Consider the following 63,659-nt stretch of genomic DNA (forward strand, 5'->3'; position numbering starts at 1 on the left):
AACCATTTTATGTGGATTTAACTTGATTATGTAGGATCAATTAGCGAAGAAGAGGACAGAAAGGGCCGGAATGTGAGAAGAAGTAGACCTCTTATATTTTTTATCATTTTATTTATATTTTTTTGAGAAAGAGAAATAGACGGATCGTTTGAAATTCAATAATTCATCTACAGTCGCATAACTGCTGTGCCTGATTATCTTTTGAAAAAACAGAAACAATCATTCAATTGAGAATGAAAGGACCATTCGAGATGTAATCGAATTTTCTTAAATATTTTTTGAGTCTTCGATAGATTGTTGAATTGACTACAAGGATAGAGCAACCTTAAACCAGATATCTTACATAACAATCATCTGAGAGTATAGAACATGTGATTTTGCACTCATTTTCCGCGAAAATGTAAAACATTTTTTTACAACATCAGAACTATGCAATGATTCGGTAATAAATTAATCCCATAATTGTTCATGTTCACAATGCTAATGGACAGATAAATTATTCATCTCGTGATAATAAAAATTGAATTCACGACAAGAGAGTGACAAGAACTGATGTAGGAAATAACTACGTGATTTGTTGCACGTCACTGACTGCCCCTCTATGTTCTCACGTAATTTCCACCGTCAATTGCTCGTATTTCACGAGAGTGAAAGACCGAACGAAAGTTTTTCACCATTAAACAAAAGCGAATCTACCACACGTCCAACAGTTGAGTAAAATATACCAGAAGAAGGTTAAAAAAAAAATACGGGAGAGGGTCGAGGGCAGTATCGAGGCCCGAGCGAAACTGGCACAGTGTCAAGGTGTGCCAGAGATCGTTCAACCAGGCATTCACGACACTCCGCCAATATTCCAGCACCCAGTGAGTCGTATACTTTCACGGCTTTCTTCTACGTCTTTAATTTTTCTAGCACTTTGTGAACGTCAATAAAAAAAAGGAATACACTTGTTTATAACCATCCATAAGTGCTTGGGGTAATGCGTCACGACCGAGTTGTCGTCGATATCGTTGCGGCGATAGCTCGATGTCGTCCAGTGGCATTCTACTAACTCATAATTGTACATCCGGGGAGAAAGGCAGGAAAAACCGGAAAAAAATAAAAGGACATGTCAGTAAATGCGATACTGCTAACTTTTTTCCCACTCATTATATTGACAACATAATCAATGTGATTTCACTGTATAATCGTATCTAATGGGGACTGAATGAAAGTCATTTTTATTTATCTAGTTTTTTTCGGCAACTAACTATTGATATTTCGTAGCAAGGATTCGGTCAAAAGGTGGTCTATTATGGAGGTGTGTCTTGATCCCCGCCGACGTGGTATTGAATTTTTCTTATTTTTTCCGCTTTTTTCAATTAAAAAAAATTTTTGACACATTTTGATACTTCCTTAGAAACTCCAACAATAAATTAACTAAAAAAATCATAAATTGTTAAAGATCTTAGGCCTTAATTAGGACTAACTCTGTGCATAAGAATTCAGCTCAATAAACACAAAAATTGTAATTCTAAAATGTTGGTTTTATAATACAACGATTGCATGACCTTTGTAAATTTAATAGAAGATATACGTGTCGATATTAGAAATATTTTCTATTTCATATAAAATATATGACTACTATTTTACATATATAACTATGAATAATTATAATATTACATATGTTGATATTATGTATCTAATCAATATTATTATATATCGATAATATATGAAGACGAAATAAATCGGTGATAAATGTCCATCCACTACTTTTTCCTTCCAGGACCTAATCTGTTTTATCAAAACAGAATATCCTCTGCTAATACACTAAATGAACTCGTCTAAACTCCACTAAAAATTAATAAAATAACAACCGGTAATTCGAGCTACCACCCCCCACTGGCTTTCTCGCTAACAGCATAATCAACCTTCATTAATTCTTATTCTAAAATAACAAAAACAATTAATTAACATTTACCATCGCCAGTGTATCACTTGCCATGGCTCATATCCCTAATTGACTCTACCACCGATACAGTAAGAGGAAGTCCTTGATTAAGCCGTACAAAACGTGAATAATTATCATTTATTCACCACAAGTACCAACAGAATTAATATATGACGTAAACTAATACCGATTGCCATAACTCGTGAAACGCCCTGTATCATCCACATCTTACTCCATGGATTCTTCATTCCGTCCTGTTATCGGTCCCAGGTGGTGGGCACACGTGCGCACAGACTTGTCTTTTATTATATTCGACTTAAACCGTCTCGAGCATTTAACCAATGCACGCACGTTCGGTTATACCGCCTGCACGCAATGTGTACATATACATTACGAAACCATCCGTTCAATTGGTTTTTTTTTTCGGCAGTGGTTGGGAGGAGTGAGAAGGTGAAAGAAATACTTTGACGAGTTGAGTGGTAACAAACCAGGTTCCGAAATAATATTCAGCTTGAGTATTTCGACAGTCGATGTGCCAGTGTCATTAACCCCAGTCGTGACAACGGAAATCAATTGTCCTAACTGTTGGGGGTCATGAAGGTGAATAAGTAAAAAAAATGAGTAGTTCGTGGTAGGCGAGAGAGATGTTGAGGGCCCCAGATTATTTTTCCCTTTTTTTATATTCTTCACCTAGGGGATTCGCCAATTGGGCGTTGGCCTGTGCTGTATTCACATCGTGCAAATAAATTCAAGGGACGATTAAGCTTGGAATGCCACGTGGTACATACTTCACTTATCTCATCATCTTTTTCTTTTTCATTTTTATTCTTTCGTCTTTCTACCGTATTTCGTCATTGCCCATTGGGAACCCACTCTTTCTCTGTGATTCTTTTTACGAGTTGGGATGGGAGTGAAAGAGGACTGTTTGAATACAGTGGAAAATGTGCGTCTTGATGGGCCTTTCGAATTATTCAGGTACACGTGGAGGGCCTGATAGGTGAAATGTGTTGCAATATTCCCTTTGGTAATGGTCCGGTGGGAACTGGGGATAGGAGAAAAAACCAATAAGTTGTGGGATAAGTCTTGGTTGGGATCACCAAAGTCGTTAGGTGGATTGGAAGTTATTTGATGAATAATTGGACGGCTCGAATTACAACTTCTCGGGCATTAATCAGTGCTCAGGTTTTGATAATAATTAAATATTTGGATTGAAGTGGTTTAATGATGTGGGACAGCAGCTTCGTGAAGAGGAATATTAAATTAAAAAATTATATTCAATCATTCATAGTTTTTACCGGAAGCGAAAGGCGGTTGGGCGAAATTTCAGGGATGTTTTCCGAAAAGTTCTGGACTTTTTTGTTGAATCGTCTGTGAAAAATTATGATACGAATTGTTTATTTTTACTTTTGCTATTTTTTTCTCTCATTGTTATTGATTCTTATTCTGTTGGTACTTTTGCAAATAGTTTGCTTAAATTACTAAGCAATAAAACCTATTATTTAGTATCAATTATTGATAGTGTCAGGTAATGTTTCGCAATCGATTCTGTAATCGGTGAACAAAAGGGGAGTTCCATAATTGTTCCTGAATATTTCTCTCCGTGTTCCTAAAAGAACAATGTCCCCAAATTTTTCTCCAGATGATCAGAAAGCCCTTATATCATCATTATTATTTTATGAAAAAATTATTTGTTCTCTGGGCTTACTATAAAAGCTCATCTAATACGAGAAAATTTCCTTTTAGCACATCAAATGTGTTTTACTCACAATTGACGTAAAAAAATATTCTCATTTCATAATTTTTAACATATTTTATTTCTCTCCCATCTGAGATAAGTTTGTAAGTATAGCACTACCCACTATATCCTACTGACTTTTCATTATACTCAAAATTTTCAAAATAAAGCTCACTTAATTACAAAAAATATGTTTTCTCCAATGTTCAATTTTGAATAAATAAAAATTAAATAATTAAATTCAAAACTGACGTTATAAATTCTTGCGAAGATAAAACTCGTCGTGAAAAAAAAATCGCGATTATTTTTGCATAATTTGGAGTTCTAACGTAGGTGTCAGCGTTAGATACAGCATCAGCTATATAAATTTGCCGACTGAATACTAAATTTAAATTTGGCAATTCCGGGTAGATGAAGTATATCCAACTGTCTCTGTTACTCTCGTGTTGCCAATGGTGGGGCCAGTGACTTTGACACGTCAAGTAATCCTCTCACCACCCACTGAGCAAATATCCAAAGCATTAGGACTTCCCTGACCTTGAGTATTCCCCATTCCGCTAAAAAAGATATTTTGCATACTCGTTACCCCTCTCGATATAACAGAGCCGTCATTAGACTCCGAATAGACGTTAGTGAGCTTGATTTACATTTGCCTTCGAACGAAACGATTGAACCGAGGAATTTATGGTTGAATGGGGGACTTGCATGGGACTAAGTTTTTTTTTATATCCCATGTGTTCATGCATTCTTTGGAATGAAGGGACTGACGATGAGCGCTTGCGCGTCCGCCCTCTGCCTATTTAAGAATGAAGCGTTTTCGAGTCGACAAATTTGGTTGGTCTTTGGCCCAATTTGTTCGGGGATCATATTTCTTGATTTTTCCACGACACTAACGCCCGTTTACGACCACTTTGGTGCGCTCGGTCAGAATAGGTGAATGGGCCAAATACCCACCCAAATCCACTCACTGTTCACCGAATTCTTTCAAGTTCATCATAAACTTGGAAAACATTTACAGTCGTTGAACTTTCAAATCTGACGTTCGATGACACAAGTGGAAAAGCATTTAGGTCGGGGAAAATATTTAATATTGCTTTTAGCCGCTTACTGATTGCAGTATCGATTTAAGCAATTTTCATGGTGTAATTGGTAATTAAATGGCCTGAGAGAAATGGGAAAAATACGCGAAGATATTCAATCATTTTAATGAGGTTTTCTAATCAATTATTTTTTGTAAATAGTTGAAATTGTTAGACTTTCAGAAAATTGAGTGTATGAAGCATGAAATAAATAAACAAGAGAAATCTGCTTTTCAACATATTTTTTAAAGCTTTAAACTCAAGATTAAAAATCGATCTGCAAAATTCAAATGATAAAATTTGTCTGAAATGTTCAGAAACTTAGAGTGAAATGGGGTTCAACTGAAAGTTCTGAGGTTCGTCCACAAAAATAGAAAAGCATTTCCCTGGAAAAAATAGACCTTCCAACGTTTATAATTTTCCACAGACCCACTGCAGATTGAACCCAATCCAACCATCAAATTAGTCAATTAAATTGAATGAGAATAATTAATTAAGATGTGAAAAGCAATCATGAATATTCATCACCATTTTAATCACATTTTGACAGATTTTTATTTCGCGTTCATGAGTTGTAAACAAATAATTAAGATCATCATTTCATGTATGGATTCGATTTCTGAAAAAATTATTGACGCCAATAAATATCCAAGTACTTAGACATCCTTAAGGAATATCGTCCTTAAAACTCAACGTAAATCATGACGGAAATAACAATAGTACAACTTCATCAGGTACTTCATGAAGCATTAAACTGAGCATCCTGAGAACTGGGTCTCTTCCTTCTCCCGTGATAATAAATCCGCCCCCTGGGAGTCTCGTGATACCCAGCGGCGGTGATCGTCCTCTCTCGCATTTACACTTGGTAACCATCAGACTCTTCGATACCATGAAAGAATTACAAATACTTTTTTTTTATCTTTTCATTTCACGGTTGCTCCTTTCCCGAGTGGGATATATACGAGGAACAACCATCGCCGGTCATGGCTAACTGTATTTTGACTTTGTGGCCTGAATTGCGGTAACACGGTAACTGGCTGTGCGACACCCTGAGTAACGGACCTCATGGCATACGGATACTCTCCTCCCCCTTCAGAGAATATCCTCTCTCTTCCAGAAACCAGAGGCACATATGTAACTATATCCATGTACGCCGTTGGCTCTGAAAAGGACAGGGACACTTGATCGATCATCTCCGATGCAACCGAAATATCGGGGAAGTGACGTCATAACTTCCTATATATCGATGTTCATCAATTTTTATGCATTTTCCAGTGGATCAGAATTCAAATTTCAAGATGTTCAATTATGAATTTCGTGGTTAGAAAAAAAAATATTATTATCAAATAGTTTGTTGATTTCGATGTTTTTTTTTTCAACGAATTGTTTTGTTATTCTTTAGCTGAACTGTCATTTGAACCCCATTTGACCCCCAATTTATCGCGCATTTGACAGCGTTTTTGTGAGGTGAAGTGAGGTGGTGTTGTGGAAATTTTACGGGATTATTACGAAAGTTTTCCTAGGAGTTCCGTAAGCTTATTTAATGGTGTGTCAAAAATTACGATGCTGTCACTGGAAATTTTCCAGTGCGTTGCGTCATCGGACGGAGTGAACGGCGAGTTCCGTAATTTTTACTGAATATTTCTCTCCGCGTAATATTCTACGTTAGGAATAAAATGAATGAAGTAACTTTACACGGAAAGAAATATAGACTAAAAATCGCGTACTTTTTCAATGATGGTGAGTCATTTTCACCTGCAGTCACATAAATTTTCCCGAAAAATGTGATCTTTGGTTCTGAATTTGCTGGAAAAAGCGCGTTAGTGTCACTCAATTTTTTCGGTTGTATTGCGTAATCGGCGAGTGAATTGTGCATTCCATGATTTTTAGTGAATTTCTGGTGAAAATAGACTCCTTTGAATTACAAAAATATCCTGCAACTGACTTATAAATAATTACTTTTCTATCATAAAAATAATTTGCTCAAACTTTTAATAATTTTATTTCTGTTCTGAATTTTTCTCAAAAGTAATTTCACTTCTTAAATAACAAAGTAATAACTCAGAAGCTTCATAAAAACTGTTGAATGTGCGAAAAGTTTTATTTATTGTAACATAAATCAGGAATTGTCTGCAAAATTAGAAAAAACTGTCTGACAATTTCTCACTCCATTTCATCGCCGTGAAAATCCCGGAAAATGATTTCACATTCCGGATTACGTAAATTATGGGTAATAAACACCAATTCGTTCAAGATCATATAATAATGTTGATAATTATATACCAGATCATGTACTCCTCTTTTCGCAATCAGAGATGATGTGTTTACCATAGGAATTAGGTTTCACTGTTTCGATTAACTCAGAGAAACCCTCTAATTGCTCATTCCAATTAAATTCTAATTCACATGAAGACCTCCATTGTTCTCCTATATTAACCAAGGATTCTTTCTAGAATCACTCACTCTCTCGCCAGCTTCCCTTTACTTACGAAGGACTCAAAATCTTCCCACAAATCTATCTCTCCCTAAAATAGGGCCAAATGGAAAACCTCTCACTCTCCTAATCACACCGAATCGATCACTACCAATCGCGATATTATCCCAGAAACAATTCCACTTTCTCGATCAGTCATTACAATATCTGAACTCAAGACATCAGTTTGCTAAATTGAATTTTATTTACGACCCCTCCAGGCCGACACCATCAATTGTATGCGAACCTCGCTGAAGAGGTTCACTGAGATCCTTCTAAGCCACATCAGTGGGTTAAATCCCAAGGTCCAGGGCTGTTATACCCGTCAAACGAAGGAGGAAAGTAAATATATCTCACGTCGAGATATAACCCTTCCCCCCCCCCCCCTACTTCTCACCATTTTCGTCCTCGTTTCATTCTCCTCTTCTCCCTGCGTCTCTCTCCGTATTCCACCCCCCTCCCTCCCTTCACCATACCCTTCCCAGGAGACCCAGAGTACAGTCGTTGGGCAACATTACCTAACAGTACCTATATATTGTGTATATACACCTCCTTGCAACGTGAACCACCGGACGGGATGCGAGAAAACTACGGTGTTAAACCGCCAGTGCTTCGCGTGTATCTTTTACGCCGTTATATAGGCCACTGGTGTGCCAACTACACTCATTGGTGCATAGTATAAACGAACAAGTGGAAATAATGAAGTACATGCATAATTGTGGATGATTAGATTAGGGTTGTTGGGGTTTGCAGGTGGAGATTATTCTCATCGGAGTTGGTAAAGGTGTGGGAAATTGTTGTAAACATTTTTACTGGAGGGGTAATATTCGAATAAATTCGTTGAATACTTGTCTGTTAATGAATATAAATGTCCTTGGAGAGTAGTGAGGGAATTGAACAAATAATTATGATATATCAAGAACAGGTATATATATGAATAATATATGGAATGGTTCCGATGTGCACTGGCTCTCGTTGCTAGGCGAACTGACTCGATCTCCATCTCATCATGGATATCGTCAACGTATTCCTCATGAAAAAACGCTGCGTTCGTCATTTGTTTAGACGAAAATGTGGCCGTACGTCGTCAAAGGTACACCTCAGCATGTTTATGGAATAGCTCATGTGCTCCAGGCGTTCAGAGCCATCTTTGTTTCGGTACTAAGGAAAATGCCTCTCTGGTCAACCCGGAAAAATTTCCCCCACATGATCGAGGTGTTTATGACCTAAACAGCACATCACGTGGACAGATCCAAAAAAGGAAAATTGCAATGATGAGACAGGAAATTTTATTAGCTTAAACGTGAATGTTTTCACACCTTCTGGGACAATTCGTCAGAAATCCCCCGAAATTTTATCTTAATATTAGATTTGTTGACAGTCGAGGGATTGTAATATTTTCCATTACTCGTACTATTATCCATGTGCCTGTATCATCAGCAGCAAAGTAATTTTTACCCATTTTTCTCAGGCGAACTCAGCAACCCAACGATTTCAAATATCATAGAAACAATTTTTACTCTCCAATTTTTTTCTTCCAATTTTGTTTTCATTCTGGAAGTGGATCCGTTTCTTCCGCCCATTGTGCGGTCCCCTCGACGAGAGACAAGGATCTGGAAGCAGGAGGAGGCTCACGTGCCAGGGCACGCGACACGTGACTCAATGATTCACAGTCGAGGCGCACGGGAGTTCCAAAGAAATTCAAAGGGGGGAAGCGGCATTTTCATTTGTAATACATACCTGATGATTTCTTTTCTCTGTCCGCAGGAGAAAGGGGCCTCCTTGAGCACTCTCTAACCCCTTTCTCCACAACTTCATCTTCTACGCCTCTTTCCTGGCAGCTGGCTCCTAGATAACCCTTTGGCGATGCCACGTGAATCCGACTATCCTCAGTCCGGATGGGGAAGAGCCTCGAGTATCTCCGATTCCATCTTTACGTAATTTCCGGAAAAATTTTGATGGAGCGCGTGGCGTCATCGTTATGACATCTGCAGCCTTCGAAGCGGGAAATGAATAAAAAAAGATCAAGAGTCCATCGCTGGCATGTGCCGCCCCTTATTTTTTTATTTCTAAATCGATATCGATTTCTTCCGGGAAATCGGGATTTATTCTGTGGGTTTTTTACCAACCGATGCAGCCCGGAAGTTCTAGGGTACACGTAATAGGTCCTTGTGTCCTTGAAGGATCGAAATACAATTTTTTATCCCTCGTCCAGGGGCCACATGTCGATCGTCTGTCAATATATTCATCGGATATAAAAAATCTAAAAGGACGCGTGCCACGTGATTTTAACCGGAAAATTCTTCGGTCCCATTGATGCGCCTCATTTATTCAACAATAATGTCGACCAAAGAGGTATCGAATGACGGTTTATCCACGCGTATTGCTCATTCTCATGGAAATGGACAAGGGGCGTCAAAAGGTGTGCGGAAAAAAAAAGATCAAGGAGAGAAAAAAAAATGCAGATGTCCGCGATGGGTTTTGCAGACCGGTACGAGAATGAAAGAGGTAACAATGGAGAGGAGTCGGTTTTTGTGGTTGAGAATCGCCACTGTCCAGGGGAAGCAGTTGGAAAAGTCTTTGACCAAGGAAAAATGTTCTTTTAATTGGCAATTAGTTGCACGAAATCGACTCTCAGCTGTCCGTGGGCAGTTCATGGGTGATCGCCGGCAGGGCATCCCAAGTGGACACCCGGGGGCGTGGGGACACTTTCAATGGAAAAAGAGTTGAAATCTCAGTTGTGTCCAGCTATAATCCTCACAAGTAGACATGTGTAAGTGTCAAGAGGCTCTTTTATGGATCGGGATCGTTTGTGAGTGAAATATGAAGGATCGTTGACAGAAAAAAATGACTTTTTCGAGAAACTTTTGGGTGAACTGGACTTTTTTTTTGTCCAAGCAGGAATTACGGACTTCAATCAAACATTTAACATCTTGAATGGTGGACTAGAATCAGCATTTTGGAGAAATTATTTCTGCTTGAAGAGAAATGGTCAGTGGAAATGATGGATTTTAGTATTCGCTCACCAATTACGGAGGCAACAGAGAGAGACCAGAAGAAGTTAAAATCAGCGTCAGTGAGAAAAATGGCTTTGATGTTATTGCAATGGCCAAAAAATGATTCTGACAAGGCGAGGAAGTTTACTATTTCTAGCCTAGGTGTAAAAAATACTATTTCTACCACACTAAACTGTCATTTTGTCTTCTCCAATTCGACGAGACTTCTGATTAATCACTTCATACTGTTTTCTACTCGAATTATCACAATGGATTTTCGCTTTATCTCCCTTTGTCTTTCAATAATTATGATAGTCACCTCGGATGTTTCGAGAACAGTTATGTGGAAGTCTGGGTCACGAGGCGTGGCTTTGAAAGGAGCGATAGGGACACCGTCAACTGTCCCATAGAACGACAGTCCTATTGGCCAACAAACGTTTGCACTTGTGCACACCGCCGCTAGAATAATTATGCACTGGACACTTGCATTTCTTCGTTACTATGATCATGGTATTGGTAGCCTCTACGTACAGCCAACAAACTGATGGTATTGATGGCATGCATTTTATTCTGTCATCGTAGTGAGAGGAGGCAGAACCCTTCGTGCATCAACAAAAACTCATTGCGTGATCTGTCAAACGTAAATAGTTTCACAGTGTCTTATATACTCGTTTTCACTTCACTTCCTTTTAACATCGTTACTAGAAATAAACAACCATTGAATTTAGATTGAATGAGATAGGGCTGAGGGATGGAATTTTTATTCGGGTTAGTGGATTTACGAAGAGAAATTTTTCATAACAATAAGTCTACCGTGCCATAACATGGTGTCATCAGTTGTTATTGCTTTATTTATATTCTGAAATTTGGAAGTTTTTTTATTATTTGTATATTCAAACATATTGGTTTATTCTGAGACAAGAGAAATTCTTTTTAACAAAACTGTGAATAAATTGTCTTATTACTTGTTCAACATTCAGTTGTCTTCAATATCCTTAAATGTCTAATATACATGAGGTGACAAACGAGAAAATTAACAAAATAATCTTTATCTTTTGAGGTTTTCAAAAAGTAGCGATTTTTGACGATACTGTTCATAGTGTTCATACTGTTCACCGCGTCTGTAAGCAGCGCATGCAAGACATCCAATAGATTCCAGAAACTTGGAATTGATACTATGGTTAAGGTTTGATTAATCGTTATGGGAATCAATAAGGGATAATTCAAAGGCAGAAGAGTCACTTTGGGGAGAGTCGTACTCACGCGGATCATTTTAGAGAGGGTAAATATAATTTTCGAATATCTTGTCGTTATCACGTACTATTCGTTTACTTGAATCATAAAACTTGGGTTTCATGTAATTTTCATTTTTATGAAAACGAATGTTCTCTAATCCTAAGTAAAATTAGACCATCCTGACGGGTGTCCCTTATCATTTTTGCCTCTCCCCCAAGTGACCCTCCTGAACTTTGGTCACCCTTATGACTCGAATAACATTTAACCATTTCTTTTGTGACCTTCCTTATTCTTGACCCTCGTGGCGTGTGACTTTCCCCCAAGCGATCCTTCTGACTTTATATCCCCCGCTATTGACTCTCACAACTATTAACGCTCTGTCTATGGGTTCAGATCAAACGACAATCTCCACACCGCTGAGAAAAAATCACTACTATCTACGAGTATCACTACACCGGGTTGTAATTATAAATAACTCGGGCAGCTCATGCGGAGCAGAATCTCAAGATTTTGACCACATTCTAGGGTACAACCCGAATTTCCAAATACAAAGCAACAAATTGTTAACTGAACTGGAGATCTGCCTGCACTCATCCTTATAGAGTCAACAAATTTACAAATGAAAGAGATTTCAAGTCCATAGGAATACTTCGTCAATACTTAACAGAATGTGATTTAACAATTCAGTATTAGATCGACAGTGTAAATGAATTTCACCACTTTAATTAATTAAAGAAAAATAACTTTTCAATGAAATATGAAATTTCACAAGTGTTCTCTGTGGCCCTGAACATGTCTATAAAAATCTCCATAAGTTCAACTCTTCTACCACCAGTGGCTTAAATTTCCCCGCATTAAATTTCAGACGCATTTACCATAAATAAAACTAGGTAAATATCAATGGCAATTCCATTATCCACTTCTGGAAATCCCCTAATCATCAAACGATGAATGTCCCCAATTTTCGATTTTGGGTTACTGTAGGCCATGAAACTGAAAATACCTCCCGATTATCTTTCCGAGATTTCGTGGAAGTATGACGAGGCCTGCTAGGAAGTGATTTCTCAATGCAACGATAAAAGAATGAGAAGGAGGTAAAAAAAGACTTCGAGTCCAGTTATAATGGCCACTGACTAACTGACACGAATAATAACAATATTCTTCAACGAGTGAGGATCAACATCGATGATGTTGGGAGCCTAATGCCCCAGTAACAGCGTGAACCATCTCACCGTGGATTCGCCTTGAATTAGCAATTCAAATAATTAAGCATCCACCTCGAAAAGCTCCGGTGGCTTTTGCCGGGGATAATTCGTTGTGTGCTCGAGAGAAGACGAAGAGGAAAGGAAATTATTGGATGGAAGTGGGTAGCCAGTAGGTTGTATACGTGTACCATTGGCCAGGATCACTGCGTATGTATTCACATTCAGGGAGCCTTAGATGGTAAAAGGAGTGAGAGATGCTGAAATGAGAGATCCTATGGTAGGATGTTAAACCTCATGAATGTGTTTGTTTTCTCGTGTTGGAAACAAATGGTGAACGGTTATATATACAACGGTGACTTTTTGACCTAAATTCTTTAACAACGTGCTGATGCCTGGCGTCACGACTCGACGAAGGCCTTGACCGTCGTCGTTGGCTTCACTCATGTACTCATTGGGCAATCAACCTAGAGGATACTTCCCATGCACACATGCAACACAACATGGAAAGTTGAGATAAAAGTCGTTAGCGGAATCATGTTAATTTCATCTGCTACTCTCGAAGTGAGAATAATGGATGACGGTGGTGCTGTTCACGAGCCATTGAGGGGTTTTAAATTTGAGGATTTTCGCGTGATATATCCAGTGGTCGGTCGATGACTTCAGGAACTTCTCGAGTATTGATCCGTCAAATCTTCAATTCATTCTTCCTGTTGAAAAGAGGAAAAGCAGTCCGATCTTATTACAGACTCATATAACTTATATTTATTACAGCATAAGGTCATTGTTCTTGAAAAGGGTGTCTATGTGTTGCAGATGAATGTTTAACAAAATAATATAAGAAAATTATTAAGTCTGAGACAAAAGAAACCACCGTGTCGATGCTATAGTCTTTATAACTTTGACGTCTCTTGTTCAGTTCGACGAGTACAGTCGAAGTGAGAACACATCCTAACAAAATATAATTCCATTGCTCTTACAGGATAGCCACATTCTTTTATTAACTTGGCTTTCAATAAACCCAATATTTGTAAATAAGTGTATTCAATGCTTTTATTCACACGTTCGGAAGGGCACATCCTCTCCGGAGAAAAATTCTTTAAAAATTATGCGCCTGTCCCGTGATCGGCCAGTCAAAACAATATTTGGTCAGAATTACGGAACAGTTAAACACTTTTTCGGTGCATTTTCAGGAAACAGTCCAAAATGTTCCAGAAAAAAAATGCATAACAGTTTCGTAATTTTTACTGAATTCTGTGTTGATTCGCAAATTACGGAACAGACACGTAATTTTCAAAGAGATTTTCTTTCCGGGTAGGGAAACTGACTAAAATGACGGAAGCGATATAACATGGACCTGGACCTCATCACTGCCATTAATAATAATCCCACTCATGCAACTCTGTTTAGACCGAAGAAAGCAGGACATCCACACTATCCTCCGAATTTCTCAGAGATTCCACCAATATGAATATTTTGCCGATCTCAAGTGGAACCACGAGATTAAAATAAATACAAATCGTACAAAGACTTATTCAATTCAACTGACGATTACTTTTTCATAAACAGTTCAAAATATAAACTGCAATAAGCATTAATGCATTAATGCAAAGTACAAGACCCCTATAGACTCTACAGAACCAACTAAAATTTAATCACAACTGGCTCACCTCCATCTGCTCGGAGCTTCCCCTAGATGATTACGATCGATGACAACTGATTATTATTCATAAGAAAAATTGAATCAAAATTATCCTCCTGCCGTCTATACAGCGTGGATGAGCGCGTTGTCCTGAAGTAATCCGACCCCTCGTAATCGAATACTCGGGGAGATACAAAAGGACGAAAGAGACAGAGAGAGCTCCACCTTCTGGAGACACAGAAAGTTGAAAAAATGGCAGACACCACCGGATAGCAGCATAAAACATTATACATGGGCCTTTTCGGGCAGCCGGACTGTGCGCATGTTTTTTTGGTCATCTCGTGAGGGCACACGGACTTGGGCCCAATACAGGGGGCCTTTTTTCACCCTCCCTCGGCGTGGGGCCCACTCGACGAAACATACGTAACGGTATCGCGCGGATGCCCCGCAAGAGCACACGGAGAAGGGCCCGAACGTGCGCCGAATTTTTTTTCTCATTTTTTTTCGTTCCTCACTTTGTCAATACGTCGGAACTAAAATATCACTATTCAATGTACTGGGGGAGGGATTGACAAGCCAGGGTCTAATAGACGATGGACTGAAGATTGGATCAAACTTGATGGAGAATGACTCAAGGAGGATCCAGCCCGATTCTCAAGGTTGAACCAAGTTTGGATGAAGTTCGAAAGCTCACCAAGGGTTCAGGTTGGAATTTCCAACCTCGATCGCCGGCTGGATCGACAAAGCTCGATCAATCCTTCGAACTTCCCGATAATTCCCCAATAATTAATTATCATGGGTCACTCCTTGAAGTATTTTAGTGGAATATAATTGAGTACCTTGAGGCGCGTAATTTATGAACCGAATAATAATATGGAGTGAATGGAAGATTTACGTCTGACTTGGAATCAGTCTTGGATTCCAGCCTGGAAGAACACGACTGTTTCAAGATTGGATGGAGATGCGAAGCAGCATATGCGGTTGAAGTTGGATCAATATAAGATTCAACGACGGAATTAAGGTTGCGTCCGCGCTGGGTCTCTCAGGCTCGAACCCCATCCTGGATCGATCGTGTTTCCATTGTCAGAATGGAGATTTTTCACCTGGGAAAGACAGGATTTTCATATCTCGCGGGCTTCGTGCAGGAAAGATGGACGGAATGTAACGAGGGAAGCGATGAGGTGAAGAGGGTGAAGAGCTGATTCTATTCTTCGCTTGAGACGTGACGCGAACATAAAAAATGAGAGGCGCCTTCGCTCGCATCTCATTAGAAGCGTTTTGCAAGCTCATGCGTAAGGAAAAAGATATTTCAAATGACAAGTCTGGAGGTGACTTCCTCGACTGCGCCTGGTTGAGATTATGCTTCATGATGGTGTTAGTTTTGAATGATCACGATATTGGGATTTATAGAAGTGATTACCAAATTATAGCTCGTGAGTTGACAGATTTTACCGATATTGCGATGGATTGGATTGAAGTTGAGTGTTTTCAGAAATTTTAATAAATGTGTCGGTCCGCTTGAAGCGGGTCCACTCCATCGATATGGAGTTAGCGACAAAATAATAATATTGTAGTATTGCCCTGTTGAGATTGAAAAAGAATTTCGGTGGTATCCGGCAGCTCAGTCGATAAGAGTATTTAAGTCAGAAATAACGGTTACAAAAATGAGTCGACGTAGAAGGCTCCAGAGAATCCCCACTCAGCTTACATAAACATAAACAACGAATCCCTAGGAAGAAACAACAGGGAGTTCCTTCATTAGGTGACGAACATCCTTTTGGCCTTTGTGACCAGTCTCTAGTCTTCAGTCTCCGAGCGAGATCCCTGGAGCACAGAACGCCCTTCCTCGAGCCATTTTTAAATAAACCAAAATTAGTAAAGTCAATCAGCTGCATTTTATATCCAATTAAATCCCATTTCCAATAGGCAAAGCTCATAGCTTACAGCTTCGACTCCTGGCAGAATAGAATGGTGAGATCAAACCATTTTCAAAAGTCTTGACCAATCCCCACATAGTCATCATGACTCGAGGCGATGTAAAATAAATATTTTAAAAAATCCCTACTTTTTTTCATCAAAATCCTCAAAAGCGACATACGAACCCCCAGCTTCATTATCAAATCATTAAAACAAGATCATTCTTCGAGATTAAGAGTCAACATTTGACCGTGGGAAATCGAGTGAAAAAAACATTGGTAGTTTCGATACAGAACTTGTGAGTACACATCTCAGCTGGTCTCGTCGGATAGTACATAGCCCCCCCTCTCCCTCCCCCTTCGAAGACCCTCTTGAGTCAGCTGACTCCTTATATTCTCATAGCCCCTCAGGAAGAGAGACACGGGTCAACTCTTCCTCCCACTCTCATTTCATCTGGCCTTCCCTTTCCTCCTTCGTATTTTCAAAGCCAACGGAGAGTCTTTGCGTTTCTTGAAGCATCGGACCGAGAGAGGGCCGTGGATGTGCCCTGATGGAAAAAGCGTTTCCAATTCTACTGGCATCCGGTGAGTTTGTAATTTATCCCATCTCTCCTCCATCATTTTTTCCTCCCCGCATCACTCCTCGCCGCCATTTTGCCAGGTTTTCTGATTTATCAAAAAATATAAACATATTGAGGAAATACACCTGTTACCTGATATCATGAAATTGATTTATTTATGCAGAAACGCCATTTATGATTCTGGCTCTGATTAACCGTGAGGACTGACATGCCACGTCAATAAAAATCCCTAAGGCACTAGTGCTTTTGAACTGAATATTAATGTTTATTTTTATATCTAATAGCCGTACTTGATCTGTTGGATTTAAAAACAAATTACGAATGTATATGCAATACTACCTAATGATTAATTTCTTTTTGAACGCTATTCATGAATTTCGTACACCGAATTAATAACAAAGGAAACTTTTCCTTTTTTTCCAATATATCACATTGATAAAACGATTTATTTACTTTAAACAAGATTAGTTAACTATGAAAACTCAAGTCCAGGACGCTTATTAAATATTAAATGATTATAAACCATTAACAGATGGACGTTTGGACTACCCTACAACTAAGAACCATTTTTTAATAAAAATAAATCCATATAAATTGTATAGATTAAACAAAAAATGATTTGCATAATATTCCGTCATTTTTTTTTCTGAATAAGTTCGAGACATTTGTCATAGAATAAAATTACCAATTTTCAATCTTCCTCATCGATTATTCAATCAACTTTGCATAGCTCAACGTAATCGGGGCATTGACGAATCTACTGTCTAGCAGATCTCGATCAGTGGTTAAAAAAACTTTTTTTATCGCTATAATGCTGGACAGGAACTAACGGTTGACGTGAGATTGCAAATGACAGAGTATCCCCTGGTACTCTTACATGACGCCTCGTAACCGCAGACTCTTGACCGATCACGGCCTCAAGTTATCCTCGTCGATAGAAAGGTGTGGACTTTTCACCAGTTACCGCAAATTTACAATTTTAATTTGAAAAACTCACATGCTCGTAACACGTTTTTATAAACAATCTATTACGTCTGCCGTTGTTTCAGGATTCAGGATCATTTATTCTTGAATTGAATCCTCGTAACGAAATTTTTCTTCGACCCTCTCGAAGTGTTATGTACAAGTTCATAAATGGAAACTACACGTGAATTCATTTTCTGTAAAAAGCTGCAGTCGAAGTTTGTTTTTTTGAGAACATTCTGTGTAGAAAAAATTACGTCTACCGAAAATCTGCGAGAAATATTCCAAAGAATTCCTGAAAGATCTTCGGAATATCTGTCAGATGATTCCAAAAGGTCTCTGGAAGACCTTTCGAGGACAATTTATACTTGGAGATCAGTGTGGAAGAGAGCTTTTGTTATTATTATTCAAAGCAAACTTATTCGTTGTATAAGGAGGAGTGCAGGCAGACCTCTGTAGTCTAGTTAACAATTTGTTTCTTTGTATTTGGAAATTCGGGGCTTTGCTCTGCATGAGCTGCCCCGACCATTTATGATTCCAACCCGGTGTAATGATGCTCCTAGATGGTAATGGTTTGCTCTAATACGATTGACATTGACAATAGATTCTTTGAGTGAATTACATTGCTTGTAACAAGGATGTGGAGATGTCTATAATGTACATCAGAGTAATTAGCACGTTTTTTCTAATGGTTGGTTGCTTGTACTAGAACCATGTTTGGTGTACCAGAGGATTTCTCTGTTTTAAAATGATTTCGATAGTCTGTATAAGGAATGGAGAAAAGAGAGCTTTTTAAGAATATTTTTCAGAGTCAAATTCAGAACCTCATGATAGAGATTTAGAGATTTCTGAAAGATCTTCAACAGACAATAACTTTTCTACGAGGGATCTTATTGATTTTATGCAGTCACGATCAATCCAATGGGTTCGATAACTCGAATGATCGTAATAAGACTCTGCTATTATGTATCCTCCTCTAGGAAAATGAAAAAGAATTTTTGGGAAAAATAGTCATCTAGTTATTCTGTCCTGAAGTTCACAATGTCGAACGAATCTCGAAATTTTCAAGATTTTTTCCTGGAACATTCCGTAGTAACTTTCTGACGGTGCAGCTGTTACGCTTCTTTGATTCTACGATAACGAAATCGTTTGAACTAAGGATGGGTTAAGGAATCACTTTCAATTTATTTATGACGCTGTTTCACGCCATAAATTAATTGACCTCATCTGCGGAACAACCCATGCGGATAAATTTATAAATTGAAAAATATTTTTAAAAACTATCGCCCCTAATTGCTTCAACAAAATAGATGAAATATGTATTTCATATATAATTTCTACATACTTTTTATAAATTTGGGAAATACATGGAAGTGCAGCAATTTATACGGGTTTTTAAATTTACTTTTCCACGTGAAATATTATCTTTGTGACCACTTTCCTCAATGCTTTCAATGTAACCCGTGGGGTGAGCGGGGCAAAACGGTGCCTTCAGTGTATGGTCTTAAAAAATATTAGCGCAATCAACTTATGTATTTTAAGGTCTTTCCTCTTCGACAGCAGTCGAGCAATTGGCTTAAAAATTTCACTAGCTAATGACTAACACGATCAGATCAGTCACAAAGGCCATAATCATCTTCTAGTTTACCATTTATTTGCATCATACTAAATAAACAATCAAGTTCGAAGTGTCATCTAAACTTCCCGATCATCCACCCGTTCAAAAGATTATTTTTCAATATTTCAACAGTCTGTCACGGTAATCCGCTATTGGTTCCGTCGCCTGGGGCTAATTTGAAGCCATCACTTCTTTAATTTCTAAATTTTTACCATCACAATGCACATTCGGTCTCGTATGTGACAAAATTATAAAAAAAATCCAAAAGACTAACTCTCTCTGCAAGCACCCACCTCATCACCTCCCTCTTCGTCCTCAGACCTCCATCAGGGCAGAACGGCCGCCCCATTAGAAAGATCAACAGGCAAGTCCATGGAGTTCGTCCACTGGGACGTGGAGGATCGGTTGCGAGTGGTACGCGCGCTCGCGCGAGCGCAGTAACCGAGGCAATATCCACCGTCAAAAAGGTGCGGTGGAGTGCGGGGGGGAAAGGGGAGGCCAACGCGAATGAACAGCGGGACGAGCGTGCAGAGAAAGAGAGGGAGAGAGAGAGAGAGACGGAGGAGGAAAAAGATGGAGAATGAAGTTGGTATCGCGGATGGCGATGGCAGAGTCAATGTCCTAGCGCTCGCACTGGGTCACGGCGAGTTGCGGCCAACGACCCAACGGGCTTCTCTTTACTTTGCACAGTGGAGCTTCTCACTGGTATATGCCCAATGCCTGTATATACTGGGTGCTCGAGAGCACTCCCGACGGACATCGTCACCACTAACACAACAATTCATCATCTCACGAGCCCTAAAAAATCAATTTCCCCCTTCGTCCCGCTGAGGAACTCAGAAAAAATTCCCAGAAATTTCGACGATCGAATTCAACTGTGGGAACTTGTCATAAAATCGGAGAATTCCCTGGAAGAGATAATTTTGATGAAGACAAAAAAAATCCTGGAGCAATTTGCATCGAATTCGAATGCTCACGAAATCGGCTACAGCACCAGAGAGGGTTGATCTCAGCGTCTGAATTCCCCGAAGACGTAACGGGTCCCCTCCGCGAGGAATAAAAAAAAGGAAGCGAGAAGAGGTATGAGTAAGAGAAACGAGAATGAGAGCTCGATTTGGGGGATTGTGTTGGTACGTGCCGAGGGGGAGGGGGAGGGGGAGTTTGAGGGAAGGGAACGAGGAAGGAGACTGCCCTCGGGGTGTGTTCGACGATGGTTATAGTCATCTCGCTGGTCTGATATCCCCAGTGTGGACCGAAATTATACCGTGACCCAAGAACGTCAAGTTGAACCGTTATATCCTTGTTAAATCCCGTGATTTGTGCGGCCCAATTTTTTTTTACCACCTCAACTTCCCCCTTTTGTCCCGCCACTTTGATATCTCTCTGCCCACACAACAATCGGTCTCTATCAGCAAACGTTGACTTGTTTATGATCATCAATTTTTCTGCTCACATTGTTCACGTCCTGGCTATAGCATCATCAACTCTACACACCATTACATATTTCAATGGTGGTAATGATTACGAGGATGATAGTTGTGTTGTGTAATAATTTCGAGAAGTAAATGAAAAATTTAAATGCACTTGTGATCAAACGCAACACACGCGCCATGGACTTTCACTTCCTTCCTTTCCCCCTCGGTCGCATAGACACACTACTTTTCCTTTCAGGCCCTTGACTGGTGCCCCCCGACCATGCCCATGTCGAAGCGCCATCAAACTAAAACCCCAGCTCTTCGCCTTCGTACTTAGCCAGACGCTATGGCGGCGGCATCATCATACCAAGGAATTTCATTCCTTTATTTTTCCTCTCTCACTTCCTCCTATTTTCCTGTACTTATCAATGTCAAGTTCATCGTGCTATATCGAAGAATATCACGGTAACTATTATCTCAAGGTGAATGAAAAAAAAATTAAGCAGGCGACAGCAGTTATGCGACTGTCAATGAGTTATTGGAATGTATGCAGATTTTTTCTTTGCCGTACAATAAATTGATGGGGAACTTCCGGATCGTTCCTACACTGTGTTTTTTTTCTATTAATTTATGTCTATTGAGAATGTAAGTGGATCTTAATAGGTAGATAAACAAAAGCATATACTTAATTTTAAATTTTATTCCATTAATTATTATAGAGGAAATCAAGACTGAAGTTATAAAAGGCATATTTTTTCCAATTTTCAAGTTGATTGTTGTATTGTTACGTGGGTGAGAGGATGACCAATGGTTTTTTTTCAAAAATAGGCAAGTGACAATAACTGTGTCTTGCAGGGTGCACTTTCCAATGTTATATCGAGTCCAATAGATCCAATCATGTCAGAAAAAATGGAATGAAAAAAAAAAATTACGATTTGTCAAAAACGGCTTGACCGATCGAGCTACATCTTGATCCAGACTGAGCCTCGATCCTCACCTACTCTCTGATGAAATTCCAAATATTTTGAAATGTGTTTACCAACACTCCCCCCCCCCGCTATGTATTTTCTTAACAAAAAAAATACCCCCCGCTAGAAGAGACCACGCACAGATATTTTCAAAAAATGTATCTTCCCATTTCACACCATTCTACATAGCTTCCAAGCGAAATTTGGATTGGACAATTACAATGCTTCCATTCGGAAGTAAAAAACGAGAATAACACGCATCAGAAAAACAGGTAATTTAATACCTCAATAAATTCAAGCACCAAGATAAAAATGCGCAAAATGTTCGTTTAAACGGGTCGCCCGAGGCTGACTAAATTTAAACTTATTGTCTGTTACATTGAAATTCCATGAGCGTGTTTACTCAATCTTCAAATATCAGGTTTAGCGTCCATACAGACGCGTGGATGCCTGATGGCTAGGCTACCAGCTACCACCAAGTGCGGCAGCAGTAACCGCAGTACAGCAGAAGCAAATACATACACACAGCATCCGTTGAGTATCAAGAGAAGAGGATAACGAAGAAGCACGAGAACGACTGGTATCATCAAGTTCAATAGGGAGTGAGTGAGAGAGAGAGAGAGAGAGAGAGACCGAGTTGGTCAGATCGGGAGCCGTGGGGAGATGTCGAAGAGCGGTTGAAAAAAAAATCACGAGAGAGATGCAACCGTGTGGAGTAAAAACGAAGGAGAACGAGAAAGAGATGATGCAGTTGTGCGTTTGCAAGGAAGGCGGAAGGAGGAACAGCGAGGGAACCGGTCCCGGTCACTGGGCCACCAGCCGGCCGTCGAACCCGCGCCACACTGTCCCTTCTCTTCCCCCCTCCCCTATGCCCCCTGCCCCTTCTCTCCCGCCACCGCCGCCGCCACCCCTCCCTCCTCCCCCCTCCTTCGCCAACCCGACACGTCTCCTACCAACCCCACCCGCCCGCCACCTTTTCCTCCTTTTTTCCTTCTCCGCCGTTCCTTCTTTCTCCATCATCTTGTTTTTCCTCAACCAGCCACCCCCTTACCGCCCTTCCCATAAACTCTTTTATAAACATCTTATATTTTTATTTTCTCATTTTTCATCATTTTTATTTCACCATCATCGCTTTCCTCCTTCTTCTTATTCGCCTTCTTATACGCGACCCCGTGTTCCTCGTGGAAAATAACTTACTCGCAAATTCATCTGAATGGTATCACGCATTATACCATATTGGGAAGGGCTTGAATTAATGCGTGAGATAGCCTATGAGACATGGGGTATAATAGTGGTTTAAGGGGAGGGGGGAAGGGAATTTGTTGAGGCAAAGGTACCATTCTTGTGACTCGAGGAAGTATGACCTCGTGGAAAACGATACGCGCTCGCGCGAGGGCGGTGTTTGATGGGGAAAGGAGGGGGCGGATAGAGAGGAATTACGATGATGGTGTGTCTGTGGTACTTGGTACATTGTGATGGTGGTTGTGGTTGTATGATGGTGGTAAGGGGGCGGCTCAATGGGTTCCGGGGCGCGTGAACTTTGCCGCGAGAAATGCGCGAGAATTTCCGCGCGGATGTTTGTCGTCAGCTGGCTGTGGCTCGAGGAAGGGGCAGGGGGAGAGGGAATTCTTAACAGTGTTGCCGGATTATGAACAACCAAATTGAAGGGGGAGGGGGGGAAACAGTTGTTAATGGAAGTGGGTACGGGTTTGACAAGATGCTGGAGTTGTTGCGATAAGGCTAATTGGGGGAAAAGGGGAATTTATGATAATGGGAATCGGTGTGTTGTGATGTGTTCATCTACGCGTATTTTGAAAAGGGAATATTTTATGGGGGAAGCCCTTGTGTGAATTGTTGATAAGGAATAATGATGTTTGGATGGGAAATAGTCATTGTCAATGCAAGTGAAGGAAGTCTTCAGTGAGGTTGGAGGAGTTTCACTGGTATTGGTTGATTACTGAGGATTGATTATTCCAGGAATCAACAAAATTGGAAAAATGGGAGAGTCGAGGGGCGGGGGTAGGGTGATGTAGTTATTTCAAACGAAATTTGTTGAGTATTAACGAATGGTAGAGGTGAATATTCGGTGGTAGTTGACGAATGGCGAAAGCCAGGTGACTAAAGATGTATAGAATATAGGTTCGTTAATGAACAGTTGGTAGAATATGACCAAATGAATATTTGCTAATAGTTAACAACTGCCGAATGGTTAGAAGGACTGAAGAAATGATGTTATCACTGAAAATTGGCGATAACATCACTGAATTCGAAAATGGACAATTTCTCATAATGAGAAGTAAATGGTTGAAAATCAGTGACATGATCGAGGAAAACCATAACATGCTTCTGAAAATGAAATGGTTTTGTATTTTGTGTAGGTGGGAATCACTATCCGTTGGGGAATACAGGTACCGCTTACCATATATATTAGGTGTAATGAACCTTGTGGGCCACAAGAGTGATCTGAATCGACAGATATTGTGGTCCATCGAGTCTACGGTTCGATCCATATGTTCAGGTCTTCCGCAAGGTTAATTTACTGTAAATTGAATTACGTCAGGGCAATTGATCATTAAATTAACATTCATAATGTCAATTGATATTCAGATGAGGCGAACGACGGGCCCAATTATTATATCGACTATAGTTTATGGTCAATCGTGATTTTGAGTCGTTGAAGAATTTTTTCGAAAGACCAAGTCTCCTAATGGATATGCTCTCATAGCAATTACAATTTTGATGGCCAGAACAAGAACAATAATTTAAAGACGCGTTAATGTACTGCGAAGAGGATGAAGATATTATAAATGGGTAGTATGTGAATTCATTAGATTACTATCGTACACAACCGGCTTCCAAATTGCGATATGCGGAATGCGGAAATCGAGAACAGGGAGAAGTCGATTGAATCGCCATTCTAAAGTCTCGTTTACAGGCTTACAATATTTATGCGGCATACAGTTGTCATCCTCTGTTTTACTGACTGATGGCAATGATTTGTCATCTCAGTTACCGGTATTTCAGGTAACTATGCGCCAGTTGTGGGTACGCTCGTGGGTTTTCTGCTTATCTACGATCGGTAATCGTATTTACGATCAAAATTGTGGAACGTGTAGTCGATATATCGATTCAACGGGAAGTAGAGAAATTTAGAGAGAGATGTCGGTGTTACAGATTTCTTGATTTAAAACTTTAAATGAGGGAGTGTAGTGGAACTACTGATACTATAACAAAATACCACCCGACCAAATATCGAAGCAGATGACTCACGATAAAATACCAGAAATAAAAATAAAAAATGGAGAAATAGAAAAAATTTTCAAATATTTATTCTTTTTTCCGATTTCAACGGGAAACACGAGAATAAAACAAATATAAACCGTACAAAAACATATTCAATCCAATTGAAAATTAATTTTTGATAAACAGTTGGAAATGTAAACTCCAAAAATGTCTAAAAAGATTTCATTAAGTGCTCGTGTAACTTACCATCAGACTAAAAATTTCAATTCAATTATTTTGTAGGGTGAAATTCGTTTTCCACAAAATAAACAGTTCGCCCTAGAAAATAATAATATGGCCGCTTAATAGAAATCAGCTACGCAGGGCTGACAAATATGGTAATTTAAAAAGTGGATTTTGTCCTTATCCGTGTAAGCATTAGCTTGCAAGTGCAAAATAAATCTATTTGATGTCCCCCTCGAAACCCTCGATCTTTCACACGAAATATTTTTTCATTCAACCCCTGTTCCAGTAATTATTGAGATGGGCCATTTGAACAGGACCACTCTCTATTTGTAATACCATACCAGTAAATCACCTCCGTTGCATCATAATCATTTATTATATATTTCTAAAACCGTGTTTATTAACAAATGCACAGCGACAATTTCCATCGCCGAATAAATAATAACAAAAGTGCCATTGAATAAACTGAGACGCAGTCCTATTAATTTATAATTATTTCACAAGTATAAATAATTATGCTACACCTCAATCAACGGAGGGAAGAAATTCAACTGTACAATAGCTTAAGTCGACAGACTGAATCTTCATGAAATGGCAATGAATCCCATTCTAAGTGGCTCACTCTCGAGTACATCAAATATTTTGAATGATCCATCTGAAATTATTTGGCGTGCGTGTCTTTGGCCGAGCCCCTGTCATTCCAGTGAATTACGATCCTAGAAGTTGAAGACCAATAAGACAACATTAATTCCAAGCCAGATCACGAGCATCAATCAGGGATTACGCCGAATAGATTAATTATTACCTGAGCTACTTGACGATGATGAAGATGATGAAATTGATGGTGCACCATAAGAACTGGAGGAGCTTCCACTGCTACTACTTGGTGAATAGTAGTTGTAAGCGAGATTCTGGGCATCACTGGGGGTCCATACTCTGGAATAAGGCCCGTTACCATCCCACGTATTGATGGGTTCATATCCAGATGTGGTAGTGGGCACTATTGGGGCACCATAAGTACTGGCAGGAGCCGGTTCCATCGACATTCCTGATTTAATCATCAAAACCCAACATCATAAACTCGATCTCTGCCCAGTGATGAATCAATAACAATAATTTACAAGTTGTACAGTGTCTACATACCCATAGGAGGAGCCATGCCACCCTTCTTGAAGAATTGGAGTGCAACAAATGCGACCACCACCAAGAGCGCCACTTTAGACAGAATCAGCGCCTTCATAGCTTTCAATCCAATCAGAGCAACGAAAATCGGCATCAGCGCTTTCATCTTCAGCTTTAAAAGCACCAAAAATGGCAGTAAAAGTTTCTTCTTGAGAAGTCCCCTTGCCTGGCTAGTGACAGCCTCGCTGTTCTTGAATTCAACATCAAGATCTGCCAGACTCCGACTCGGTCGGTAACTGAGCTTAGCGTCGACGAATGGAAGATCCACGCCGTAGTCAAAGCTCTTCAGGTACTTGACGCTTCTCACAACAAGCGCTTCGTCGACTGTCTCCAATGATCGAGCCTCCGTTGTTGTTCCCAATTGTTCGTCGAGGTAACCAAGCACCTCGTGCTTCAAACACGTCGACCAGGAATCAGCTCCGACGCACTCATTGAAGGATTTCGTCAGAAAGTCCTGTCTTGATGACGATACACAACATAACACAGCTGTCAGACTGATCACGTGCAGCAAACGCATTTTTATGGATATTCTATTTGGTCGGGGAAATTATATTTTATTGGCTCGATGATCGACGATTATTCGACGTCGATCAACTGTCTCCGTCTCGGTGGCACGGAATCGGCGATCGAACTGCTACTGACGGAGGAGTGGCCCTCCCCTTTTATTTAATTTCTACCGGTGGATCTATGTTATTCGGTCGTGCATGCCTCGAATTAACGATTCGAAGGAAAATTATTCAAATTTACTTCCCGGGGGGAGCGACGACGATCCGTCAGCTGCACGAGTCTTCAGAAGTGATATCTTTGGCTTATTGTACGTCGTGGCATGCGCCAACGGGAAACGGAACTTGTCCATGATGGTATGTGCTTTTTCTTATTTGCGCATCGTGGGTGCTAACGATCATGTTAATTCAGGGATCGTCATCTTGGTGTTGTACGTGTTGTTAATTAATTTTTTGGAAAATTTCACTGGAGAGGCTCGATGCAGGAATCGGGCGTGTCTCGTGGGGAGGGAGAATGCATTCCACTGACAGTTTTGGAAACATTTTGGAGAGGAAGGGAATCGTGCGAAGGAGAACATATTGGTGGGAAGGAATTTTGGTGAGATGGATGCGACTGCTAGGGTGAAACCATCTATTGCTAATTTTTGTCATTATTATTATTTAGTGTTGGGTTTCTTCTCATTCTGATGAGGGGGGGGGGGAGGCGAGAGGAGGGGTAGATTTTCATGGATTTTTACGGATTGATTTTTTTGTGAATATGTATTTTTAGTTTCTGAGTCTTAATGTTATCTGTGATCGCTCATTTAAGATCAACAATGTAACGTTTTTCATTACCGATGATTTGTTTCGCATAGCTTAGACTTAAAGTCATAGGGAAGCGTGAGGGAAAATGGACAGGAAGGATAAATAAATCGGAAAATGAACAAATACACCTAATTATTTGATTCAACAATTTTTATTTGTTCATTTCTATCATTTTTTCCTATTTTATTGTCAGTTATAAATTGTATTCATTTTTGTGTTATTTATTGAAATATTTATTTATTTTTCATTCATTTAGTTTATTGAGAAATTTTTGATCTACATAAAAAATTGAATGTCTTCCAAGTTTCAAATTTTTTGTATATGTTTTACCACGCAGAGATTTTCAAAAAAATTTGTATTTTTACATGTCAGGCCATTTTACAGTTTCCAAGCAAAATTGAATTTTTGGGACCGAGACTGGACGATTACAGCGCCTTAATTCGGCAGCAAAACCAATTATATAAATCCCACAGAATCGCGAATCATATCGTCATAAATGACGTTAGAATGCACCATCTTCTTTCAATAAATTGTCCATTTCCCTTTTTAATTGTGACCTAGTTTGCTAGACGGTACACCACAAAACCCCACTGCACTAGCAACATAATCATGAATTCTTCTCATTCTCAGGTTAATGGATTTATTGTCTACAATGGGCCATACAATAAGTCCTGTACCGTCGTTCATTACGTGTGAATACCATGTTCATTCTCCTGTGGATTTCTGTTGGTGTATTCAGCTGTCCATAAAGAATCTTCGCTATAATGAGTGGATGGACGGGAGATTAATTTTTTGCTGGGGCGGGACGGTTCATGGATCTGTCATCGATTTGTCACGATGAGTGAACAAGTGTGCTCCTGTAATGAACGGAAGTTAGGTTCCATGAAATAACCGAAAAACCGTAGGATTTCGAGGTACAAAGACGCCGCAGAGAGTGAATTCCGACCAGACTGGACGAACATAACATCATATGAGAAGAACTATCGCAAGACCTCCGGAAGGATCGACCTGGTCACAGAAAAGACAATATTTTTACTGAGTATTTTTCTCCGTCTAATGTTAGTTCATGATTCAGTTATTCCAAGATAAGTATTATCTCGTGGGCTATGGCAGATGCAGAAAAAATAATTCATAGAAAAATATTGCACTTATGTGCAATTTACATTTTTGTCCCTTTGCGGAATTTTTATTGATGAATCGGTTACAGGAATGGGAGTGATGGAAAAAATATGGACTTATATGCCGCTTAAGAAAATTCATCGATTGTTTAATAAAACTTACTTGACAATCTATCAATTGATCACCAAATTTTAATGCGAACAGTCGCTGACGAAGGGGTCACTCTACATTCAGAGACCAATATAATTTTGCCAACTAAATATTTTTCTGACAAGAATTTAAAGCGGACTGTACAATAGAAATTTCGGGTATTTGTTTGTCCAAAACGAATATGATTGGTAAAATTCAATTTATCTCTCAGTGCAGTCAATTTCTCGCTAAGTAATCATAGATTTCCAAAAACCTAAAAATGAAAAAGTCATTCGTCTACGAATGACTATAATGATCATCGAGAGAGATTGAATCTACAAACCCGATGACAGAGATAGTCCCTCATTGTCTTTTACTACAAGTCATATTTACATTAGTTAACGGTAATTCATTTATTCTCCCGCGGCATCGGATATCCTCGCTCCCACCAATTGAGTCAGTCTACCGAGAACATTTTCCACGGCTCGAGGAGCATAATTGAAACTCGAATTAGGCTCTTAATTTAAATTACAGTCACTCTTCAACTAAAAAAACTCTGCATATGTTATTTCCGAGTCAATTTACGCGACGCTATCTTGGGGAGGAATAATTCATTGAGTTCAACAACATGAGAGAAGTTTGATGTCCTACTGAAACGAATACTACGTACTGAAATAATGTCTCCATGGTCATTAACATAGACATTACTATTATCTCAATAACACATCAGCAGCCGATACTCCGATCATTTATTGTTTATGATAAACTTGGCTGATTTCAAGACGAAATTAATAGGCCAATCTCATTTCATATTCCAAAACTTCCGAATAATAATACTATTAGTGTGGATGATTTTTTAGATAATGAGTTAAAATACTCCAGAGATATTTCTGGAGTTGACGTCCATAACTTCGATGGAATAAAAGAAAATAGCGGTGAATTGAAGAAGATAATAATTGTATCAAAGAACTCACCATTAAGGATTTAAATCTCGATTATTTAAAGAGAAGAACAGAAATGAAAATAGAGGTCATAATAGATTTTTAGGCGGTAATTTCCGGCTTCGTTAAGTAACGAAACAAAAAAAAGTGGATGCCATCTCAGAGTAAAGTCTGGCTGCCTGAAATTATTCTGATCCAAATTTGGTAGTTCTCCTATGTCTTAACTCAGAAGTCAGATATTTTGAAAGTACTATGATTCGAATGTTATCATACTTTACTACATCTTTCAGAGGGCATATCTGTTAAAAATCACTGTCTTGTAAAATTGCCTTTCCCTATACATCACACGAAGAGAAATATTCATAAAAAATTACGTAGAAGTTCCGTAATTTCGAAGCTGTAATAAAGATCCGATAAAAATAATGGAAAGTCCAGTAAAAAATAGAGGACGATCCGTAAATAGTACCCTTCCCAATTTTTATCGGATCAAGTAGCTTTTATTGACCTATTCCTTTTCCTGCTCTTCTATGATTCGAAAAATAATGTTATGAACCAATTAATTCCATACAAGTCACCACAAAAGGCCGATTGAAGCAGAGATATTTGAATTGCAGTAATAATTTATTAAATAATACATAGACGGAAAGTATTTTACAAAAGCGTGTACCTAGTCAGACAATCGCGAGTTTGAATGTTCTAATAAATCAACGAAGGCTCAAACTGCTGGAGCATAAGCCGAATAGGCCAAGTTCTGTGCATTCTGGATAGCCTCATCATCCTGGAAGGATCTGTACTGTGCAGCTTGATACTCCCAAGGACCATGTGCAGCAATGGGTGCAGCGTGACTGTCGGCAGCGATCTTCTTGCAGAGCTGGAAGATGGCAAGACCCACAGATACGACAAAACTGAAGAAGGAGAGCTGCAACGCGTTCCAGGCCTTCAGACCAAGAACACCGATAGCAAGAGGAATGAGGGTCATCGCCTTCAGCAGGACGAACACGAGAATGGGAATGATGACCTTCTTCAGTTTGGACTTGCGGGCCTCCTCGACGGCTCGTCCCTGGCCGAACTTAACGTCAAAGGAAATTTGGTCATCCTCGATGTTCCTTGCGCTGACTTTGACAGCGGATTCCAGAGGAAGCTTGAAGGTGACATCGTGCGAGACCAGGTAGTTCTGAACAGTGTCCAGGAAGGATGCCTCGCTGCGGGCGGCGGTCTCTTCGACAGGTTGTGAGTTACGAGTGACCTCAACACTGTCTGACACCTGAACAGGGAAAGAAGTTGAAGGAACGACGTCAGTTTATAATGATGAAAACAACCATTTAAGGTCATCGCCTTTGGGATGGAAAGAAGTGATCAGTTGCTGAAATGTTTGAGAGGTTTTACCTTGAAATTGTCCTTTCGGAAAATCTGATCCAACAAGTTAAGGACCTTGAACTTCATGCAGGCCATTTCGTCGTTCTTCTGGGCGCACTCGGTCTTGGTCTGTTCCACGATTGAATCCATGTTGCCACCCTTCCAGGTCTCTGGCTTAGCCGGTTGAGCTCCAGCAAGTGCCAAGATTGCCATGCACACCACAATGTACTTCATGATTTAATCTGATCTGATCTGATGAATAAGCTAATTCCTCACGGGACTTGGTGTGTCTCCTTGCTGAAGGCGACGATAATTGAAGAAGTTACTTCCACAACTGATGACTGTTCATCGGCTCATGTGTCTATTTATACAGGTCCCTCTTCTTCACTCGTACAATGACAGTTTGATATCCCCTACCTCCAGGCAAATGGACGAATTTTCTTTTCGTTCAGTATGGTCTTCGATTATCGAGGTCTCGAGGTGGTCGTGAGGTGACTACTGATGACGACATTTGTCGAAGTATGAGGCACCATGTGCCACGATCGTCTCGTGCGACAACTGTAGCCCAGCAAGACTCAGGTGCAGTCGGGAATGGATAACGATGACGGAGAAATTAGAATCCACAGGAGAATTTTTTTGTGGAACAACTGGACTCAAGTTGGCCGAATCGTTCCAGGATTCGGTGGTTTCGATTTCAGATTTGAGAGTTACCGAACAGAGTAGTCAATATCGATTTATTTGTACCTGCAACTGACTCTGTTATTGTGGCATTGATAAAGCTCTTTAAATACCAATTGATAATTGTAATCGTGATAATGTTATAATTTTTATGTATTCCGTTGCTTTGAACGTTTCTTTGTAGTCGACATTTATTTATTCGTCAATAAACATTCATGAATTTTCGTTCTATTTATCAATTTATCAACGTTATATATTTTTTATTTATATATTTGTGGTAGGGACTTTGAATATTTTTTATTTCATATATTTGTATAATAAATCGTTATACAGACCAATTGTTTTCATCACCAGCCAATCGATAAACATTCAATTATAGTAAAACCATTATTTCAACAGTTTATTCATGTTTGCGATGGATGATCATGTAAACCTCTCCAAGTACACCTTAATCAATAGTCCATTCCAAAATCCTGTATTTATAACGTATCATCCAGAGTGATTAATCTGCTTCATCACATGTGACACCTATTTACCCAACAACTGCCTTTGAATTCATTCTCTCAATGCTCCACTGAAAAAAACTTTCTTACCATAATCAATCGCTCCACTTGTCGACATAAACCTCCCATTAAATATCCAATTCCATGTGTCATGTCACGTGTATTCATAAGCGGAAGCAAATTCCGTTCCACTCTCTCAAAAGGTCTACCCTTTGGCCCGACATTGGTATGCCACAGCAGATCATAAATTCAAACCACGATTGTCACCGCTACTTTCAGCTCAATGTCTACCACTGAACCCGTTAATGCCTCCCTCTGGCTTAATTTGACCCTTGTTAGACCCAATTACGAACATCGTCTATGACTCTAATCGCAGTATTCGCGAATCTCATTAGGAATTTCAAATTACAATAATATATAACGAGTGTTCACGCATATAATTGCTCACTCCCAGCTGTCCTTGCTTATGTTTACTGCTGCGTCTGCTTTCATTTCTCTGACTGATAGTAGCAGTAACCTGGAATTGATCTGGGGTCATATGACTATTAGCATAACTATTCAGGTCAAATGCATGTCAAAGTTATGTTTTCGGATATGTGACATACTAAGCGATACCGAACGATTTGTTCCGAAATGGAGGAATGTTTAGTACTTCGATGTCTACATGAGATGCATCGGAAATCAACAAAAGTTTCACGGTCATGAAGAGACTCGGAAATTAATGATAAATTATTTAACCAGGTATTCGGATCAGTTGTAGAACATTTCCTTTTCTTTCACATGTAAATGTTTTATTCAAATTTTGACCATTAAACTCAGGCGATTGGTTACTTCGGATTCGCATCACGAATCGATCGATTACTTTCGATAGATAAGGAATTCCAATTTAAATATTTACTTTGTTTGTTCAGATATGATTAAGCCTTGTAATTAAGTTAAATTCTTGATGAAGATTTGGGGAATAAATAATTCCAGATGACTTAACGAAAATCCATTTATTTAACATTCATACAATAATTTATCGAGTGAATAAATATTAAAAACGAAGTTGGGAGGTCATTAGGTATTTTTGGTATGCTCTACTTTCTGTAAGCGCGATAGGGCCCGTTGGGTGCAGTGTCCCAATGTGGTGCGGCGTGTTCAACTGGAGGATGTCCATAGTGGACGACTTCATAAGCAACTTTGGGCTTGGTGAGCTTGAAGATGAGCATGGCACCGCTGAGGACCATGGAGAGGAGACCAAGTGTGAGGGCCTTCCACGTTTTAAGGGCGATAAGGGCAAGAGCGAGAGGCACCAACGCAGTTGCCTTGAACTTCAGTCCCAGAAGGAAGGGAATCATGACCTTCTTGACGAATCCACGACCTGTGAGATCAATCAGCAGTCAATAATCACGTTAAGTGGTATGATTTACTTGATTGATAAGGGCAGATTACGTACCCTGTCCAGTTGAGACATCTGAAAGGGGAATGCTCAAGGTCTTTGGTACGGAGTCCACCAGAGACCTTGGAACGATGTTTGATCCAGCAATGGCTTCTGGCAATTTGGCTTCGAGTTGGTGACTAGCAAGGAAGGTATCCAACTTCTCCAACATGAGGGAACGCAGGAGTTCTTTTCTGTCTGGATCAACTCCCTCGTATTGCGAGTAGTCGTCATTCTCGAATGCCATCTGTCTGGAACGAACGACCGCGAGATCCTCAGTAATTGGCACCCTCTCTTGCTTGACCACATCGCTCAAGTAAGCCAGGACCTTTGGCTTGACGCATGACAACATTGACTCACTGTCTACACACCTGTCGAGAAAATGGTTATTGAGTTGATCTCGTTGATCATCAGTTATCGCTGATCAGTCGATAATTGATATTACCTGTAGTAAATCTTCTGCAGGACTTCGGCTGTTGTCCTGATCTCTTGAGCACCAGTGCTCACTGCCAGAAGGGCCATTGACGCCAATATTAGGAACCTCATGATGGCTATGATCGATCAATTTGCCTGACCAAACACCGAATGCTCAATTGTGCCTCGACTACTCGGTTTTATAGCCGATGGAAGCTACCGTACGTGTTCTGCATCGTCATTAGGGTACGTGATACTGACGAGTACGAAAGAAGAAAGCACCTTTATCTAGGGTGACAATTCTCGGAAGAATTTTTTGTTACTCGCAATCTGTTGTCACATTTTTTTCAACCAACTTTCATAATTTTTCAAGTAATCTGAACGCACTTGGGGAACGACTCGAGATTTTGGAGGTTTGGGGGAAGAATTTGTCAGGGGAAAAGTCAGAAAATGAAAACAAAAACGTGACTTGAACTTTTACTTTTTAGAGGGGATAACAAATTTCACTTGTGGTCATTATAGGTTCTTTCTCTCCATGCATTTTGGTTTGTTTTTTTATGGCACGTGTGAGGATCTTTGTCACGATCCTTTAGTTGTCTTGGGAATAAGAGATAGTGACGAAGGGTGACGTTTGAAATTTTGGGCCACTTATATATTTAAATGTGCAATGTAATCATATTTAGTAAAGTAATTTATTTGAATTTTTGGTCTCTGCGTGTCGCTGTCATTGCTGGGTGTTGACAGTTGTTCCGTAAAATAGCTCTGCCCTCAGGTGGGTATTTTCAACGCCGATCAATAATCACCGATATCTGGTCATCTCCAATTATAATCGTCGAAATGATTTATGATCACATACCATTCACATTCCCCTCTGCTACTAATTCCGCTAATTGCCGAGTAAATGGTAATCAGTGTAATGAGGTGTGCGATCCGGCGTAATCGATAATCATTCGTCACCGCAGCGTCACCTAATTCGCACGGAAATATCTCTTCGATTTCCCGTTAACCGATCAAGTAAAGGAAAGTAATTAAAGGAAACTCCCCCGCTGGGATATTTTCCTCTTACGCTGACCAATCATAATACATAAAGTATTTTATGGAGCATCTAATGAAGAAAGTAGAGATAGAATGTCGTCGGGTCAATCGCCGTTCAAGTCGTATAATGAATAATTAAATTCCCAGTAAGGTGCGTAAGTTCGTAGCGGTATACAACGTAAACTGGTAAGGGGGTTATGGACAGAATATATGTGATTACAGAGCTCGCTGATGTTCCTTAACATCACCTGACATCCTTCACAAAATTAATACCATGTGATACATTATTATCAACACTCAAAGCGTAACAGAATAAAAGGGAAGTGTGGATTATATAATCATGAGTTCTAGTCTTCTAATTGTAACTTGAGTGAGACCAGTTTGCGGCTGTAGTTATAACACTACAAACGTGTGACAGAGTTAATATCATTATAAAAGGAGATGATGGTACACTCAGAGGAAAATGCGTGAATTTTTATAATAAAAATTACTGAGCTATCGACTTGAGAAAAAATACTATGTCGCATAGTAAAATTTGTTTATCGACCCAGGATAACTTCTCTTTCGGCCTCGTAAAAGTTCAAAGTCTGATGGGAGACGAGGGGCTGATGCACATGTCCCATGATGGAATCCAACGTCGGAAATAATCGGATATATTCACAGTAAAGAATGATGGAAGAAATAAAATAAATTAATTTAGATAGAAAGTTTTAAAGGATTTAATTTGAACTCAAATAAAAAATCCTATATCTTCAAATCTAAGTTTTACGAAAGCACTAAGTTTTATGGTATTGACAAGAATTTCTATTTGCGGATAAAATACATTCCAGTGTTACAATAATTTTGCTGCGAGTTTATTGATTTTCTTTTCTTTATTTAAGTTGATCTAAACCTACAGGTTTATGTAGCTACATACAATATGATAAGTTATATTAAGAGTATAATCAAAAAAAAAATAAATAAAACATTTGAAAATGGACTTATTGTGGGTGGCACCAACGGAATCACATGAAACAAGATATTTTCAATGGAATAACGACACTTTTTCGAACGAATATATAATTATCTACGCTCCACAGGAAACCACTGGGTAAATGAAGATTTACAATGTTGAAACAATGGAATTCTGTTTTCATATGAACGAATATGCATTCGACAAAATAGATTATGTAGAACCTCCGATATTCGTCTCTCAGGGTAGAAAAATGGTATTAAAAATTGCATTTTTTATTTTGATTTCTTTTATTAACGCGTCGATCAACAATCATAGAATACATCGTTTTTTTACACTTTTTTAACACCTAAGCTCTTCACGATCTTTGGGTATGGCACCCCGAGTACGTAATGATAAATAAGTTACAATAAATTAAACAATCAACACCTTGTGTCTTACAATAAATACATTAATTACTTTCACGCCTTATAACTAATGAATTGAGATTAATTATTGATCTGCGTACTCCATGACACGAATAGAAGCAGATCGACACCCAGACTCATCGTTTGTTTCATAATTATCTTTTCCGTCCAAATTTCATCCAATAGAACTGCCATTTGACGAGACTACTCGATTTTTCCATCACAAATTCTCGCTAATTGTGTCTTTTGTCTATAATGGTGAAACAGCAAATTATCGGATTGAGCCAACCACTGATTGAAATTGACAGATTGAATTTAATTGTGAGATTCATCGAGTAGTTGTTGAAAAATGGATCGACTTGGTGGTTTTTCTGTGTTGAAAATTGATGAAGAAATGAAGGGAAATATCCCCATCAATATTTTTAAATTTGAACGAAAAAAATTATCGAAATTGATCGTATATGTTCCTCCAGGTGCTCTGCAAATAAACGAGCTTGCCAGTTTTTGAAAATTTGACATGTTCATTTACTTCCAACGAACCTCTCAGGAAATATCCGATAATTTCGAAGCTCTCATGGTATTATAAATAATTATTCTGCACATCATTATCTGCTGAGGGCAATATTTTTTTAGTTGAATTAATCCACCTTCAAATTAATTTTTTTTCCATTTACACATATCGCGAGTTAATCACCCCTCATTTAATTCTTTCACAATTATATAAATCAGTAGCAATGCGACGAATCAGCACGAGCGGAGTTCAACTATCCGCCAATTACTGACGAATGTCTCAGAATCTAGAGAAGAGAAAACTGCTATCACGTCGTTTCGGACAGAGATCACTTGGATTTTGAGATATTCATCCAAAACTGGCCGAAGGTCAAAGTATAATCGACTCAGTTAACGCTTTCAGCATTGATTTATCCACTGAATTGATAAGTTAACATCCTCAACGGAGCAAAACACAACCACCCAAATTAATTACTGTCCCTAAATCAAATGTAATCATTAATTCCCTCTAAATTTCATTACTCATTGCCCACAATAAGTTGCTGATGCATGCGCAAATGATATTATGAAGAAGAATAATTACATTGAGCTATTACGTTATGACTAAACATTTTAGCGACCTTAGCAGTACAACATTGAGTAATAAAATTCGTTGACTTGTGAACAACTTCGAGTCCCGTTACAAATGACATTGTCGGGGTACATTCCCTAAGGCAATGACCAAATACCGCATTTCTTAATTATATTGTTGATTGTTCATTGAGGTGAGGTCATGTTAAATTATCTACTCTAATCCATATTTATTGACAAGTATAGGTTTTGAAACAATCACCGCCTTCCTGTCCGAAACTGGCAGCACTAATGTATTTGTGGAAGATTTGACTCGCTTTAGTTCCGCTACGCTTCAGCTCTCGTGGATCCCTGAAGGTAAATCATAGAACATTTATTGCATTGATAAATTGTTCGAAAAGTACTGAAAAAAAATTCGAGACAAAAACATTAGTCGAAGAGTACAAATGAGGTTGAGCTGGCCCACAAAATGGCTGGTAATGCAGAGGAGCATAAAATGTTTTTATCAAAAAAGACATTCAATGAGGAATGAGACAAGCAAAGAAATGTTAATGTCAATAGAGAGGGAAGAGAGTTGCGATGAAAATAAGAACGGAAGACGTTCAAATATGCCGGCACAATGACCCGATTTTTGTAATTCGGTGCGCTCGACCACTGGCCACCTTTCTCCTTATGATCCAGAACGTTTGTAACACTCAGTTCACCCACTAAATATTTAACATGTACGTGTGGTCGTGGTTTGAGTATATACCTCATACTGGAACTCACTAATTATCAGTATATTCAATTTTCGATCGCAATAATGAGATAAAAATTTCATTTTCACCGATATATCTACTGTGAATAGATCAAATAGTTGAAGAACCTTGATTTTCAATATGTGTTTTCAACGTGCGAGAAATGACCACGACATGGATGGAAGATGTTTGATTCTGTGACGCGATGAGGAGAAGGATCCTGACACCTCATTGCGTCGCACGGCCCTGATATTGTTGTGAACGTCTGCATTCCATAATAACATCGTTACTTTTTAATTTCTTTGACGGAGCAGTGGATTTGGTGCAATACTTCGTAATAGTGATTATCAAATAATCAGTAATTGATGGAGCAGAATCATTGTGGACTCTTTTATACAGCGATACTAGCGTCCACATGACTGTTTTGCCTTCACTGTTTCTCTAATCGAGTATCGATTATCAAATGATAGATTATACCCAGGAACTAATCGATTATCTCCATGAATTGTCTATGTTCCACATACGAATAAAGTCTTTTTTAATGATGGATTTTATTCGAAGACAGAGTAAAACGAACGGATGATTTTTCTATTTGAGCATTCAGTCTTTTTCAATAGTAACAACAAATGATATGAGATATCTGGGCACTTTAAATGGATATCGCGATTAAAGGGTATCCTTCACTCGTTGATTCTAAGGGCTCCAAACAGAAACCTCATGATTCGATCATAGGGGGGTGCAAATCTATTGTAAATCCCTTTGGATTCCCGGAATATCTCACCACATTTACATAGTTGTTTGAATGTATTGTCTTCCATTGATCTAAAACCTTATCATTGGCGACATCAACGGAATCGCATGCAAGAAGATATTTTCAATAGAATAATGACACACTTTCAATTCAATCTCTCTGAATGAGTGTAATACCTTGTAGGCGTCAACTATCGAGAGTTTCGATTCGACTTTATCAACGTTTATCTCGCTTTCAGAAAATGAAAAGTTTTTGTTACTTGATCCATTCATCAATTAATCAAAAATCGAATATACTAGAAAAAAGTGTAAAATATAGTCGAATTAAAAATTCTTTCTTTCCGCGTTACCCTAATGATTGCAAACTGTTACGAATTAACCTGTAATTAATTGACTTACCTTGACAGGATATTGGAGACAAGATTGCTGTGGGGTGAATAGAGAGAAGGATTTTTGTACATATTGCATATGAGTCTCTCCCTGCAGGATTGATCGAGGACACCTCCTTGTGTGAATATATCCTCGAGACGCTGCAGAATTGGTCCATAAAAGGTGTCATCCTGGGGTACGAGGTTGTTGGCTTGACCAACTGAAGACGATGGGTTCTTGGTAATTACCTGTTGAGTCACCCGTTGTGTCTGTGTTACGGAGGTTGGCTGAACGTAAATGGGACTGACCGGCATTGCGCTTGTTTTTGAAATGGATGGAGAGACACTTATGGGTGTCTGATGGAGGAAAGAATTGGCCATTTGAACTTGTGGAAACGACGATGGGGATAACTGTGAGGAGACACGACGCTGTAATTTCTGGTCATCGAGATAACCGCTGTAAGCCAACACTTGTCCATGTGATGCGTAATTTGTTGGTTTATCTTGATAAGACAACACATTCGATTTCACAGGCGTTGGATATTGAGGGGAGGTGTAACTGGGGGAATAGGAGGCTGGAGGAAGTGGTGGAGGCACTGGTGCAGCTGGTCGAACACCCGGATCATCGTACGGTTCGCTGAACGAATCAATTCCCCATTCCTTGAGCTCCTCCATGTCCTTCCGCAATTGAATGTGCGGGTGGGCGTAATCGTAACCATCAAACTCCTCTTCATGATGTGGATGATGATCGAAGAACGTTGGCACTGCAGCTGGTACTGGTACAGGAACTGGAACGTGATGATGATGATGGGCAATCTGAAAGAGAAAATGTATCGTGAGTTAGGCCAATTGGATTATAAATTCAACTGATTTGATAATACCTGATGATGATGGTGGTGGTGGTATTTTGATTGAGAGCTGTAGTAGCTCGAGCAGAGCTTGAAGACATGGGCAAATGCCGGAAATAAAAATAAGAGAAGTTTCAGGAATATTTTCTTCGCTACTCCTACGCCAAACAGGAATGGTATGATGAACATGAACTTGACCTTGATCAACTTTATTATCAGGATCAGGGCTAAGAAGCTCATCAATAACCGGTTCTGGATGAATTTACCTGGATGGAAAATGGAATAGAAAATGGTCATTAGTTTCGGGCAATTGTTCCCATTAATTGTAACTCTGTGAGATTTCAGCTTACGAATTTTCTTGAAGAATAGTCTTCCCTGCTCCTCAACAGCCCTCTGTCCAAAATCGATTCTAACTAGTGCTCCATTCTCATCGATCTCACGTGGACTTATCTTGATCCTCGAATTTTCAAAGAACAATTCTGGTAATTGAAGCTCGTAGTCCCTCGTTGCCAAGAACTTAACTGTTTTATCTCTCAATGCCGATGTTATTTCCTCCAGTGGGCTCATTTTTTCCACATACAGGTTCTCATTCGGGTCACTGGCCTTACCATCATGTTTTTGATCTCTCCCCCTTCTCCCAGTATCCACGATATTCTCAGCAACATCGTCCTGATAATTTTTCGTACAACCTTCGTAATCCAGATTATTTCTCCTGAGCATCAATCCACTGAAGACCGTGATGTTGTCGCGTTCCACAAATGCATTATCCAGGTACGAATATGCATTCTTCTGGAGACAGGAGAATGACACTGTACCACGACAATCCTTCAAGATTCCACTCCATAATTCATTACCAGCAGCAGCTGCCGTTATATTTCCAATGGCAAAATACTTAGCGTAACTGGTAATTTTCGAAAAACTTGGAAAACCGAAGAGATTCGCACGTCCAAATGTTATGGTAAATATAAAAAAAACAAGTGTTCTCAGAAACATCATCGTATCACCACTTCAATGACTTCAATGACTTCAATAACGACGGACAATGTCAAGGATTCAACGACCTTTTCACAACTATTTTACGTATTCTGTCCCAACCTCGCGTGTACCCGTTTCTCTTTTCACCTCCACAGCTATCACCTGTCCCTCTTCAGCCAATAATTCTGTTCCCCACTTCTCGGATGACAAAAAAAATTTCACCGAAAATCCCCACAAGTTGATTTGCTCTTGTCACAGACGTGCACGAGGGCCCAGGTAATCCCGTGTTCGCCTATCCCACTTACAATCCTCGCTCCCGTGTCTCATTTCTGACTCGAATGAACCGCAACCGCGACCTCTTACACCATCGATACTTTCGAACATTCATTCACGTCCGCGTAACTAACATCTCGATACACATAACATCGACTATCACTTCCTCGAGTCAATTTTTCTATGATACACTAGAGGATGTGGAGCGTAAGAATTATTTGAAAAAAAAAATTGGGATAATGTGGAGACGCGTTCACCACGATCTCTCGGTTAAAACTAACCTGGTACCACTCTGGTCTCCCCGGTTTCGATTCTCGCCGGTTCCAAGTGGGTCGAAGGCCCTCCTACTCCGGCGCAACCGAACCCCGTGGAAGGTCATTATCTTGGACTCAAGTCTAGGAGAGTGAATGGTTTTCGAGGTATTTACTCGATTTTATCTGACTTCCAAAATCCTTTCGTTTCATGGTCATCGTAATTTGAACGGGATGTCAATGTGGGTGTGAAATGGAATTTTTGGGGGTTGAACACACTGGGAACATTATCGTGGATCCTAGGGAATGTATTTTGGACGCGTGAAAATAATTAATGTACTTATTCTTAGAGATTAGGGGTTGATTGTGTAATTTATTGCAACTTATTTATCATTAGGTACTCGCGGTGCCATATCCGGGGATCGGGAAGAGCCTGGGAGTTGAAAAAATGTAAAAAAATATTGATTCTATGATTGCTGATTGAGGGGTTAGTAGGAGAAATCAAAATAAAGAGAATGCAATTTTTTTGGTACAATGTTTCTAGACTGAGAGAAAAATATCGTAAATTCTACGGAATATATTTGAATGCATTTCATATGAAAATAGAATTCCATTGTTTCCACATTTTAGATCTTCATTTTACGATCAGGTTCCCTGTAGACCGTCGATAATGACATATTCGCTTGAAAATGAGTCATTATTCCATTGAAAATATCTTATTTCATGCGATTCTGTTAATGTTGCGTATAATAAGTTTTCAGATCGACGGAATACGATATATTCAAATAACTATTTGAATGTGATGGAATATTCAGGGAAATCCACAGGAATATACGATTGATTTGACCCCCCATTCGCTGGAATCATGAGGATTCTGTTTGGAGCCCTCATAAACAACGATTTTTTATGAGAAAAGTAGCAGAAAAATTACTGCGCCGGGCGCTAGAATCGAGGTGCAAAATGTTAGAATACTGGAATGGATTTTATTCACACATAAAACTTCCTACCAATACCATAAATTTTATAATACATTTTGTCATTAATGATATGTGGCTTCGTAAAATTTACGACACAGCACTATAAAATTTGAAGATCCATAATATTTTATTTGAGTCTAAAGGAAAAATTGGTAGAAATCCTTTAAAACTTTCTATCTAGATTAGTTTATTTTGTTCCTTCCTTCATTCTCTACTGTGCCGCATAGCAATTCTTGGTCAACTCATTGTGATTGGTTAACGATGAACGCCGACTCTATCCGATGTTGGACTCCGTCATGGGCCCTATGTCACCCGCCCTTTAGCGTCCATCCCCTCGTCGCACACTAGACCTTGAATATTTACAAGACCGATATAGAAGTTTTTTTGAACGGATAAACAGATTTAACTATGTGACATAGTAATACTCCTCAGCCCTCCAGTCCGCGAATCACACTGTAGAAATTCACAGATTTATCTTTCCATGCTGAAGAATCCAAAAAAATATTTCTTCCAACAGTACCACAACCAAATTTTTCTGAATCAATGCCAATTCGTTTCCTTCGATTTATTGTTGTTCTAAAAAATATTTCTTTATCACTATCTGAAAAAATATTGTTGGATTCACTCATTTTTCATGTTGGTATTCCGTTCATACTATTGAAAAGCACTGACAGTTTAAATCAAAAAATGATTCGTCCGTCTTACTACATTTTTCTCTCAGCATATGCTACAATGCAAGGTCGTTGGTTCCTTCTGGCTGCGCATCGTTTCGCTAAAGACCCAGATGTTGAGCTGGACCGTTGCAACCTGACGGGCTCGATACGATGAACACGTGAGTCCAAGCTATCGACAAGTGACTGGAATATCATAACCCATCACCGGAAATTATTATGTTCGGGGGTATCTGGTTCAGATGGGCCTTCGGAAGGGGCGGGGATGTGATCCCAATGTCAACTAATTGGAAATCCATTCACCTGATATTATGGGTGATCGGTCTACGGGCGTATAATCTAACGAGGCAATGGACAAACAGGTTGCCAGGAATATCCAGTGGCACCTGCCTGTCTACTTGAGAAAATATTAATGGTATTTTTCGGATCCATCAATTACTCCTGATTTATGTGGTTTCTTTTTTTTTGTCGTCGGATGTTCGTAGCTTAGAACGCTAATTGTGGGAATGGGTTGATGGGGGAATAAAAACTTTATTGGATGGGTTGAGTTACGGTGGGAATATCTCGCGGAATTTTCCGGGATTGCGTTTATAAACGAGAATTGATAGTTCAGGTTTCACCGACAATTCCATGAAATATCGGTGCTTTCCAAAATTTAATTTAGAAAATACTAACTTTGTACGATTTTTCTTGAAATTTTACTCGTGCAATTAGTTGAAAAATTTGGCAAGTAAAAATACTCAAAACCGCGTATCCGGTCGGTGAACTACTGACCTGAGGGTAGAACTACCTTAATTATCTTTCCTAAAACTTCTGATAATTCTCATGAATAAAATCCGTTCAAACCATTTCGCATCTTCCGCACATCTCAGAAACCCGTTAACCCAGTGCGGAGGATCAACTGCCGTAACGAGAAAAAAAAACCATTAGAATTACGTAGAAAGGAACGCAGCCGATGATAAGTGATGCTATTTCTTTGAGTTTGTGATGCGTCAACCACTCGGCCTCCCATCCCGGTCAGTTTTTTTTTTAAATAAAAGCATTTAAACCATCAGAATTACACTGACGTACATTTCATACACATATTTACAAAAGGGATCTTGTCTTATACATTAGCTTTACTTTAATAGACAATAAATCAATTATTGCAATTACACGAATATTTATTGCGCTGAAGAAGACCCTCACATCATACGGAGGAAACACATGCTGTCTTTTTTTTATTTATTGCATCCAAGCCATTAGGCTTCTTCTGCTTTAATAACATAAAAAAATAAACAGAAAGACATGCGCTATCCTATAACCGGTTGCAGTTAAGATCAAGTAGCTCGTACGCTGCATAACAAATTTGTGACCCGCAAAATTTGTAGTTGAGTTGTAGAAACATTATCCGGGACCTTTTGGACTTTCGACGGATCGTCATGTTCGGAAGAAGAGGCGGTTGGGCGGGCCAACCGGTGGACGGACAGTTGAATTCCATTAACCCAGAAATCGAAGTGGCTTGGTAGGCACAGGTTGTGGTGCGTGACCGATTTACGTGGACGATTCAACGAAAGAACAATATTTCAAGACTATTTCCAATGATTTAATTATGTCCAACATAATTGCCATTTCACGGGAATCGTTAACTAACTAATTCGAATTAAGGATGTCGATGGTGTTTTATGACGAAAAAATTACTTCCTTTCACTTACGATAGAAATGAATCAATGCATTCAAACAAAATTCAAATCAGTAACCGGAACAAGATATCGAGACAAGAACTCCGGAAAATGAAGGCGATTAAATTCTTCCTCTTGATTATCCTGGTACATCATATTTTATACATCGTTACCCCTAGCTCCAATTAAAAATAATTTTTTATACCTTCGAGGACTTTCATCTGGTCAATTTAATCAGTTTTATGAGAAAGCGTGCAAGTATTCCTTTGTTTATTTAATCGATGCGTACGGAGTAAAAAAAAATCGGTGCCACTGGGAGTAAGGAAAAAGAACGTATACTTGAATCAAGAATATTTGTACTCAATTCAGGTATTTCTTTAATAATTATTTAAAGTGTTGAAATCCGTACATAGATTATATATTTACACTATGGATGTCATACTAAATTATTATCTAGTTTTACAACTATTGTGAATTATGATCGTTTGAATAACAAATTTGGCTCAACAAGAGAATAGAAAAATGCTTGTTTAGTCTAGCCGCTGAGCTTAAACTAGTTCTACCCGGAGATCAGTTGATCTTAGCATATTTGATTTTCAATGACAGCATGGATTTCATTTCGCCTAGCATAGACTTGGACTTTTATTAGAATATAATGAAAAAAAGGAAAATATATAGAATATTATATTTTTACAATTCTAAGAATTTTTTATTTAAATTATTATTACATGTCTACAAGAATCCTTCAACCATATTTTTTTTAATATTGTATTCTTTAACAAAATTCGATTCCGTCATCGAAACGGTTTCAGCATGTTTTCATTTCATGTTTAATGTAATTAAAATTAAAGGCCTCGAATATAAGAATTGCTTACGCCTCTTTACTTTATCTACACGTGTGCGGTTTTCCAGTAATAACAAAATAATGATTTTCCCACGGGTCTACTGTAAAAACTACTGTAAATATATTAAATACTTCAAAGACGTTTGTCTTCAAAATGTGTACTCAATGTTTTAAAAACGATCGCAAGATAGCAGTACTGCATTCAAATACCTGATGACGAAAGGGATGCCAACCCCTCGCTACGCCCCTGGGATTGTTTTGAATGTCTCCATTACATTACAACAGTTAAGAATTTTTATGGTTGCATCGGTGATTAATTTAATAGTCCGGTTAACTTCATCATCAATCCAGTCATCAATAGTCAATTAATAGCTATTTATGGAGTTTAGTCTGTCTTGACATTCACCTTGTCAGTAAACCATTCCTATTAAAGAATATTCACTTGATGTTATTCAACTCCATCACTCGTGAATAGTTAACGACTCTCGTTTGGGGTATGTGAATCATTCAATCAGTGTTCATACATATAATTTATGGTTTATTTTCTGTATCGCTCAATTACACTGAGCTCCTCTGTATTTTAAGTGTAAATATCCGTAATTAATGATGAAAAAAAAGTGGTTTCGGGCGTGAGAGACTATGGTTTTTTCATATTGTACATACTTAAATCGTAAGAGGCGTTTCCATTAAGATTGTGATTTACGATTTCTTAAACAGGAAATACACTTAGTGAAAGGTAAGCGACCATTCATTCGGACATACTTTACGTTTATATTTCCTTTCATTGAAAAAAAAAGAGGGTAACGTTTTTCTTCAGTGATCTATTTCTACTATCTATAATATATAATATACGTATAATGTATAGTATATTATATATAATGTATATATAATATGTAATTCATGCGAAAACAATTGAGATGATTTCGTGCGAAAAAAATTGCTCCAGTCAATATATATATATAGCAGTGATCGTTTGACCGCAAATTAAAAAAAAATTATTTATAATAAAAATGAACGAACACCTGGCGACTATCCATACGTAAAAACCTTCTTAAAACCTAAATTCGGAGTTTAATTTCAGAAAGAACGGGCGAATATTATATTGCGTCGTAATTAACGTTCTAGTTTTTTAAACGCAAATTCCTAAATTTGAAAATTAATACCCCTATGCAGGATATATATGTAATATTATTGCTAGAAAAAGCCAGCTTTGTAACACCGAAGAATGTATTGATTCAATTTCACTGATTTCATATTACTAAAAAATGTTATTAAAAAGTTGAAAAACCGGTTACCAACGATCTCACGTAATTTTCATAGCATCATACACTCACTGAAGATGCATTCCAACTTTCATCACCTTTTATCGAATCTATTTTATTCGAGAAAAACGATGATTAAATAGAATGGCGCGCGCTATGCGCATTGACGGGAGCTTCCGGTCTTCTTGGGAGAGACCGAGTTTGTCCCAAGAAAGTGAATTGACTGGTGCCTTGTCAGGTGCCTATTTCTGTAACGTGTTTACAGCATTTTTATTTCATTATACTGAGGGAAACTGCCGTGGTAATGTCCACTGTAAATAAATTCACAAGGAATTATTGCATTACGGAACAAGTGCTGTAAAGTGCTTCTGGCGACTGCCTGGGTAGGAATTAACAACTAGACCAAGTTCGGGAAGTTCAGTTTAGTCCAAAGATGAGGCCCAAGATAGACTCACCAGTATAGAATTAATCTAAACTAAAATCTGGCGACAACCCGACCTTGGAATTCAATCAAAATGTATAAAGAACCTCATATTTTCCATACATTAACGTGAAATCAACTTGAAATTAATCGACCATAACCATAAGACAATTGTTGATTTCGAACTCCCACCAATTTTACATAATTGTAGGACTCCGTTCTTATGACGATTGGCTGACGCCCGATCCACGCTAGAAACTTCCAAGACTGGCAACACGCTTGAACTAGGCTCACTACCAGCCTTCGGGGTGATCTGCCGAAATAACCTTGACCCTTGATTGGCATCACCATCAGTTGAAGCCAGGCCCATCCTCAAAAATACCAGGATTGGCAACTTAAAGTCAACCAAACTTGGCTCTGTTGTCAAGGCATGGGAATTTCGACCGGGGTGTGAGCATTACAAAACGAGTCGCAGACGAGTTTTTTTTCAGGCTCCGCATGCGTAAAATGTCACTTTACACACAGTGTTTAAAAAATGGGGTGTTCCACACCCGAAGAATTATTTTAATTAAATAATTGCACGCGGAATTTTTGTGATTGCCGTAACACTGATTTTTTCCCAAATTACCTTGTTATTGTAATTACCATTGAAATGTGTCTGAGCATAAGCTTTCGAAAGCTTTTACCAGTTAAATTGCTGATTGAGGCAATTGTTGGTACAACGAGAATTTAGTTTGATGAATCAGTGGGTTGAATAACGGTTGTCGCACGACACCATAAACGAAAACTTGGTGCGTACGATCTTCGAGGGTATTGAAAAGGTGCCAAACGAAGGCGGAACTGGGAAATCGGTGAACTCAAGGTCAAGTGCGGGTGACCTGCTTTTTTAAATTTTCATTACCTCTAATGTGTCTCGATGGGGTTCAATACTCTCTCATTACGAACAGGGAGGAAGACACATGAGAAAATGCCTCAGAGTCAACATAATAAGACATCTTTTTAAAGAAGGGAACCACGTGTTTTGTATTATTGTTATCCTAATGTTTAATTTGACACCGATCATGAAAATGTATTTTAGTAATATTACAGTGCAAATAATATACATAAGGAGATGTTAAAATACTATAAAGTCCCTTTGATAAAAAAATAATTCCATTTTATAACAATATATATTTTATAATTGATTGTAGCATATTTAAATTTTAATTAAAAAATCCATAAGAGATAAACTTCTTTACAATTTTATTATTTGTTGTGGATTAATCAAGCAACACAACAACGCTTATTATTAATGGGTGCATTGAAGGTCTTGTAAATGACAAAAAATTACTCCGGGAATTATCACATTTTCATGGGAACTTTCATTGTTCTTCACAAATGAGAGAAATCAATTTTTCCTCACACTATCGAGCATTTTCGCTGAAATTGGTAGAGTTCGCCGTAATATTGGCGAATCATAATTGTCATTGTCATCATGACATTCTACTACTATTAAAATGAGCCCATTATCGATTTTAATATCGGTATTTTGCCCCCAATACAATGCCCTGTGATTATTACCGTGAAAATGTGCTCCATGTACTGCTATTGTCAGTATTATTACCGTAAATGCGATGCTTAAGGATCATAAAACAACAGCAAGTGAACTTGCACATTTAGACATTTGAGCATAAAATAATTTTACAGAAAACCGATTTTACTAACATATTCCCCAGGAAATTCTACCTAAAATTGAAAAAAAAACAAGTATTACTATTTCTAGATTTTTTCCCTCATTTTATTGACTATTTCTGCCATTTTATGTGCTCTCGTAAACAGAAATTTTCGAGATAGAAAATTAATGTTTATCTTTCTAACACCTCCTTCTACAGAAATGGCTTCTGCACAAAGGCCTTGACGTAAACTATCCACTCTTTCTTCAATTTTTTTAAAGAGACAAAATTCATGCCGAAGAAATTTTATAACAAAATCCATCAATTCTTTATCGGCCCTTTCTAATACGAAAAATACCCCATAAATGGATGAAATTTCTCACTACAACTGAACAAAAGAACAATTCTAACGTTGCACACAATCCGATAGAAATCCGATACTGACTCAATGTCGGCCAATGCTGGCCCATCCCCGGCCGACTGTTGGCCACTCCTCATATCGTACCAGGGAAGCCTGGTAACAAGCTTGAACCAGGCTAGGAAGTAGGCTCACTACCGGGCTTCGGAGTGCCCTATCGAAATAGTGTTGGCCCTAAAGGGGCATCACCCTCGGTTGCAGCCAGAACCATACTAGAAAATGCGAGGCTTGGCAGTTTAGAGTCAACCAAGCCTGGCCCTCCTGTCAATGCTTGGCAATTGCTACTGGAGCAAGGGAAAGTTGATTCTAGCCTCATATTTTTTTACTGAGAGCTACTATTTTTTTTCTTCCTTAGATTATCCCGCAAACACTCGTCATTTTCTTCCGTGTGTTTTTGCACTGCGAGTTCTCTGAGATTTTTACGCGTTCATAAACGTGCCTAAACGTTCACCTCCTCATATTATACCTTGAAGATCCTTGATTGGTCCTTGCAGTCCTGCGTATGCATTACCATCAAATGTAGGTCGTGCATTGCATGGTAGGGCTCGACGCAAGAAGAAATGCGAGTGTGAAAAATAAAATCAGAAAATGGAACCGATAGATTGGCTCGACTCCAAGTGTTTACGTGCACTTGGAACCGTTACTTAAACGGCGAATTCATTCCATACCACGTACCGGATTGTTGTGCTCCAGAGGAGTTTTTATGGCTGTTGATTTTTCTATGATTATATGGTTGAATTGTTTACCAAGAGTTTTTCAAACCAGGCAATTTGCATGTAGATCAATGCTTGTTAATGATTGTAGGTAAATTACCGACTGTTGGTAAAATAACCAGCGATCGCTATGATATTGATCGTTTGTACAAATGAAGGACTTTATGATCAGTTGATGCGTCTCACTGGGAGGTTCCGAGAAAATGATCCAGATGACTTCGGCATTTATTATAAAATTGGGGAACGATTCACTGTCAGAAGTGATAGTTTAGATAAGAAGTATATTTAATATATTGTAAAGACGCTCAATTGGAATTCATTCATTTTTTTAGTGGAAGGCTCAACTGTGAAAATTACCTTCAAAATGAAATACAGCTTTCAAAGTGAAATTTGATTTACGTTAAAATTGTAAATTTTTAGGATGAACTTGAGTCGCTTAAGTGATTCTATTGCTATTACATCACTAATTCTAAATCTACTGAATTTTAATTTAATTGAAGATCAAATTCTGCGATAAAAACAATTTAATTTGGTACTCATTTGCTATCAGAAGTTTAATATTTTGTAATGAAGATGGGTTCAATCAAATAAATAGCTTATAAAATACTCCACGTCGTAATTGGAATGATTTTCGTAACTTCATCAAAAACCATTTCATCGATTTTTCAAAATATTCATTTCAATGTCCTTTTTCTCATTTAATCAGAATATATAAACCTTATAACAAGAAATTTTCATAATCTGTGTACGCGTTCTGAGTTATTTAATCAATTCTTCTAGATTCTAATTGTATAAGACTCCAGCGGGGATTCATTCAAGTTCTTGTCATGACATCTGACTTTCTGCAACAGTTGATTCTGAATGAGATAATTTTTTTCTTGCCCACAATATCCGATAGAAACTGTAGCCTCCAGCGAACTAAAGTGGACGTCATGCCACAGTGATCGCTGTCGAGCTCTTCAATAATATTTCAAAAGTAAATAAATCCAGCATCTTCTGGTATATAATACCAATATCTTTACTTTACCGCCTTTTAAACTAAATCCTGTACTATCCACATTGGACATTTCACATGTATTTTAATAGTTTTCAATGAGGAACGAGTAGAACCAACTTCACTATCTACCCCGATAACCAATTATCTAATTCAACATCACGTTGACATCGTCTATACAAAAGTTCGATTTGAAACGTCAGCTGTTCAGGAAATGAGACTACATTAAACGATTTGGGGCATTTTTTCCAGTCATTCGTAAGCCAATCGTCAATTTATTGATGGCAATAGATTTAAAAAATGGTTTACTATCGTAAGAATCTGCAAATTGCAAATCCATGGGCTACATCAGAATTCAACTGAACAGATTAACAAAAAAAAATAATTGAACTGATTGCATGAAACTAATCAAGATGACTCAGGACTTTACGATAAATTTCATGAATAATTTATTATCAGAATAAATAGTCTGCGTAAAATATATGTCAACTACAGTATAACAATATTGAATTACAATTCACTCAATTTTTTTGGCCAATGGTACAATTCTGGACGCAACAATTGGACTGACAGCATCCCAAATACGATCAGCAGCTTCGTAATTCTGCCAATTGTCAGCATAAACAACTGCCGGTCCACTGATTCTATTGTCGCCAGTATCGCCATCAAAATTCCTCTTTCGATTCACCCGTTTGTTTCCATCCTCATCATTAGCTTTTGTACTTTCCGAGATCTCCACAACCTCACCAATTCGCTCCCCCTCTGGCTGATAATTCGTAATCCAATTATGACCAATAAACTTTTCCTGATTCTCAGGTTGACCGGTGATGCCCGACGTGTTAACGATCTGTGAAGGACGATTCGATAATTGTTTGGTAGTTGATGTCATAGATATTCCATTGCCGAAGCTACGTCCCCAGCCACCACCACCACCACCACCCTGTGAGTTAAAATCATATCCGCCTCCCCCTCCTCCACCGCCAGTCGGCGGTGGTGCTCCGTAGCTTGACGGTGGCGGTGCTCCATAGCTTGATGATGGGGGTGGTGGTGATCCACCACCACATCCACCGCCTCCTCCTCCTCCTCCTCCTCCACATCCTCCACCCCCTCCACCACTGGCTTTCGTCAAAAGCACGATCTCCTTTAATTGTCCTTGGATGGAGATCATGACACAGAATTAGTCAACAGCCAATATTTCAAAGTTAGTTATTGGTTTCAGGGATAATTACTAATATTTACCACCACCCCCACCGCCTCCATATCCACCACCTCCGTATCCGCCGCCTCCTCCACCTCCTTTCTTACTCATTATTTGCATCAATAACATCGCTTTTGTCATCATCATTGATATGCCGGCCATCATCAGTCCCTTCATGGACATTAATCCAATCATTCCTGTGGAAAATTACTTACTCAATATGATTTAACTCATCGAAAGGACATAGTGGATTTCAAATGGTCTAACGTTACAAATCCCATCAAATTTGTTTGTTTAACTTATTTGATTGGAAGATTTTCTCCAGAAATTCCTTTGTCAATTTTCGTTCAATCTTTTTTATGGACGAAGAGAAAAATAGAGTGGAAAGACCTTAGAAAATTTATGTCGAGGAATTTCTACAGAAAACCGTTCGTTACGATAGGTCGTGTGAAAATATCGGATCTGCTCATTTCGTCCGTTAGAGAAACTACTATCCATTATTTATCGATAGACCTGGCGAGCGACTAATTGAGCTTTGATACTAGTTCAAAAATTCAATAGAATTTACTTAGACTTTCGTTAGGATTTCCTACTAAATTATATTTCGTGCGTTAGTGCATAAAGCCGAATCACGATTGTTTTTCAATTCGTCGCCCGCCCCTCCCCCATGATAATTATTAAATGATATTTAAGAAACTTGAACAACGACGCTTGTAATTACTTTAGAATGATTTTTTTTTCATATTTGGCCTCTTTCTGCTAATTGGTCATAAATAGAATTATTTGTATCACTTTATCCGACATAATTTGACGCTAAAATCGTACATGAATCATGAAAGCGTCACGTGACATTGCCATCAGTCATGGCATTTCTCATAATTCTTTCACACTTGCGATCTGAACGAAATGATCAAATATTGTTACCCATCATTTTCATTTTGGCCGCCATAAGCATACACATCATCATTTTCTTGCAACCACCACCTTTGCCGCCGCCCTTACCACCACCGCCTTTCCCTCCTCTTCCTAAAGACAAAGACAATTATTGGTTAACGATACCCAAAGCGTCGGTCACTCCACAGAGATCTCCTACCTTCAACAGCCCCTCTATCTTCATACATTACTTCGATCTGATTAATCTCCCGTTTGTTGTTTCCCTTCGGCAGACTAATCCTCAAAGCGAAGCTATCAAAGAAGTCATCGATACTCTGATCGACTTTCTTCACAGGATCCAAAGACCGCTCGTCCCACCTCTCCTCGGCCAAAGGCCGAACTTTGACGAGCTTCACACTTTTTCCATACAAATTAATTTTATCGAGACTCGACATAGAAACGATATATCGAGCCATTCGATCTCTGATGCACATGATCGAAAAATCGACGATACATCGGCCGATATCCTTCGCCGGAAAGAATGGAAAATGATCATCATCATCATCACCACTCGTTTCATTGTCCGCTGGCACCACCCGAAGATCGATCTTCACTCCATTCTTCCAATAATCAAATAGTTTTCTCTCGTGCTTTCCTCGATCCTCATACGGTTCGATATCCGGATCGAAGTCCTGAAGCGATTGCACTGAATTTTTCGATGACTTGAAGAATCTAAATCCATTGGAGGATGTCAAGAGTACGAAAATAATCACAAAATTGGTCCAAATTCTAGAATAGGTCGGGAATAAGAGCGACACCATGACGATGATTTGTTTATCCAGTAGTTAAACATCCACTGTTCCTCCGTCACTGAAAATCTGGTTTTATATACTCCGAAAATCATGTCACAGCAATTGACAGGCTTTTCTGTTTCAATCTCATCACGATTGTCATCATTTCCGAGGCATATTGTTTCATCACACTGTGATAATGAACGGTTAAATAAATAATATCAGTAACCGCAAAATCATCTACTTGGCCTTTGTCCCTCTTGCGTCTTTGATAGAAGTTGGTTAGATGAGTAACTGTTGTTTACGGCCTCGATACCTACTGAGCTTTGCTTCGAACTCATTTACAATTGATAACAAAATTCCCCAGGTACATGAAATAAAGTGGGTAAACAAATGCCGAAGGATCAATGAGAAATGCCAATGCATTGTTATGCCTGTTTACGGCAGTGGATAATTATCTCATGAATGTGTATGAACAACGGTATTGCATACCGTACGCATGATTGCATGCAATCAGGTGGAAAGTTTGGAAAGAGATATTCTCATCTGCGAAACCATCATGTTGCCGTTTATAAAAATATAATTTATTCATAATGTACATGCGAATAAATAGAGCACTTTACCGTGAGTGGTAAATTAAGTCAACATAAATATGATCTTATATTATCTCATAGACTCAACAAACTGTCTTGTCGATTCGAATCAACTCGCAGGGGATAAATAGACGGAAAATAGAAAAATGACACGTGAAGCAAATAAATAAGGAGACAGAAAGAGTGGGAAGAGAAAGGTGACGGAGAGGAGCAGAATGTGAAGAAAAACAAAGTGACAGAAAAAGAAAAGAAAGGACGAGTAGGACGAAAGTGATTCGAATACCAAAGTCATTCATTAGACTAAATCATCATTGGCGGAATCAAACAGCCCGACGATCCCTCACATTTCCATACTTCCGAATGCCCTCTTGAACATTGGACTCAACTATATCAAGAGATCTTGCATATCCAGAATGACCGTATCCGTGACCATGATGTTGCTCCTCACTGCTGTGCGTGTGGGAGGACGAGTAAACAGGTTTGCTGACAATTTCATAAGTTGTCTTCTTCTCGCCTCCGCTGGTTAACGATTTAAGTCCAACGATTGCCGACAGCATGAGGGCCATCAGGCCAGTCATGAGGGCCTTGCCCGCTAGCATAGCCAGAGCACCAAATCCTAGAGCACCTAGAGTTCCCTTCATCATCATCAGGCCAGCAGCGAGGGCTCCCATGTTGCCCTTCTTCCTTCCTCGACCTAAAAGACAGATTGGTCATCAAATCATCTCACTGGCATCAACCAAGAGGACTATGAACAGAGTATTCTTACCAGTTTCAACATCACCTCCTGTGAACAAGCCAAACTGCGACAGCGTCTGCTCGTTGAAGTTCCTGGCAGCTTCAAACGTCTTCGGATCGAAGAGTTTGATGGAGATCGAGTGACTATTCAAGTAAGTCCCGATCTTGTGCAGAAGATACGCATCCAGCCGTCTATCAACGTCATTTGGAAACTCTCTGGCCAGGTTGGCAACGATGTCCGAGGAGGACGCGTTGTCAGGGGTGGACTCCTGGACAACAGACACCCCGGGGAGGATTCCGATGTCCTTCTGCTCGGATAGTTTATCAACGAAAGACACCACGTCCAGCTTGAGACACGTAGCACTGTAGGACTTACTGCAGTCCTTGTTCATGGTGTCTTCCAGACTCTGTGGAGGTTCCTCGATCGATTGTCTCGATGCTCGTTGGTCGATTTCACAGTTAACACATGCCAGAATCAATGAAGATACGACCAACACCAACAGGGGCGAACGAATTGTTATGCGATCTGTCATCTTTCCTCGATGATCGATTGATAGTATGGATCACGTGAGTTAGAGTTGATTATTTATTGATCTAATTGTCCCACCCAAACTGCCAATATTTTCCCGGATGATGACGAGCTGAGGCGTTGTTGCGCACTGAGCATATCTATGAACTGTGCAGTATATATAGGAACAAGAGCAACCAGGTCCTTTTTTTTTTAGTTTCCTTTCGACGATCATACATTCTCCACAGAAGTTAGAACAGATGCCTCGCCTCCTCTTCTTGCAGATACTCCCGCGGCTGACAGTGCATTTGTCTTTCTCTTGCATTTGAAAGAGCCACCAAGTGCACAGCCACTCCTGACTTTGGGTAGGGGACGTCAAATAGAGCGGAGAACACGAAACTCAGTCAAATTCACAAAAACCCATGCTGGTGCATTAGTTTTATCGGTGTTGGTTTTTTTTTTTAACAACTGCAATTTTCTGGTTTCTGTGTTCTCGGTGATTCGCGTTGAAATTCTCAACGATGTTGCTTTTACTGGGAAATTATTCATTCAAATTTTTTATTGTCTTGAGAAGATCAACAAGAGTCGGATGAATTTTCGAAGTGGAACAAAATTATTCGTCGAATGGGATTCAGACGGATGATCTCATTTTACCCTGTAACTTTCATTTTCTCCGTTCTCCGTTGGCACTAACCTTATGGGAAGCTATCAAACAACTGAGTCAATAAAGAGTAAAAAATTGCTGTTGAAAAGATGGAAATGGGAGACAAATTTTATAGGAGATGAATGCTCCACTTTCAAAGTCATGCGAAACTTTTCTGTGATACATTTGAAATTCCTCTGGTGCATGTGACAAAAGATTTGTCTGTCGGCGTGAGATATGAGGGACAGTGATACCATAAATTCGTGGGAAATCATGTGTGAATGCGAGAAGAAAGTCCCGGTAACGTGGAAATTTACAATCGTCTTATCTTAATTTTATGATGAATTGTAATTATCGTCATGCGATTCTCCTAATGTGATAAGTACCGGTGATAAATACCGGTGAGTTCGCTCGATGGAATTGAGTGTACAGTAAGAAGATCGTTTGAGTGGATGGTTATATGATGGAGAGTCGTAAATGATACCCACTGATGGTAAATAATTTTTAATGGGGAGATTCAGAGATAATTTTGAGGGAAATAGAGAGGGAATATCGTGCAATGGGAGAGACTGTCGCGAGGAACTACTGTAACAGTTAGCTCAATACTTCTTTTCCTGGGATTGTTTACTCTTCGTAGTCCTCACTAACGTCACCGTCCTTTCCTTAATGACAGACGAAAGGAGAACAACTGGACACTTCCATTTCCTTTGTCATTATTACGAGAAGAGTCGGGGTAATTTTGGTTGGAATTCTATTCATTTTTCATTCGACTTCATTCATTTTACCTATTTGACTATTTGGCATTAAAAAGTATTTATGAAGAACAAAAAATGATGTTGACAGGTACCTCGAAACTGGAAAATTTGAAAAGAATGGAGTTCCTAGTTCTTTTGTCGACTATGGTGTAGTCTGATTAAAACAGGAGAAGAAATTCTCAGTGGAACCAAATGCAAATGAACCAGCACCAACTAGATGAGTCTCCATTATAAAGCAGCTCTACCCTATCAGTAAATTCAAACATCATAGAAAAATACGTAAAAATCTTACGAAACTCTGTCATATTTGGAATCATAATTTTCTCCTTAATTCAATTATCATTTCTGTTTTTCAAAAAAAAATATCTTATGGGAAATCAACATTTCTGTTGTAGTCAATGATTGAAATGTGATTTTTTTATGATTAGACGTAAAAAAATCGAGAAATCATTTCACACTTCTTAAAAAATTATTCATCGTTTGACGAAGAGGTTCTATTATTTGTTTATAAGAATAAAACGTTTAAAAGAATATAAATACTTTCCGAAATTTAATTTAAATAATACCGACTACGCACGATTTTTTTAGAATTTCACCAAAAAAACACACACACATTAGTTGGAAAATCTGGCAATAGAAAATATTTAAAAGAAGTATGTTCAGTCGGTAAAATACCGACTTAAGAATAGAGCTACTCTAAGCTCACGTCGGAGTAATCGCCCATTTCCCTAATTTTTTTTGTTTAACCGATTTTGGTTCAGATAATCATTATTTACAATTTTTACAAACTTCAAAACCCAGGGAGAAAAACAATGATTTTATGATTTTTACGGTTTGTCATTTGAAAACGTTGACATCTAGACGGTTTCGAGTTCTATAATTATGTTTGATCTTCTCTTTAACGTACACTAAGACGAAAATGTTGTAAAATGGACGGATTATTTTTTTATTCAAATAGTCAGTGTTTTTCAATAGTGCCAACGAAATAACTCTTTGACGATACGAAATATGTGGAGACTTTTAATGGATTTCGTAATTAAATTGGGGGTTTCAATTGTTCATTTCGAGAACTCCAAATAGAAACCTCATGATTCGATCACATGGGGGTTCAAAACTACCATATATTCCTTCTCATTCCCTGAATATTTCATCACATTTAAATAGTTATTCGAATGTATTACATTTCGTGGATCTGAAAACTTATCGTAGGATATTTTCAATGGAATAATAACTCATCTTCAAAGGAATATGTCATTATCTATACTCTTCAGGGAACTTAATGGTTACATGAAGATTTGAAATGTTTAAGCAATGGACTTCTATTTGCATATGGAAGAACATGGATCTAACAGAATCTACGATATTTTTCTCTTAGTGTACCTATTCGATGTGAGCTAAAATTTTGTTTTCATTTCCACACCCATTTTTCGAAAGACCGATTGCGCTCAACACCTCAACTTCATGCTCGTTGGAGCCTTCCTATCGATCATCTCCCAATTAAGTATTAAGTATTCCTTAACTAGTTCCCGATAGTGAACGTTCGGGTTTAATGAGCACCTCATCCTTTCTATTGGCAATAGGATATTAAATAATTCCGTAAGAGACTATCAAAGTTATTCTTGGGTCATATAACAGGTGGAAATATCATTAGTATCTAAAGTATCTCTGTCAAGTAATAAAACCACTGGAAAATCGACCATTTTTATACAGGCTGGACGCATAATGTCAAAGTCTGTTAATGGATAAATCGAAAAATTTTTAAAACCTTTGTAAATGTTATAAAAATGGATTTTGAATGTCGGGATGAGGTGCTACGGTTTTTGTTTTCATTCAGCTTCAAAATAATTTGTTTAAATCGTTATACTGATTCGCGTGACTTTCTTATTATTTATCTTACTGATGATCCCATTATTTCGATTTATTGAAAATAATTTTAAAAAAATAAAAGCGATAAATATCTTGCGAAAAATGATGAGTAATCGTTGCGGAATTCGGACTACATTTTTAAATTATTTAGATAGTTATTCAGTTTGTTATACCAAGACACAATGACTTTTATATATTGAAAATGCAGATATTTTCGTATCCCAAAAACGCGTTCTCATGATGAAATTCAAATTCTGGAAGAAAATTGTATGACTCATATGAAACACTCTCTTACCCACTGCACAGTGAAGGGCGTCATAAAAAGAATTATTTAGTTGAATATTTATTTTTCCTCAAACAGTTCAATAGTCAATTGAATTCCGATCGGAACTCATTATTTTTTACATGAAGCTCTGAAATGATTTCAAACTTTTCGAAGAACGACATTTCGTAAACAAAGGGATCATTGAATTTCAATTAAGAAGAAAAGTTCTACAGAAGTTCATGTTTCAGCTAAAATTCATATCAAATCAAATACTTTTAGTTGAAAATAAAATTGTAATTTCCTAATGTAAGTTAATTTTTATCATATCTACCACGAAAACAACCAGAATTGTCAACTGATTTGAAATGTGTAAATGTATTTACTTCAATTATTTACGCTCTCGCTCACGTCAATTGTTTTCGCTATTGAATTATAATATTTCTTCAAATTTCAGTAGAAATTTTTAACATTTTTCGTTAGCGATGTATTTCTGTCATTAGAATATTATCAAAAATTGAATTATAATTCAATTTAGATATCATAATAACTAACTATTAAAATTATTCTATATACAAAATAATATATAATATAGTGTTATATATTTTATTTTATATATAAAGGGGTCTGCGTAAAATCTTAGAGATGTTTTGATTTCATAGCCATTATAATTCATATGATATAATTATTTACTCAAATCAAAGAATTGCTTACACCTCCTTACTAAATAAACAGTGTTTTCTAATCGTAAATAATTTTCAAAAAGATGAAGATACAAAATTTCATGTCGACCTAGTTCTGCCAAAAATATGACCCCATTAAAATTACCACCAGCTTTTCTCTTATTAAATTAAATTAATCTTCCTGTGAAATTCAACTATTTCCAACACCTCAAGTCAAGTCAACAAGACCGAAAAACAATACTAAATGAAATTGTCCTTGAAGAAATCTCATCGCCATATGAATGAATGCAGACGTCCGCAAAGTGAGAGTTCAATAATCTTCGAGCAAGGCCTCCATGAGAGCCGCCTCCTAGTGAGTGGCGTCAGCTTCCGCATTTGTTCCCTATATATCCGCGAGAGAGAGAGACAATTTCCCCTACCAGAGGCGCTTGCGGATCAGTGTGGAATTCACAAACCATGCCGTTATGTGATGCTCCCCACCTTGGCCTTCGAGCCAAGTGGCGCAGGTAATTGTTGACAGGGAGTGGAGGGGATTGCACGCAGCCGAGGCAATGACACACTGACCTTCATGGCATTGAAGAGAAAGAGTGGCCGGAGGCTACTGAAAGGAAGGCCAATGGCAGTGTCGAGGCGACCCCCCTCCCCCTCGCGGCCCGACGCCGCGCGGCTGTCCCGTTGACCCAGTTCCTCGTCCCATTCTCCTCGATCCCCACCTCCGCAGCAACTCCCACTCCGCAGCTCCGCCCCACTCGTGTGTCAAGAGTATCGAGGTCAGCGGCCCCTCCAGAAGAGTCAGGAATGAGGATCTTTGAACTTCGATGAAAAAAGGCCCGAAAAGGAGGCGAAAAATATCAACTTTCTTCGCATTTCAGGGGGTCTGACACGTGTATTCAAAGTGGCATATTTATTCGTAGAAATTCTCTGGTAGTAAATAAATGATAAATGGGGGAGGGTGATACTTCTGGATTGTGGCAGGGGTTGGGGATGATTTTTTGAACTTCGAAAAAGGACCCAAAAAAGGAAGAAAAAAATGTCAATTGAAATTTAAGGGGCCTGAGACGTGTATTTAAACGACACTATTTATTCGTAGAAATTTACTGATCATAAATTAACACTAAATAGGGGAGGGCAAAAACTTGCGGACTTTGGCAGGGGTTTGGGGTCATTCTTTGAACTTCGAAAAAAGACCCAAACAAGGAGGAAAAAAACATCTACTTTCTTCACAGTAATTTCAGAAGGTCTGACACGTGTATTCACAATACGATATTTATTCGTAGAAATTCACTGGTAGTAAATAAATAATAAATCTGGGAGGGTGATAACTTGTGAATTTTGGTAGGGGTTTCGGGTGATTCTTTGAACTTCGCAAAAAGTCCAATAAATAAGGAAAAAAATGTCAAATTCTGTCGCATTAATGTTAGGGGCCTGACACGTGTATTCAAACCACCATATTTATTCATAGAAATTCTCTGGTAATAAATAAACAATAAATAGATGAGCGGGTGATGACTTGTGAAATTCGAGAGGGATTTAGGGTAATTCCTGGTAGGGATAGGGCGCCTCGTTGAACTCGGGGGACCATCCTCGATACGGCTGATTGACTTCCTCCTGTGATCTGTGCCAATGGTCGTGATGAATCTCAGGTTTTACGATGCCATAGCTCACCCTCGCTGCGGGGTATGGAGGTGGTGGGGTCAGAATGGCCTTGAGGGCCACTGCTCCTGATAGGAATAGAGCTGCTAGACCTGCTCCGAGACCCTTCAGACCGATCAGGCCAATTATTGTTATGACTATTGGGAGGATTATCAGGGCCTTCAGCTTCAACGCCAGGAGAACTGGTATGATCATCCTCTTCAGCTTGGTCCTTGCTGGAAAATATATTTTTTGGGTCAGTGGAGAGTGGAATTTAATTAGGGACTCGGGGAACTTGGAATTATTTGGCTTCTTTTGGGGGGATTAATTGTTGGTAATTTGTATGCGTCGATTGACATGAAAAAGAATTATTTATGGGCCTCACGTTCTAGGGCCTACTTTCTTCCATCGACCTGACACTCTCGTTCAAGGTGACCAATTCCCTCCCCCCCTCGGGCTATTATTTTTTGTTGTTTCTCTCCGGACGATCGTTCCACAAACCCAGAATCCTTCGACTATCTCTGTCAGTCCCACGATATTTATCATGTCCCAATTCCTCCCTTCACTCGCTGTAGGAAATATCAGCATGTTACATACTCCGTACATTCTGAAGTTCATCGGGATTTAATTTAGCATTCAAATGTTGAAGGACTAGTACTGTAGGACAATTATGTGGGGATTTAATTGGGGGAAAATTAGTTTGTCTGGTGGGCAACAATTTTGATTTTTCGAGAGTATGCAAATTCTCGCAATTCACTGGAATTTTTTTGAGAGTTGGATGAGCTCGAGGAGAGGGAGTCCGGCAACAACCGGTTGACCCACATCCTCACCAATGTGAGGATTGAGTCAATGACCCACTTGGTGTTCATTGGTGGGCGATTGGTGAGACTCGATGCTATAAAATTTGCCTCAGCTCTGGCAGCATCATTGCGGGCGGCAAAGTCAGACATTGCTGGACTGACGTATGAACATTTCTGATTGAGAAATCTGTCATTTTCAGGTTTTTTACACTAATTTCTAGATACGCTTGGTAACCTAATTACGAAATTATTGAATTGTTTTTTTGATTGGGAGGAGTTTGTGGGGGAATATTGTTGGAAGCATTTGAAATGCTTTTGGAATTAAGTCGTTTCAAATTCAAAGAGGGACTGGTTTTTTTCGATGTGAATGCCAGTGCTACTTGAAAATATTTTTTTTTAGTTTTTACTTTTGTTGGGAATTGAGGAAAAAGCAGTAATTTTTTAATTCACTTTTAGATAATTAAAAACATTGAAAGTCGGATTTTTATCTCGAATTCAAGTGAAATCCAATACTTTCAGTTGCGAATCGGGCGGAAATTTGTTAACTTAACTGGATTGTCCATCAATTATGCCTATTCAGTACCCAGATGAACAAACTTTTCATTGAATTCGAAATTTATAAATATTTCACATCAATTTTTTCTCATTTCAGTTGTTGACTATCAAAGTGTGATGTTTCCATAAAGACTTTCTCTCGATTTAAGCAGGAATTTCACTCTTCAATAATTTCCATTATTTATACTATGAAATTCACATGAAA

At 38.7% G+C, this 63,659-nt stretch overlaps 7 protein-coding genes across 8 annotated transcripts in view; all 7 read right to left on the reverse strand.

Annotated features, from left to right (window-relative positions):
• Positions 1-25,575: 25,575 nt before the first annotated feature.
• LOC135168900 (uncharacterized) lies at positions 25,576-27,046 on the reverse strand. 2 transcript variants are annotated; one of them, XM_064133512.1, is made up of 3 exons: positions 26,366-27,046; positions 26,028-26,270; positions 25,576-25,938 (listed from the first exon to the last, which is right to left on the reverse strand). In XM_064133512.1, exons 1-3 carry the CDS (start codon positions 26,919-26,921, stop codon positions 25,931-25,933), a joined length of 807 nt encoding a protein of 268 aa, XP_063989582.1. In that variant the 5' UTR covers positions 26,922-27,046; the 3' UTR covers positions 25,576-25,930. The 2 variants fall into 2 exon arrangements, with proteins under 2 accessions (XP_063989582.1, XP_063989581.1); XM_064133511.1 differs by lacking the exon at positions 25,576-25,938 and having other exon boundaries at positions 26,017-26,270.
• A 3,456-nt stretch (positions 27,047-30,502) lies between these two features.
• On the reverse strand, positions 30,503-31,599 carry LOC135168901 (uncharacterized). Its single transcript, XM_064133513.1, has 2 exons — positions 31,287-31,599; positions 30,503-31,164 (listed from the first exon to the last, which is right to left on the reverse strand). Exons 1-2 carry the CDS (start codon positions 31,488-31,490, stop codon positions 30,616-30,618), a joined length of 753 nt encoding a protein of 250 aa, XP_063989583.1. The 5' UTR covers positions 31,491-31,599; the 3' UTR covers positions 30,503-30,615.
• A 1,818-nt stretch (positions 31,600-33,417) lies between these two features.
• Positions 33,418-34,437, reverse strand: LOC135168403 (uncharacterized). The gene is made up of 3 exons (XM_064132533.1): positions 34,303-34,437; positions 33,876-34,228; positions 33,418-33,800 (listed from the first exon to the last, which is right to left on the reverse strand). Exons 1-3 carry the CDS (start codon positions 34,401-34,403, stop codon positions 33,517-33,519), a joined length of 738 nt encoding a protein of 245 aa, XP_063988603.1. The 5' UTR covers positions 34,404-34,437; the 3' UTR covers positions 33,418-33,516.
• A 1,846-nt stretch (positions 34,438-36,283) lies between these two features.
• Positions 36,284-42,014, reverse strand: LOC135168405 (uncharacterized). The gene is made up of 4 exons (XM_064132534.1): positions 40,799-42,014; positions 40,482-40,714; positions 39,632-40,416; positions 36,284-38,096 (listed from the first exon to the last, which is right to left on the reverse strand). Exons 1-4 carry the CDS (start codon positions 41,442-41,444, stop codon positions 37,976-37,978), a joined length of 1,785 nt encoding a protein of 594 aa, XP_063988604.1. The 5' UTR covers positions 41,445-42,014; the 3' UTR covers positions 36,284-37,975.
• Positions 42,015-52,032: 10,018 nt separating this feature from the next.
• Positions 52,033-54,557, reverse strand: LOC135168353 (uncharacterized transmembrane protein DDB_G0289901-like). The gene is made up of 4 exons (XM_064132423.1): positions 53,852-54,557; positions 53,683-53,784; positions 52,800-52,955; positions 52,033-52,712 (listed from the first exon to the last, which is right to left on the reverse strand). The coding sequence occupies exons 1-4, from the start codon at positions 54,450-54,452 to the stop codon at positions 52,078-52,080; spliced, it is 1,494 nt and encodes a 497-aa protein (XP_063988493.1). The 5' UTR covers positions 54,453-54,557; the 3' UTR covers positions 52,033-52,077.
• A 427-nt stretch (positions 54,558-54,984) lies between these two features.
• On the reverse strand, positions 54,985-56,423 carry LOC135168346 (uncharacterized). The gene is made up of 2 exons (XM_064132415.1): positions 55,782-56,423; positions 54,985-55,709 (listed from the first exon to the last, which is right to left on the reverse strand). The coding sequence occupies exons 1-2, from the start codon at positions 56,281-56,283 to the stop codon at positions 55,336-55,338; spliced, it is 876 nt and encodes a 291-aa protein (XP_063988485.1). The 5' UTR covers positions 56,284-56,423; the 3' UTR covers positions 54,985-55,335.
• Positions 56,424-61,528: 5,105 nt separating this feature from the next.
• The window catches only part of LOC135168345 (uncharacterized), a 3,341-nt gene continuing 1,210 nt past the window's right edge, over positions 61,529-63,659 (reverse strand). Inside the window, exon 2 of the mRNA XM_064132414.1 lies at positions 61,529-62,335. Within this exon, the coding sequence (XP_063988484.1) occupies positions 61,998-62,335 (338 nt within the window). The 3' untranslated portion in view covers positions 61,529-61,997. The remainder of the gene's footprint in view (positions 62,336-63,659) is intronic.

This window comes from Diachasmimorpha longicaudata, chromosome 13 (genome assembly GCF_034640455.1).
Source record: "Diachasmimorpha longicaudata isolate KC_UGA_2023 chromosome 13, iyDiaLong2, whole genome shotgun sequence".
NCBI lineage: Eukaryota > Metazoa > Arthropoda > Insecta > Hymenoptera > Braconidae > Diachasmimorpha > Diachasmimorpha longicaudata.

What these genes read in the sequence shown, in the direction of transcription:
- LOC135168403 (XM_064132533.1), bottom strand. Translation starts at nt 34,403, where the DNA reads ATGAGGTTCCTAATATTGGCGTCAATGGCCCTTCTGGCAGTGAGCACT. An exon ending in CTGCAGAAGATTTACTACAG is followed by an intron (nt 34,229 to 34,302) that starts GTAATATCAATT and finishes TTTTCTCGACAG; the next exon opens with GTGTGTAGACAGTGAGTCAA. An exon ending in AGATGTCTCAACTGGACAGG is followed by an intron (nt 33,801 to 33,875) that starts GTACGTAATCTG and finishes TTGATCTCACAG; the next exon opens with GTCGTGGATTCGTCAAGAAG.
- LOC135168901 (XM_064133513.1), bottom strand. Translation starts at nt 31,490, where the DNA reads ATGAAGTACATTGTGGTGTGCATGGCAATCTTGGCACTTGCTGGAGCT. An exon ending in TCCGAAAGGACAATTTCAAG is followed by an intron (nt 31,165 to 31,286) that starts GTAAAACCTCTC and finishes TTCCCTGTTCAG; the next exon opens with GTGTCAGACAGTGTTGAGGT.
- LOC135168346 (XM_064132415.1), bottom strand. Translation starts at nt 56,283, where the DNA reads ATGACAGATCGCATAACAATTCGTTCGCCCCTGTTGGTGTTGGTCGTA. An exon ending in AGGAGGTGATGTTGAAACTG is followed by an intron (nt 55,710 to 55,781) that starts GTAAGAATACTC and finishes TCTGTCTTTTAG; the next exon opens with GTCGAGGAAGGAAGAAGGGC.
- LOC135168405 (XM_064132534.1), bottom strand. Translation starts at nt 41,444, where the DNA reads ATGATGTTTCTGAGAACACTTGTTTTTTTTATATTTACCATAACATTT. An exon ending in ACTATTCTTCAAGAAAATTC is followed by an intron (nt 40,715 to 40,798) that starts GTAAGCTGAAAT and finishes TTTTCCATCCAG; the next exon opens with GTAAATTCATCCAGAACCGG. An exon ending in ACCACCACCATCATCATCAG is followed by an intron (nt 40,417 to 40,481) that starts GTATTATCAAAT and finishes TTTCTCTTTCAG; the next exon opens with ATTGCCCATCATCATCATCA.
- LOC135168900 (XM_064133511.1), bottom strand. Translation starts at nt 26,921, where the DNA reads ATGCGTTTGCTGCACGTGATCAGTCTGACAGCTGTGTTATGTTGTGTA. An exon ending in TGGCATGGCTCCTCCTATGG is followed by an intron (nt 26,271 to 26,365) that starts GTATGTAGACAC and finishes TGATTAAATCAG; the next exon opens with GAATGTCGATGGAACCGGCT.
- LOC135168353 (XM_064132423.1), bottom strand. Translation starts at nt 54,452, where the DNA reads ATGGTGTCGCTCTTATTCCCGACCTATTCTAGAATTTGGACCAATTTT. An exon ending in GGCCAAAATGAAAATGATGG is followed by an intron (nt 52,956 to 53,682) that starts GTAACAATATTT and finishes AATTTTCCACAG; the next exon opens with GAATGATTGGATTAATGTCC. An exon ending in TGGAGGCGGTGGGGGTGGTG is followed by an intron (nt 52,713 to 52,799) that starts GTAAATATTAGT and finishes TCTCCATCCAAG; the next exon opens with GACAATTAAAGGAGATCGTG.